We start from the raw sequence: 72,089 nt of genomic DNA on the forward strand, positions 1-72,089 counted from the left end.
TATGATAACATATATTTTTAAGCCAATGCAATTCTAGTTACTAACAAGGTTGGATTATTTTGTAGTCTGATCTTAATAATATCCATCGTGTACAATTAAAATATCATGGTAATGAAGCGTAGCCCTGATGTACATGGTTGAATAACTCTGAGAGACAGGAAAATAAACTTCTCTATACATTAAAAAGCTTTGAAAAATATGATAAAAAACAACAGATGTTTGGATTATTTATTTTTATTTTCCTTTATTTAACACAAGACATTATGTTTCATATCTGTATGTATCGTGAAATATACGAATTTCGTTGTGCATCGATTAAAGTACAGGAAATCTTAAGCTGACCAGCGTCTGGTAATATTTGACTGTCCGAAGATGACTTCGTAGTAAAAAAAAAACAAACAACAAAAAACGTGTTTGTCCAATATGAAACATTGAACGAGATATGATCCGTACGGTTATATTCGGTGTAAACACCATGTGTAGTCATATGAAAACTAAACATTATTATCTTAATTTAATGAAAGTGATCTTCTTGCATTCTGATCTAAGCAAGCACTAACGGATTGAAAGAGTTGCTTCCCTTCGTTTATGACGAAATTAAACAAAGGGAAGTAACTCTGATAAATCAGAATGGTTTATTGTGTTTTTAATATATTTATACCTATCAAGCAGTATGGTAGACAGAAAAAAACTCTCACCAGCATTCAGGTTCGGATGATAGAAAAGGAAGTAACTAAAAAATTGTATTAGATGACTTTTCGTCATCTTTTAAACCCATCTGTAACGTGATATCAGTGTATATGAAACTGTAAAGCTTTAACAAGTGAGATTCATGGTAGGGGCGTATGCATGACCGTCTCTGCAACCGGATATATGTAAAAATGGATTGAACGTATCACAATCGGTGGTTTTAACCAACACTGAAAAGATAGAACAGATGTTCAGTGGTCGATGTGTACCAATCTCTCTTTGCTCGACAGATGTAACCCTATGAACATTATTTAAGAAAATCTGATAATATACGAAAACAAACACAACGCAAATACGATAGCTTTTAGATAAATGAGACAATATTTTAGCATCGTTGTTAGCGTGTTTCACCACTATGTACATCCCTCCACGTTAAATGCATAGTCACAGATGAGGAATTGTGGATGGAACGCACGTCCGGGACCACAGCTCGTGCGATACGTAATGCCGTGCGAACACTCAATAAACATATCACATGAACGTGGGTCTTTGTAGATGCCATTCATTTTGCTTCGACAAAATTCACTAGTTCCTCCAAAATCTGCAAAAAATGACAAAAGAAAAGTTTCGTTAAGACATTGTTTTGAAATTATGTTAATTTGTTGATTCGTACGTTCTTTCATTTTAAGAATAACGCCACTATATATTTTTTTTTTAAAATAATGACAGAATTTTCTTATTCAAAATCACAACAAAACCCTCCATACCTCTGATCAAAGAAATCTGACACACTTAAATACCTCAATATTAAAATTGACTCTTTATTCATTTCGTAAATCTCAATAAAATGTTAAAATTCCGTTTTAGATTTAGTTATGATCACATTAGGATCTGAAAGAAATAGTAAGTGGCAAGGGCGTGCAAAACAGGAGGATGTGTGCTGCTTCAGTACAGATAATCAGGTATAAGGATAGGAAAAGAAGTTACAGTCTGACACGTGAAGGCGAGTAGAGTAGTAGATTATGAGTTAATAGTGTAGAGCTGCCTAATATGTAGTGCTCTTTCATCAAAGCATAGTGGCAAAGACACCGAGCCGGGAACTCCTCTCGGTCGTCCTATTCCCGGACTGCGCCAAGCAGAAATAGAAATTATCACTGTTAAAGGCATTGGGAGTGAACCCAAATGTTGATTCGAATAAGACATGTGCTATTTACAGTCCTACTGGTTACTGGTAAGTGTTTGTGCATTTCCAGACGGACAGCTGTGCTGATGTGATATATGCAAGCCAAAGCTTTAGCACAAGGAATGCAATGACAACAAAATAACGTGATTAAATCAAAGACATAAGTACTGGAAACAGTCTCACAGTGCATCACTACAAATACAATGTAAGTGATTGTGTGATATTGATACATAACGCAGTGGTCAAGCAGGTGATCACGTGACTTTTTACTAATCACGTGACGTTAGTATAAGAAGCGCGCTAAGCAAAAGATAGACAATGATCACGTGACACAAGTTGATGCAACATGGCGGCATTGTCAGAACTTACACTCTATTCTCACAAATAGATTCTGTACAGACTTTTATCGAAATTCTGCGACTGCTACCTATACCTGATGAAGGGAAATGTCATGTAAAGGATGATGTGAAAAGATAAACAAGGATTTTCTAAAAGTGTTGAGAAGCATAAGATTGCATGAAATAGCCGTTAAAAGTCCAGTACAAGTTCAAAACTTCTATGCAAACCAACTTCAAATTAAGAGTGAGGTGAGTACGTGTTCTATTCATATTGATATAAAAAATCATCTGGACAAAATGGATGGTATCAAAATAGTTGAAGGTATATTTTCATCAATTTGCGCATGCACAGGTTTCATTTTAAGCTTTGGGTGATTTATTTTGAAAACTCCATTCCGATATATGTATCATTTCTGATTGGAAATTAACCAAATAAATACCAGGGAACATATACAAGCGGTAACTTACTATTTAATAACTGGGTTGCGCCTTCAAAAAGTTGTGCTAATTCTATGGCGGTGACCGGGGTATTTGTGTGTAACGGTGCCTGTGTTCCTTGTCCGGCACTTAACGTGTCGGGTGGCGGGTTTGGCGCTGATTCCTGGAACATGCCCGTTTGGGGCAGACTTGGTGTTGGGGTCATGTCCTGAACCATTGCATTATTGGCGATATCCCAAGAGTTTGGACCAGGGGACTGCGGTGGGTCCCACTGGGGCTGGTTTGGAGACGTGTCCCACAAATTTGTAACCTCTTGTTGGGGTTCAAGACTGTGAACAGGCTGTGTTACCTGTGATTCTAAAGGAAGCAGAGACTGTGCCACCTGTGGCTCCATGGAAATTGCAGGTTGCACCAGATGGCGCTGTAGTTCCTGTACACTTTGCATCTGACGAAGATCTGTTGGAGGAGCGGGAGGAAAATCTGTCCTGGGCCCCTGGTCCCATGTCGGTTTATTTTGGGCAGATACAACGGTATTAATGTTTGCACGGACTGTCTCCTTCTGTACTGGTCTTTTAGGTGTAGCCATATTTTTTTTAATTGAACAGTTTGCATCTTGCTTCCAGTCACATCTACTTTTAACTTTGTTGAATTCCAAGTCTCCGTAGCAACTTAACTCGAGTTTTACTCCACCAAGACATCTAAAGAACTTCTTACATGTGTTTTCGTGAGGAAGGAAAGAACCATCTGGTACCCCATCACATATAGAACTTTTAGGCGTGTTTGGTCGTATATCACCTGTAATAAAAATAAATATACAAATCTCCTTCAGCAACGTCTAAGTCATACAACATCATGTGACATTCACGAATTCATACAATGTAAAATTCAGCGGTAAGTGGCAGTTTCTTTCTGATTGAAAATAATAATAAAAACTTAATTCGTTGATATCATTGTGATCTAAAGAACTGAAACATAACAAAATGTTAATCTTAACTCAAATAATTGCCTCGACTAATACAGATGGATTGCTAATCAAACGCTCAACCAATCAAATTAACGCTATATTCTCTGGCTACATGGTATATTGTGGATATCTTAAGAGAGATTTCTAGCTACACCGGCATATTGCGGGAGCTAAAAAAAAGAGAATCTCCTTGGTTATAGGTTATATTTCGGGCAGCATTTCCATGGGGTTACATAACTAGGACTTAACGTAGGAAAACAATTTAAATATTGCCCTCTTTACATGGAATGGGTTCCCTTTCTGTGAAAATTTATGGCAATTCTCAGAAAAGTTTAATTTAAACCAAATATAGATATGTACGAGTTTAAACAGTCAAATGGAAACCTGACTCACGTGATTTGGGCAGGTCTGGTGGTCTGATGACACTGGTCTGGGATCTGGCGCTTGGTCCTGTCTGTACGTGAATCAGCTTCTGTCTGGGTGTATAGATTAGATAGACGTCAGATTACAATTGATAGCCTACCGTCAGTAGGATAACTAAAAAACGATGTTAGTACAACAAGACACCATCAGACGATGAGGAATGGCGAGAGCAGAAATACGTATGTAAATACGACTACTGGTACATAACCAAATAGGACTAGTAAACTTTAAATGGTAGAACTTCAAGATATTGGACGCACCAGGATCTCACTCATTCATAGATTTGTTTTGCGATATAAAATGTACTTTGCCAGAAAAATCCCGAGGATATTAGCCTACATCTAGGAGAGGTGAAAGCAGAAGTACGCATCTTTATAAGACTAGTTGGAACCTAACTTTGACTTCACTCAAAAAGCTCCATTTAAAATTGGGAATGACCATCCAAGCAGTAGATTACAAGAATGCAAGAACCACAATTGCAAAGAAGATTCCGAGGATGTTAGACAAGATTTAGATATTGACTAAACTTTATCGTCGGATATGGCACTGTTGGACTTTCTTATTCCGGAACTTACCTTTGTACCTTTTTGGGGCGTTGCATTTTAACCCCTAATGCTTTGTTGATAGCGACGATGAGTGGGTATTTTTGTCCGTTACATGATCCAGTGAAGTCGTCTAAATCCAATGACCAGATCATGATGCCACCAAATCCACTGTTTATTATATATTTCACCTGAACAAAGAAGCATTAGTGCACTGTCTTAATGGCATGTTTACCATTATCATCCGTATATAAATGTCATTTTTGTTATACTACTAAAGAAAGGATAAGGCATGAAAAACATGGAGATTTAAATATATTCCCCAATATGTTAGTGACAAAGTGTCAGCTAGAAAGCCACCGTCTAATTACTATGTTTCCCCTTATTTGAGACTATAACAACTAAATGAGATGTTGATTTTAAAATATGAATCAAATATGCTCACAATTATCCATACAGAAAATACATTTATAATTTGAATTTCAGTTATTCACTGTCTTCAAAACGATAACCATTGTATAAATTACTGTGACGTTCCAATGAAATTGGTCCAACAGTTAAGATGTTACAGACAGATTCCAGAAACCCACCATAATTTCGTTAAGGGTCGATATCAAAGTTTTTCTCTGATACATCTGACATATATACATTACCTTTGTCCACAGACTATATAAAAGTTTTCCTCTGATACTTCTGACATATATACATTACCTTTGTCCTCAGACTATATAAAAGTTTTCCTCTGATACTTCTGACATATATCCATTACCTTTGTCCACAGACTATATAAAGTTTTCCTCTAATGCTTCTGATATATATCCATTACCTTTGTCCTCAGACTATATAAAACTTTCCTCTGATACTTCTGACATATATACATTACATTTGTCCTCAGACTATATAAAAGTTTTCCTCTGATACTTCTGACATATATACATTACCTTTGTCCTCAGACTATATAAAAGTTTTCCTCTGATACTTCTGACATATATACATTACCTTTGTCCTCAGACTATATAAAGTTTTCCTCTAATGCTTCTGACATATATCCATTACCTTTGTCCTCAGACTATATAAAACTTTCCTCTGATACTTCTGACATATATACATTACATTTGTCCTCAGACTATATAAAAGTTTTCCTCTGATACTTCTGACATATATCCATTACCTTTGTCCTCAGACTATATAAAAGTTTTCCTCTGATACTTCTGACATATATACATTACCTTTGTCCTCAGACTATATAAAGTTTTCCTCTAATGCTTCTGACATATATCCATTACCTTTGTCCTCAGACTATATAAAAGTTTTCCTCTGATACTTCTGACATATATACATTACATTTGTCCTCAGACTATATAAAAGTTTTCCTCTGATACTTCTGACATATATACATTACCTTTGTCCACAGACTATATAAAGTTTTCCTCTAATGCTTCTGACATATATACATTACCTTACAGACTATATAAAAGTTTTCCTCTAATACTTCTGACATATATACATTACCTTTGTCCTCAGAGTATATACAAGTTTTCCTCTGATACGTCTGACATATATACATTACCTTTGTCCTCAAACTATATAAATGTTTTCCTCTAATACTTGTGACATATATACATTACCTTTGTCCTCAGACTATATAAAGTTTTCCTCTAATACTTCTGACATATATACATTACCTTTGTCCTCAGACCATATAAAAGTTTCCTTTGATACTTCTGACATATACCTTTGTCCTCAGACTATATAAAAGTTTTTCTCCGATACTTCTGACATATATACATTACCTTTGTCCTCAGACTATATAAAGGTTTCCTCTGATACTTCTGACATATATACATTACCTTTGTGGTCAGACTCGTCTCATCATCATAACCAATCCACTGATCACCATCTACAATGTAGGGTACTTTCTGGTCTTCGATTAGATAGGTCTTCACACCAGGCTTCTTTCTCTTCTCACAGATCTGAAGACAAGTGCAACAATTCAATTAAGTGAGTAATTGGTGATTTAGAAATTCTGGTTGATCAAATATACTTTTTAAGAACGTGTAAATATAGGCAAATCTGATACATGTACAGTAACACTTGTCACACCGACCACCTGCTTTACTTAATACGACCACTTTTCTACTGTCCCAAGTGACCAATTTTCATACATCTCTACCGAAGTGTCTAAACACTACTTAAGTATAAAATCATTTTCTCTGTCCCTTGGGTGGTCTTCATGGACCGGTTTGACTATTCATAATGGTTAGTCAGTTTTGATGTCAATCGTACATGACAAAGTGAAACAGAATCAGCGTATTTTCACAAAATATGCTAGTGGCCTTTGCCATACCTCATAGTATGACAAAAATCCTTCCTCACGGGTAAATTTTCCTCCTTTTCCTTTCTTTGCGGGGGCACCTACACCGTACTCAGATGGGTCAGTGAGGGTAAAAGATCGGCCATACACTGCGAGCCCGATGTTTAGCTTATGTTTGGGCACTCCCATCTTAAACCAGTAGTCGGCGGCCCATGCCTGTAAAACCAAGGCTGTATGGATTAAATTATATTTCCATCCGGCCAATATATGGCAATGAGATTTTAGAGAGAACAAACAGAAGACAATTCAAATTAAGTTTTGTTGTCTTCGTCTCCGGTAGTAGAAAAGACCAAGAGTGCAATGATCCTTGAAACTAAAATACAGAAAAAGGGTTTTTACATATATCTATAATGCATAATCTATATATACTTCGAGACTGCTTCTCAAGTAGACATTAAAGGTATAAATGTTTGAAAACCAAACATTTTACTTTCCACTTCTTCAATATAGACACGTCATATTAGTGGAAATAGCAAACAAATTCATGCTGCAAATGTTTCCTTTTTCCAATACATCAACTTACCAAATTTAGGAACTTTTCGTTTCCTCTTTCCCATCTCCCCCTAAACAATGGACTGTTATGGCCTGTCTTTTTCTCCCAGCCTCCATGAAGATCATATGTCATCACACTGATAAAGTCCATGTATCTGCAATAGATTATAGTACCGGAAACATGAATACTTTCGCGTGTTGATGTTTTCGCTCAGTCATCCTTCATATTATCAACGCTGTGATGTTTTATCCGTTATGACTAAATTATTATTTCACGGTGACAATCAATGCTTGATGATATGGTCGCTAGTACATGTGATCGCAGAGATTTAATGAATTTATTAATTAATTAATTTATAATTTGATTTATTGTTTTATAAATGAAATATGTAGTAACATTTTTTCAGTTTTTCTCACACTTCCCATGAAATTGTGATCGCGTCAGCCATTAACATAGTGGAATTGAATCATTTTGGCAAAACTGGAGATTGATGCAATATCAAAATGATAAACATATAAAATGTATGGAAGGATATATGGCGATAACTTTATCTGATGAATGATATTTTCGATAATTTATAGTAATTGTCTTAAAATAATGCCTTAGTTTAAATTTTAAAAGTTTAAATTAATGACTTCTATGATTATGTGTTCTATTTACATTAAGTAAATGTCTATAGTTTTTCGTTGATCTAACATCCTGTTCCTCTATAAGTAGACCAGCGATATCTCAGAGTTTGAACTAACCTGCCTATCTCGGCTATCTCGTATGCTTTGTCGATAGTTTCCTTCCCTGCCGCCACTGCAGCTGTGAGAAGAAGGCGTGGTTTGCCCGTGATCTTTGACTCCTTACTAAACTCATCATATAGTTCCTGATTGTTGTTAAAACAAAAATATTAAAAGCATTAAAAACTCATTTGATTTTTCTATTATTTAAAAAAACACCTTCCTGAGTGAATCCTTATTTGCTTGAAATCACTAATAGACACTCATCAGATATACAAACAGATGATACATATTGGGACATAGAGACGAACTGATAAGTTGTAAGAGTCGTCCCAACTCATTCTTCTTTGAGGCCCGTCACTTCAGCGTTCGAAGGTTCGAAATATCTTAGCTTTTTGAATACTAGAAGTCTTGAATGTTAATTCTTTGACGCCTTTCTTGTTAATCACATTTGATGTCTGTCTTGTAGAATGAAAATCAAAGTCGCTTCTTATTTGAACAGTATTTGTAGCTTTTAATTCAAGCATACTTCTAACATAATATTCCTAGACCTCTTTGTTTTACAGCGACAGACAACAATGAGAGACTAATATAATCTTTCCCTATCTTGAGGGTAGGACAGGGAAATCTCTACCCGAGGAGGAGATTCAAGATTGGCTAACTCGAGGCTTGCCGAGGGTTAGACTGCCGTGAATCTCTTCCGAGGGTAGATATTTTCCTATCCTACTCTCTAGGTAGGGAATGATCCTTTTTCTGCCAATGTAGTTTCCAAAACAGTTAAAATCTACCTACGCGATTGAAAAAAGCGAAGACATATACCTTTATTTATTTATTAAACTGTGTCAAATTGGAGACTTTTTTAATACTCAACACCTTTGTTAAAGCCGCTGTACTATGACAAATAAGAATCTAAATCATTTTGAAATATTTCAAGTCAAAGAAATTTAAATTGAATCAAACCGTTTAAATACAGCGTTTTCGCTGGTACAACAGAATAAGTGAAGACAGGTTGACATTCGACTGCGATGATCATCATGTCAAAGTTTAGTAGGTGCGTGAAGCATAAACTCAAGGTTGACATAGAATGTCCAATTGGACTGCACAGGTTAATATCTATTTGCATATGAAGTATTACAACTTCCGGTTTATCACGCGAATATGTTCGACGCGTGCAGGCTGTCTTGCCCTGGGTAAGACAGAGAAATCTTACCGCCACCGGAAGCCTAAATATCTCTTTCCGATGGGGTAGAAATTGGCGTCTGAGATATATCATATACAAAAGACCTATTGAGACTTAAGCGTAAATTATCTTTTATGCTCTCGTTTGCTCACCGTTGGGCTATGTTCACATGTATGATATATGCTCATGTTTGTATTTTAATTTGATATTCAAATGCTTATTAATGGCGTTAGAATATGCCTCACCTTGACTAGCTTGGTGAACCTTGCTTTGTCTGCCGCAGGACTACCTCTGTTTCCAGGATATTCCCAATCAAGATCGAGACCGTCAAAGCCACGTGACCTCATGAACTTTACAGCAGAGGTTATAAATATGCGGCGGTTGGCAGGAGTCTCAACCATTTGTGTGAATGGTTCAGAGCCCATGTTCCACCCACCAACGGCTATCAGAGTCTTTAATTCGGGATTCACATTCTTCAAATCATTGACTTTGTCGAACCTGATAGATGCAAGTAATAAATAGAAGTCATTGTTTGTACCGTTGAGGTTAACAGATTATCAGACAAAATGATAGTTAAAATCGTGTTGTTTGGTTACATGGACCATCAATTCAAGCAGCATGAATGTTGAACGTTAAAGGAAATGGAATTTCCTGAATTGCGGACATTTCAATTATTATGCTTTAAATTCCAAAAGCCACATTCCCTGTGTGTTCGGTTGTGCGTCAGTGTTTTACAAGGCTGTGTTATGTTTCTCGTTATTCGGGAAAAGGTTTTATTACGACAAGGAGACACAACCCGAATACATACTGTAGCCTGCCAAACATTTACACACACAACCCATTGCATACAGGGGAAGGAGGCCGTCCCTAAGCCTAAACAAAAGACATCTTGTAAAGTGAATGCCTAAATTTTCTGAAAATAGTTTGGTTTACGAGATATACCAGCCTATTTAACAGCTCTCATGAGATACATCTAAAAGAAATACCTTGCAATACTCACATTCCTTTCGACCATTCCGTGGAGTCATCGTTCCATTCAAACGGAGTCAGTGCATGATTTGTTAGTTTAGCGAATGAATACACAATATGAGTGCATAATCGATCGTCAATGTTGTCCGGAGTATACTTCCCGATCTTAGGTCTATATTGAGCCCAGTTTGTATAATAACATACCCTTCTCATACCATAAGCCCCTGCAATCAAGAAAAATTAGATTTATTGACAACACTAATCCTTGTATCATTAATATTATTCCAAAGAAAATGAATCGTGATGAAATTGCCGACACCGTAAAGTAATGAATTCTTTACGTATTTTCGTTTTGAAATCGATGGGATACCATTTTACGCGTGTAAATTACTAAATATTCATTTCTCAATTGTGAAAACAAACATATTATATAGTTAATGCTAACAATCGGTATACATACTTACCAAACACCATGGACATAAACAAAAGCCAGAGCGAGTCTTTGTAGTAATGTTTCATCTGGAACATAAGAAAGCGCAACAGTATTACAAACTTTTCTAAGGTCACAAAAGTAGACACAGATAAAGACAAACTGATTCCTGTAAACCCAACCACCCAACGTCGTTGTGGGGGTATAATTAATTCTGCAACATTGAATGAATGACTTAGTCATCACTTTAAACAAGGTCTGCCACAGAATCAAGACAAGGTCCCTCAGTTACTCCATGTCTTTGGCAGTATGCTTCATAACACCATAAAAACGGCAAGAGTTCCACTATTACGAAGAGATACAGCACTAATATACCGCAGTCTCCCAAAACACACAGACACTTATAACGCAGGTATATGTCTTTAATCAACCTAGCCGTTAATAGGACGATGAAATGATAATTGCTGTGCTATTTTAACCAATGTAAAAGCAAACTTAAACCCTTATATCGAGAGGATCAATACATATATCTCTCCTGAGGATGACTTAAAAGCATTAACAATATAGAAAGTTATATTGTCAATATTTACATTGTCACTGCATAGTACCTATATGTTGCTACTAAGCCCAATGTATGATATTTTCAGGTATTAACATTAGCTGTTAGGCTCTGGCGTACTAATACAATAATCAGAGTTCAAAACGTCAAGAAATGACTGGGCTTTACTTCAGTGTGTAATAATTTACTGAAGAATATAACATTCTAAAAATTGATTAATATGGAAATATATTTTTATGAAAATATTTGAAATGGATTCAAATTTTGGACTGATCGTTGTGTATCCCATTCTATCGATGAAACTATTTCATCTACTGGTATTGTTAAGTCGGTTGTTCTTGGCAACACGCCGGAGTATACATATGCTTGCATGAAGATCTGTGACAAAATAAAGTGGTTTAACACAGCCCACATTGAATCATCAATATGTGGCCACAAATAGACAGAGAGGGGTTACTCTTTACTGTATGATACAGTGACAAGCGGTCATGAGAAAGCGTCACGATTTTGCCTTCTCCAATTGTTCTTGTTCGGCTTAGGTTAATATATGCTAAAAATTCACATTCGTTTTTGTAAATAAACATGCTAATCAATTCATCGTTTGGTTAAATATAGTTCTATCAATTTATATATGACATGCTGCATATCAAACGAATGGTTAAATGGTGTTACACAGCACTACTGACGGGCTATCTTATCTCCATGACATTGCATAAAGTTATTAAACCCTTCTACATCGACATCATACACAAATTTTGCTTTGTTGGCACTCTTTATAAAGGCCATTGATGGCCGAGTAATGAAAATGTTCTATATTATCCCACATGGCCTCAATCTCTGGGTCAAGGTGGCCAAGTGGTCGAGATAACCGAAACCAGATTTTAACGCTAACCTTCTAATTCTAGAACTTCCGTCAGTGATATTTAACCAAGGACCAAGACCTAGCTTGTTATGCCAAGGAATAAAAAAATTAAGGCAATACAAACAACTGAAAACGGGTCGAATGATTACTTCCCTTCTCCTAAGGATGTTCCAATAATGGTCGAAATCCATGTAGAACTCTATGACTAGTAACGACTTAAAGATATTGACGGACAGACGATGGAAGACTAGTAATGGAATAAGCTCACTGGTCATTTAAGGTTATTATCAGTTTAAAACTGTCTGATTGGTGATCAGACCATGTATTTAGATATGAAAACACAATACATTTATTCCTTCCTCTATTACTTGCCAATAATAAAATTTTCGTCCTGATATCATAGCATTACTCATCACCGACTCTTCCTTACATCGCCGTCATCTCCGTTTACAAAGCCATTACCTCGCTCTCCTCTTTAGATTAAAACTTGTTTCATACATTACCAATATTCTATTTGCGTATGTGGAAATGGTTGAATTAGTGATGCTAGTACTTTTCTGGGGTGTTTCTTTCTGTATTATAATTGTGTCTATAAAATCTTTATAAAAATCCTCATGTGATCCTCTGGATTGTGAATTTGAGACCCAGGGACTGATGCACTGCACGGTACTGACCTTAAAGCAATATTTTTTTTTCACTTAGAACTCCGGCTTTCACTCAGCATAAAAGTTAAAATAAAATTTAATATTGGTAAATGTTACCACAAGCCTTTATATAAGTGAACATGTCTTGATAAACAATAATAATAAAACATTTCTCGGGCAATTGGTCACTAGCCTCGTCAATCACCATTCGTTAGATCACCAACTTCCTTGCTTCAATAAGTATGACACATCATGGCTAAGTATTTTTTAACCATGGGGTTGGTTCATTACAGATCACGTATAGGTTTTAGTAGGTTAAATATCATTGGGGCTAAATTTAGTAACAATGATATAACGACTGGTCAAGAGTTCAATAGATTCCGCACTTATCATACCGGGCAATTTGGCCGAGTTCTGAAATTGGTCATTATATCACTTCAACCTCCTTTTGTGAACTCAACACTGATTGGCTAGTAAAATTTGTGAAATCAGAATCCGTTTAATCATCCAATCAGTATTGACGTTTTACATGCCTGATAAGACTGTTTTATCGCGACCTTATAGGGTGAGAATGGAGACCATGAACTGTACTTGTGGACATGCGGCCTACGCGACGAGCTATAGATTAGATATCGAAAATCTGCATTAAGTCTCATTGTGATAGTAGAACATTCGCATTTATGGCATTTTGAGGTTTTGTTCTGCATAACATCCAGTCGAATGAAAACCGCTAATGTTTAAAACACACAAAATCCGAGAAACCGTATTATTTTATTATGTGGTTAAAAGTTTTTTTCCCGACTAGGATGAAGTTCCAGATACACACAGACTTAACAATCTATCACGTTAATGTATTCGGACTGAGGCCACATTGTTCCTTGCTAATGAGATACATGAACTGTTGATGTATGTAGTCATTCATACGTTCGTCTACATTATTAATGGTAAAGTGTCGATCATTAATCGGTGAAGGAGCCCGAAAACACATATCCTGTTCACTGTCGAAACACATTCATTGATAACATAATACGGTGTTCCTATATATCATGTATATGTAAAATATTATGGCTGAAAATAACGAAACCGACTTAACCTTTGGTAAGGAAGGTTAAAATGCGAGCGCAACATTTCTGAAGATTCAAATGGATATTAAATAACCTGCGATCAATGACAACGATCATTGTATTATCAAAAAGAATGTAACAAATAAATATAAAAAATAGGATCTTTTTTTTCTCTTCTCCTAAACTCTCTTTCTTCTTTCTAACGTCTCCCATTGACACTGCCTCACTTTCGGCCTTCAGTTGAGCGCTCGCCCTTGTGAGGCAGACTCCGGGTTCTGTCCCCTGGCCGAGACACACCTATAAAGTCTACAAAGTATTCATTCCGTTAGCGTTCAGAATTAAGGAGGTGGTGCAACTGATTCCCCAACTGGCAGTATAATGTGATCAGGTGGGGTGTGTTGCTTTGTGTCTTCGGCGGAAAGCTTCAGTGATAACGTACTAATATGACTGAAGGCAAGACCTTAAAGGGCGCAGCCAGATGTTTCAGTAATCATTAATTACGCAATGTTAATAAGGGCGCTCGTGCCCGAAGGGCTAGAAGTGCGAAGCACTTCTGAGGTAACAGATACACGAAAATATAAGAAAACACACAATCTTCAAAATTCAATCCTACTCACTGACAGCTTCAGTTTGCGGCCGCCATTTTTCCATACATACAAATGTATGGGGAGGTTGTGCATTGCTCAGGTACTGCTCTCCCCAGTACATATATATATTTAACTAATGCAAATGCAAAACAGGAGTAATTAAACTTTTTTTTTATTAATTTTTAATAATAATAATAACACTTTAAAAATTAAAAGCTATAGAATGCAGTCAAAATATCCACCAAGGCGAAGATGAGCACAGGGAATCATGACATCACATAATGTCAACAAATGGCTCTAAATCATAGGATTCGCATACGCGGCACTCCAGGCCTTGAATGGACACAGAGAAATCCGAATCTTTGCGTTCATTTATTTGAGCTTATGCTAGACAATTATTACATCATATATTTCTATAGTTTAAAGTGCGTCCTTTTATTTCTAAATTATGTCTTTTACATGAAATAGAAAATAAAATAAATAAGTTACGCTCTTCCTATGCCGTGCATGATTCATATTAAAACATCTGGCTGCGCCCTTTAAGGCCTTGCCGTCAGTCATATTACGTTCAATTTATGGAAATGACGGAGCCGAATTTTCTGTTTATTTTTTATTCATATATTCACACCTCAAACCCTTACTTGGTAAAGGAAATCCACATAAGAAACTTTTTATTTCTGTAACAGATATTCCGCTTTTGGCCAGCTGATTACATTGGAAGGTGGTCTATCACTCTAACGCTTGCAAATAAAGAGCAATAGCACTGAGCTTCTGCCAGACGAAGATTACGTTTGTCGGATCATAAAAGCGTTTGAACTGCTTGATTATATAATGAGCTGACTTCAAAGCACCGCATTCACGCTGATGGGATTTTTTTACAGTGGGGAAAAATGGCGGCCGCAAACTGAAGTTGTCAGTGTGTAGGATTGAATTTGAAAGATTGTGTTTTTTCTTATAGTTTCATGTATGTGTTATCTTAGAAGTGCTGCGCCCTTATAAAAAGGGCAAGAGTTCCATCATACAAGAAGACACAACACGAATACACAACGCTCACCTCACACACACAAAACAAATAAATATAAAAAAAAATAGGATCTTATTTTTTTTCTCTTCTTCTAAACTCTCTTTCTTCTTTCTAACGTCTCCCATTGACACTGCCTCACTTTCGGCCTTCAGTTGAGCGCTCTTGTGAGGTAGACTCCGGGTTCTGTCCCCTGGCCGAGACACACATATAAAGTCTATAAAGTATTCATTCCGTTAGCGTTCAGAATTAAGGAGGTGGGGCAACTGATTCCCCAACTGGCAGTATAATGCGACCGGGTGGGGTGTGTTGCTTTGTGTCTTCGGCGGAAAGCTTCAGTGATACAGTACTAATATGACGGAAGGCAAGGCCTTAAAGGGCGCAGCCAGATGTTTCAGTAATCATTAATTACGCAATGTTAATAAGGGCGCTCGTGCCCGAAGGGCTAGAAGTGCGAAGCACTTCTGAGGTAACAGATACACGAAAATATAAGAAAACACACAATCTTCAAAATTCAATCCTACTCACTGACAGCTTCAGTTTGCGGCCGCCATTTTTCCATACATACAAATGTATGGGGAGGTTGTGCATTGCTCAGGTACTGCTCTCCCCAGTACATATATATATTTAACTAATGCAAATGCAAAACAGGAGTAATTAAACTTTTTTTTTTATTATTTTTTTTAATAATAATAATAACACTTTAAAAATTAAAAGCTATAGAATGCAGTCAACATATCCACCAAGGCGAAGATGAGCACAGGGAATCATGACATCACATAATGTCAACAAATGGCTCTAAATCATAGGATTCGCATACGCGGCACTCCAGGCCTTGAATGGACACAGAGAAATCCGAATCTTTGCGTTCATTTATTTGAGCTTATGCTAGACAATTATTACATCATATATTTCTATAGTTTAAAGTGCGTCCTTTTATTTCTAAATTATGTCTTTTACATGAAATAGAAAATAAAATAAATAAGTTACGCTCTTCCTATGCCGTGCATGATTCATATTAAAACATCTGGCTGCGCCCTTTAAGGCCTTGCCGTCAGTCATATTACGTTCAATTTATGGAAATGACGGAGCCGAATTTTCTGTTTATTTTTTATTCATATATTCACACCTCAAACCCTTACTTGGTAAAGGAAATCCACATAAGAAACTTTTTATTTCTGTAACAGATATTCCGCTTTTGGCCAGCTGATTACATTGGAAGGTGGTCTATCACTCTAACGCTTGCAAATAAAGAGCAATAGCACTGAGCTTCTGCCAGACGAAGATTACGTTTGTCGGATCATAAAAGCGTTTGAACTGCTTGATTATATAATGAGCTGACTTCAAAGCACCGCATTCACGCTGATGGGATTTTTTTACAGTGGGGAAAAATGGCGGCCGCAAACTGAAGTTGTCAGTGTGTAGGATTGAATTTGAAAGATTGTGTTTTTTCTTATAGTTTCATGTATGTGTTATCTTAGAAGTGCTGCGCCCTTATAAAAAGGGCAAGAGTTCCATCATACAAGAAGACACAACACGAATACACAACGCTCACCTCACACACACAAAACAAATAAATATAAAAAAAATAGGATCTTATTTTTTTTCTCTTCTTCTAAACTCTCTTTCTTCTTTCTAACGTCTCCCATTGACACTGCCTCACTTTCGGCCTTCAGTTGAGCGCTCTTGTGAGGTAGACTCCGGGTTCTGTCCCCTGGCCGAGACACACATATAAAGTCTATAAAGTATTCATTCCGTTAGCGTTCAGAATTAAGGAGGTGGGGCAACTGATTCCCCAACTGGCAGTATAATGCGACCGGGTGGGGTGTGTTGCTTTGTGTCTTCGGCGGAAAGCTTCAGTGATACAGTACTAATATGACGGAAGGCAAGGCCTTAAAGGGCGCAGCCAGATGTTTCAGTAATCATTAATTACGCAATGTTAATAAGGGCGCTCGTGCCCGAAGGGCTAGAAGTGCGAAGCACTTCTGAGGTAACAGATACACGAAAATATAAGAAAACACACAATCTTCAAAATTCAATCCTACTCACTGACAGCTTCAGTTTGCGGCCGCCATTTTTCCATACATACAAATGTATGGGGAGGTTGTGCATTGCTCAGGTACTGCTCTCCCCAGTACATATATATATTTAACTAATGCAAATGCAAAACAGGAGTAATTAAACTTTTTTTTTATTATTTTTTAATAATAATAATAACACTTTAAAAATTAAAAGCTATAGAATGCAGTCAACATATCCACCAAGGCGAAGATGAGCACAGGGAATCATGACATCACATAATGTCAACAAATGGCTCTAAATCATAGGATTCGCATACGCGGCACTCCAGGCCTTGAATGGACACAGAGAAATCCGAATCTTTGCGTTCATTTATTTGAGCTTATGCTAGACAATTATTACATCATATATTTCTATAGTTTAAAGTGCGTCCTTTTATTTCTAAATTATGTCTTTTACATGAAATAGAAAATAAAATAAATAAGTTACGCTCTTCCTATGCCGTGCATGATTCATATTAAAACATCTGGCTGCGCCCTTTAAGGCCTTGCCGTCAGTCATATTACGTTCAATTTATGGAAATGACGGAGCCGAATTTTCTGTTTATTTTTTATTCATATATTCACACCTCAAACCCTTACTTGGTAAAGGAAATCCACATAAGAAACTTTTTATTTCTGTAACAGATATTCCGTTTTTGGCCAGCTGATTACATTGGAAGGTGGTCTATCACTTGAACGCTTGCAAATAAAGAGCAATAGCACTGAGCTTCTGCCAGACGAAGATTACGTTTGTCGGATCATAAAAGCGTTTGAACTGCTTGATTATATAATGAGCTGACTTCAAAGCACCGCATTCACGCTGATGGGATTTTTTTACAGTGGGGAAAAATGGCGGCCGCAAACTGAAGTTGTCAGTGTGTAGGATTGAATTTGAAAGATTGTGTTTTTTCTTATAGTTTCATGTATGTGTTATCTTAGAAGTGCTGCGCCCTTATAAAAAGGGCAAGAGTTCCATCATACAAGAAGACACAACACGAATACACAACGCTCACCTCACACACACAAAACACTGCATACATGGGAGACCGTTCGTACACGGCCCAGGTTGTTAATAAGACGTTCAATTTTATCAAACAAACAAACAAACAAGCATCTTGTCCATGATGAATTGTTTACCCAAATTTCCGATATGAATCTAATATTGTCCCTAACTTTACCTGTTAGTGTGCCGGCCTGAATGTTCAAGATAGTGTTTTCTTAAATTTTCACGTAATACTTTAGAAGTGCTTCATACTTCACGCCTTTCACGCCCTTATAACCACTTATAAGGTTGCACCGAAAGTCATACGGAGTTGAACAGTTTGATCCACAGTTTAGCCACGGATTTATTTTATATTTAATTCATTAAATGTGACATAATGAATTAAATATTTATAGGTATAGGTATATGAAAGAAAGCTGTCCCATATTTTCTTATTATAATGTAGTACTAGTACGAATATACGTACCCGGCCTACTTTACCATTCGGCCGGGTAGGAATTGGTCATTATGTGTCGTAGTGGAGCACTGCCTCAGAAAATCACTCAGACACAGTTTTCTTTACTTTTTGTAGGTTTCTGATTATTTTATGCGTAAACATGCATTTATGTATTATTTTTGTCCAAAACAAACATATCTGCCATTCTTAATATATACCGTACCGCTCACAAGACGTCATATAAATTCCTTTCAAAAAGATCTTCATATAATATATGTAAAAAATAATGCCTTGATGAGGATTTGATATCTTATGTGGTTAAGTTTTATTGTCGAGTAGGTAAGCGATATCAAACAAGTACGAAAAAATGCAAACAAACGTTTTATTATGGTTTGCATAAACATTACTTTGCTCCATTAGCACTAATAAGCACCAATTGTAGCTCTAAAGACGACACTATTTTCTGTCTAAAAGTCTTTTGAGCTACAATATTGCAGCTTATTATAATGGTAAAATGTGACTTTCCATTTGTTGCCGATTAGTAATTATTTTGTTTCATCGAAAGTACTCCAATTTTAAAATCAAATAGGCGAGGTACGAATAGCACTATAAAATTAACAAGATTTTCACAAAATCCAAACTTACAGTAGTTTTTCAAACACACACCCGTTCACCACATGCGACACATTCCATTCTAACTATATACAAGTATTAGCTTCCCAAAAAGCTTAGAAGGCTACCATACAGTATTATTTATTAGGAAGCGATGGTAGGAAAGCTTGACGCATTGTTCTGGTCACAGTTAGCTGACATAGTTCTTATGACAATTCATTTTTGAAGAATGATAATTTAAATGCTTCTTTCGTTGTTCAGAAGGTGCAGTGGGCCTTTCCCTAATGCTAACAAGTTTTCCGTTTAATAGTACAAACAACATTGCAGGCAAAGCGATCAAGATCGAAAATAACATGTCAAAAATTTCGCCACGTTGCGGCACATATAACTTGAAGCAAACCTTGTTGGTACCTTTGTATGTTCACAATAAAGGGGTTGATATGAAAGGTCTATGAAAAGTCTAGTGTTATGATTTCAAACCCCAAATAACGGGTTACTTGTATTAGTCTCCTTAAAGTATTAATACGAGGTTATTATGATTTTGGTGACGGTTTATTTTACTAAATTTTTCGTTAACGGCAAGGTTCCTGCTAGAATTAGCGAAGGAAAGACAGAATACATAGTTTTTTGTAACCGCTTTTCACTGTACTCGGCCATTACTTCCTCTCGTATTGTATCAGTGTTTCTTGTTTATTTTAGATCATCTGACCAAATGTCAGAATACTCCTTTGCAAATGTCCTTCGTCGTGCGTAAGACTATTTATTTCATTCAAATGTTTAATCCTTAACGGATCACTACCATGTTTGGTGTGAAACCTCTCTGGAGCAGCACAATCATATTTATTAAAGCAGGTTAGTCCGACCACTGGGGACATAGAAGAGAGTCTTCAAAGGCAGAACTTTACTGAATGTTTCCTAAAAAATCTTGCAAGTTTGCTTTTATATAGTAAAATTTGTCAAATAACCGTTACGACCCATCGACCTTTTGTAGGGCAAACGAAAAAAATCCGATATATATTGAGTTAATATGAAACCCGGTATTAATTTTACCCATACATGTTTCTGATCTAGAACAATTACAGTATATAGTGCATGTGCAATGAGAATACATTCATTTAAGCATTGAACGTCTTTCAGTTGGCATTCATAGTCAATATGAATGCAAACCGGACAGAGGCAAATTCCATGATGCGCGCTGAAAGACGTTCAATGCTTATATTTACATTTGGTTACAATTTTATGATGAAATCCCAAGGGATTTTGCATCCTTAATGAAATAATCATTAGTTATCGTCATGGATGGAACAGCCATTTGGACAGCAGCTTTTCCGTTATTGCTGGCACGACAATTGTGACGTCACAATGATAATGACGTCATAAAAAACGCTTGAAGTTCATTGTCTATATGACTGCCAACTGCACTTGGTAAGGTTACACAGTGGGACTGCGGTGAAAAAGAAAAAATATGTGTGTTTGATTAATCAATCCTATTAACAGCCAGGGTCATGTAAGGACGGCCTCCTATGTATGTGGTGTTGCGTGTATGAAATGCGATGAGATTGCGGTAGATTCGTGTTTTGGATTTTTAAATAAAGGAGCAGAAATTATCACTTTAATTGAATTTAGTGTGTCTCGACGATGGGACAGAACCAAGAGCCTACCTCTAAGGAGCAAGCGCTCAACTTAACGCCAAAATTGAGGCGGTGTCAAGGGAGCCGTTAGGAAGGAGAAAGTTGCTTAGGAAGAAGAGAAAAGATAAGATTCTAAAAGTCGCCTTTCTTATATTTTGTCATGCAATAGGAGTAGCAGGTACAGTTCTAACGCTCTCTGTATCTACCGCACGACGACCTTGTCTCTAAACAGGTATAACTTCGTCATGCCAGTTATTCTTATCAAGGTTTTTCTATTAAAATTAAAAATTGGATTGATTGATGTCACTACAACTTTTACTTGACAATCTGGGTAAGGGATCGGATCATGATGACATGGGTCGGAAATCATACACACTTGTACTTCCAATGAAAACAATAAGATTCAGTATGCAGATGAAAACCCACAGCAATAATCTGCTTTGGCATTATCAAAGAAATACTACATTTAAGTAAATATCAAAACTTCAGAGGTTGTCATTAAGTAATTCAAGAACATTCTAATATATTTTATTGTGATATTGGTTAAATGGAAAGCATTATAAAAAGAAAGCAACACAAAAAAACATCTTTTTGTTATCAGCTGAAAAATAGAAGTAGTTAGAATTATTTTAGACCAGAGGGAAATATATTTCGAAATAAGACTGGCAAAGCGAGGAGACCATTTCATGAACAAGACGATATTGATTGTTTTCAAATGATTTTCGTAAAAGATATTATAAATATCAAAAACGTTAACACAGATTAGAACATCTTGACATGGACTAATATTGAAACATCTTGCAAAAGCCTAATCAAAATGCAAGATATTGGTTTTGTTTTACAAAAGGTAACGTTGATTGGCTGTTCGTCTGCTTTATTAACACATTAATCATTATTCAATATTGTTTGATAAGTGATGTATCTTAGTGTGTTACGGTATAAATATCACTTAATTGGTATATATTTTAACTTCAGGTAATGCATTGTAGTTGTAGTGTTGGTGATTTAGTAATATTTATTAAAATACATAATAAAATTAATTTTGTTAGATAGTTAATCAATGTTTATACTTTCATCAACTCACACCAAATACGAAAAAAAGTATTTCGAATGTAATTCCTTTTTCACCTCAATCTATCAAAAGTTGAATGTAAAGGTAATAATAAATGTTATGGCATTATTTTCGTTTAATTTAAAAGTCATAATAGGTGAATATGTGGAGGCTACAAGAAACAATTAAATATTGATTTGTTTTAATTCTTTTAGGGCCAAACTGTAATTTTCAAAAACGAAGGAGCAAAATAACATACTTAAACGCAACATGTAAGGTAAATTGTATATAATAAAACATATACGGTTTCCCAGGGACATTAAAACAACCAATTGAAAATATCAAATGGTAATAAAATAAAGGCACCGTTTTAAAAGCGACAATTCAGTCTAAGAGTACTCACATATCGGACACAAACCAGTTCTAATGGAAGTAAGGTTAATTGGCTTCATTGTGATATGCTATGCCACTGTGGTGAATTGTGTGTAAAACGTTCAAACTTGGTCACTTCCGCCATTATACATTGTGGTCGGACGTCTTGTAAAAACCCTGGTCCTTATCACTGGAGTAAAGCAACCTTTATATAGAACTACTGAAATCGCTCTTGGAGAAGTGTGTTTACCTTATTAGGTGTATGCTTCTGTCAATTTTTCACCAACTCCTCGGTGGTTATATATTGCATTTGTTTAACTTGTGTGACATTGGCTCAGGTGTGGGAACAGCGTACATATTGTACCTACTTAATGGTATTACTATACCATTTGCAATTTCAACGGTTTCAATCAAAATAATTAATTGATAATGTCGTATTATTTGTCAATATTTTATGTTTCTTAAAGGATCTAGAAAAATGCATTAATGCCATTTTTTGCTTCATGGTTATGTTACTGGTTTACTTTAATACTTATATCATTTCATTTCCATTTTAGAATTGTTACCACTGTCTTCATTTGATCATAAACTCCACTAGGAATTTTAATTCGATAAATCAAGTCCATAAAACATTAGAAGATATTCATAACTGTGGTAGCAATATCAGGTGTTCACAATAGCCGATGTGGTTGAAAACTTTTAAAACAGAATAACAAGATTAACATATTTAATTTAGAAAAGGAATACATTATACAACATAACACTGATTTATTCGTCTTGATTTGAGTTTTATGATTGCTTAACGTGACAAAGATAGGTAGGAAGACATGAAACAATATATATCTGTCAACAAAACCTTTATCATGCCTTCTCTTTTCTTTTAGAAAAAAATACTAAATAAACAGCTCAAGTTGTTAATAGCTTTTGCTTTTTTACAAAGATTACACGTGTAGTCTACTTTGTATACAGATATGTTTTTAAAAAGATTACACGTGTAGTTTACTTTTGTATACAGATATGTTTTTACAAAGATTACACGTGTAGTTTACTTTTGTATACAGATATGTTTTTACAAAGATTACACGTGTAGTTTACTTTTGTATACAGATATGTTTTTACAAAGATTACACGTGTAGTTTACTTTTGTATACAGATATGTTTTTACAAAGATTACACGTGTAGTTTACTTTTGTATACAGATATGTTTTTACAAAGATTACACGTGTAGTTTACTTTTGTATACAGATATGTTTTTACAAAGATTACACGTGTAGTCTACTTTTGTATACAGATATGTTTTTACAAAGATTACACGTGTAGTTTACTTTTGTATACAGATATGTTTTTACAAAGATTACACGTGTAGTTTACTTTTGTATACAGATATGTTTTTACAAAGATTACACGTGTAGTTTACTTTTGTATACAGATATGTTTTTACAAAGATTACACGTGTAGTTTACTTTTGTATACAGATATGTTTTTACAAAGATTACACGTGTAGTTTACTTTTGTATACAGATATGTTTTTACAAAGATTACACGTGTAGTTTACTTTTGTATACAGATAGATTTTTACAAAGATTACACGTGTAGTTTACTTTTGTATACAGATATGTTTTTACAAAGATTACACGTGTAGTCTACTTTTGTATACAGATATGTTTTTACAAAGATTACACGTGTAGTTTACTTTTGTATACAGATATGTTTTTACAAAGATTACACGTGTAGTTTATTTTTGTATACAGATATGTTTTACAAAGATTACACGTGTAGTTTACTTTTGTATACAGATAGAATTTTACAAAGATTACACGTGTAGTCTACTTTACAGATATATTTTTACAAAGATAACATGTGTAGCCTACTTTTGTATACAGATATGTTTTTACAAAGATTACACGTGTAGTCTACTCTTGTATACAGATATGTTTTTACAAAGATTACACGTGTAGTTTACTTTTGTATAAAGATATGTTTTTACAAAGATTACACGTGTAGTTTGCTTTTGTATACAGATATGTTTTTACAAAGATTACACGTGTAGTCTAATTTTGTATACAGTTAGATTTTTCACAAGGATTACACGTGTAGTCTACTTTTGTATACAGATATATTTTTACAAAGATCACATGTGTAGCCTACTTTTGTATACAGATATGTTTTTGCAAAGATTACACGTGTAGTCTACTTTTGTATACATATAGATTTTTACAAAGATTACACGTGTAGTCTACTTTTGTTTTCAGATAGATTTTTTACAAAGATAACATGTGTAGCCTACTTTTGTATACAGATATATTTTTACAAAGATTACACGTGTAGTCTACTTTTGTATACAGATAGATAAACAGTATCATCCATGGATAGAACAATAATTAAACACGATTCTTATAAAATTATATTATATAAGCTTCAAATTGGTTGATATAACGTCATGTGATAACCGATAAAATAATTTGTATCCAATGAAAAAATCCATCTTATTGACTAAAACATCAGGGATATTGACAGTTACAATATAATAAAATAGATGAGCGTAGTAGAACAAACGAGTAGTCGATAGCTATGTACTATAAACAAGTGCATTAGGTTTTAATAGATTGATGAGATAAATTGTTTCAAGTCTTCGCCACCACGGTTGGAAACTTTGTTTGAAAAGTATCTTATCATCGCGTTGGAGGTCATTAAGAGACAATAGTGTCCTCTGTGAATCGTTGTCCATACACAAAATCTTACACATTTTATATCAAATATATATGTTATTCGCTGGTCATACCGACAAATACACAACATTAAGTGGCTAGTTCCGGTTACCATTACTTAGTGGGCACTTGTAGTACAATGGGCTGAGTATAATTATGAGTGATTGTACGATATGGTGAAATGCGCGAACGACATGAGGAATGGATACTGCCAAATCTAGAGTACGTATCTATAATGGCGCAAATCCTCGCTGTTAACATAGGGCAATGAGAACAACGAGTCCGGCGACAGGTAAATCAGGTGTATATGACATATCGCCATCAGGTAAAAAACTTGATTGACAGGTAGCTGACTTCGTGTTAATGATCGGGACTATACGAAATGTCTGCGGGATATGGTTCCATCTAAACACTATCTCACCTCTTAGTGTCCGATATTTATAAACAAGACGTCCGCATTACTAGAGATAAATGACAATTATAATATCGTACAACATAACTAGGTCAAAATAACACTAATCCTCTATCATTTCCATATAATTTGAAGTGAAAAAATGTTTTTGTCGTTTTAGCATACATTTTACGTATGTATATTTGATGTACGCATACAAGCGGATTTCCGACTTAGGTGGGCGAGGATTTAATTAAAATAGGCTTTGCTGGAAATGAATTAACATAATAACAAAGAATTAATTATTCCTATGATCGTTCTCGTGCGTCGAATGCCTATCAACAAATGAAATTAGTCGGTTGTCTTTTAACTAAAACTGTATAGAGGCCATTAGAACATATAATGGGACATTATTTCGTCATAGGTTACACTTGTGTCGTCACAAATGTCAAAACCGATTAGAAAAACGTGTCGTCAGAGATCTTTAACTTTGAAGGTTAAATTGTTCTCGAATGCGTCATAGTCGGCTGTATAGTTACATGTAATAGAGGTGTCGTTAAGATTCATTACGTATACACGTCGTTAATAAAAAGTAATACCGTAAATGACATTGGAACAATAGTGCCGATACGGATCTATTGATGATGAGTGTGTCGTCACGTGTTACGTTATGAGGTCCTTAACTGAAATGTCCAATTGTCCACAGAAAAAGAAGCATTTCATGTCATTGGGTCGCAAAGAGGTATACGCGTCTCGTTAGTATGACGTCATACGTTATTACTGTGTCGTCACAAATTATATGTGTGCGGCCAAAGCTTGCGTGCAGTCAGAGTGTGCTACAGGCTTAGAGTTTGAAGTGTGTGGTCACAGGTTGCAAGTATGTATCAAAAAGCTACAAAAGTGGCGTGCTGTTACATAATATCTTAAAATCCAGGACAATTGTGTGCAGTGCATTGCATGTCTGAAAGTCCATGATTCGGGAGTCTGCAGTACATTCGGGTAGTGTATCTTTGTGGAAAATCTTGTCTATTTTCTAGTGCTATTACCGTGATACATACTACCAGAGACACCGGACAGCATAACAACAATACCCCCTCCGTCACATTATACTGATAACGCGAACCAGTCGTCCCCTACCGTTATAATGTATCTTGGGCATGAGACAGAACTCACTACCTTACTCACATGAGGGCAAATGCTTAATGCGATTTCAAAAGTGATACAGTGCCAAAGCAGACGCTAGGAAAGACAAAATCATTAAGAAGAAGAGAAAAGATAGGTTCCCAAGTTTAATCGCCTTTTACGATCATGCATTGAGAGATGCAGATATTATTACAATATCCTATCTTTGGATGAGTCAATACAATCCCACGTTTAATGCGTTGTTTTAAATATGCTTAGTCAACTGTTTGCAAGACGTGCAAAGTTAAATTAACGTTTGTGGACAAAAAATAGCATTACCAAATTAAGACGTATCTTATATAAAGCTTAGTATCATAAAATAAATTTGACTTCATTACAATAATTACAATGACTTATAATATTTAGGTTTTTATATATACAGTTATATCAAATCTTAAGCACACTCATGTTTGCCATTGTTTACCCTCTAGATTGTTTAACCAATGAGATGACCCTGTTGGGAAGTGTCAGTGGTGAGACAGTAGATCGCTATTGTACCTGTAACACAGTAATTTCCTGTACTGTCATATCATACGATGACAATTATTGTACTTACTGTAGGACCAGTTTCACTCACCTTATTCTCGGAAAATTCTCCAAGTCGTTAAATCCCGTAGCTCGCTGTGTTAATTCCTTGTAATCCCTTAATTGTATTTTTATTGTTTAGAAATGACGGACCTAAATAAGTCCTCACACATCAAGGAAAGGTGCACCTCATTAGCATTGTGTATGATAGCCCCGGGGCTACAAGAAAACTAGTCACGTGCTCTGTGACAGATACACGTCAAGGTAATACGTCAACACAAATAACCTGAAGAACATCGTTGTTATCCCGATTTGAACTTATAATGTTGTTTATGCAACTAATGCGAAAGGCGATAGTCGTTTGACATTTATTAAATTTTTCGAAAACATATACGGAAAAATACGGACAGCAGAAAAAGCCGTTATACGGTATTTTAATTGTTATGACCAGGTGTAACATGGTCACGAGGGCACTAAATACTTTTGAACCAAGACGCCATATTTTAATCTTGATGTAAATTTTTTCCCGAAATACGTAGAGTAATGATCGTAACAATTACGGCGAACGTTCAGTCATGTAGAACGAAAGTGATTGTTGAGTTGCGAATGCAAGGCTGAGGGTGATGAATGAACTTCCTAAGCTATGCATGATCGATTGTAATTACTTCGAAGTATCCAGCCCCTTGGCGATAAATGCTTATGTATACGTACACAGAGGGAAGCTTTAAAACGCATTACGTGCTGATTTAACACCTACAGTCAATAACAATGCATATAATACCTTATTGTTATTTTTCATAAACGATTGCTTTGCATAAGAAGGAATTTCGATTTGAAATTGAAAGATGACACTGTGCATAACTGATGTCAGTGACATTAATTAAAATACATCGTGTTAATTGTCCGTTATAGAGACGTACTCCAGCGTAAATATACTACACCTTTAGGATATAAATGAGCCAGCTAAAGTCTTCTATTTTCAACTTTTTATCCAACAAGTTTTAATGAGGTTGTAAATACGACTATTTTAACAAAACTTTACAAGCTGAAAAAATATACTATTTAATATAAATGATGTTTTTCCGTTGCTTGTAATAAGAAATTTTCATTTAATACATTTTGCCAATATATTGGTGAGCCAATTGATTTCCATCTTGTCCCAACATACCTCTTCAGTGTGAACATATTGTACTGGACATTTACGTCAGATGAAGGTATCATTTACGTTTGTTATATCCCTATAAAATAGTTCCTATATAAACTCTATTGCCAAAAATGCCAAAAAATGAACTGTTCCGTCGAGCGGTCCAACGAACTGTTAAAATCGACTGTTAAAATGTGCTGTTGGACTGGAGTGACGCCACACCTACAATTCGTGACGTCAATGAATTGTTTTGAGTCAATGGGTATAACAAAACAGTTATCGACTGGGTTTTCGGCCTCGGGCAACAGTTTGTCTTCGGGTTCAACAAATCATCTGTTGCCCTCAACCCCAGTCAACAACTGTATACTGTTGAAGGTAACATTTACGTGTGATGAAGGTAACATTTACGTCAGATGAAGGTAACATTGACGTCAGATGAAGGTAACATTTACGTCTGATGAAGGTAACATTTACGTCTGATGAAGGTAACATTTACGTCTGATGAAGGTAACATTTACGTCAGATGAAGGTAACATTACGTCAGATGAAGGTAACATTTACGTCAGATGAAGGTAACATTTACGTCTGATGAAGGTAACATTTACGTCAGATGAAGGTAACATTTACGTCTAATGAAGGTAACATTTACGTCTAATGAAGGTAACATTTACCTCTGATGAAGGTACGATTACGTCTGATAAATGTAACATTTACGTCTGATGAATGTTTTGTTTGTTTGATTAATTAACGTCCTATTAACAGCTATGGTCATGTAAGGACGGCCTCCCATGTATGCAGTGTGTTGCGTGTATGTTGCGCGAGGTTCGTGTTTTGGGAGACTGCGGTATATTCGTGTTGTGTCTTCTTGTATAGTGGAACTGTTGCCCTTTTTATAGTGCTATATCACTGAAACATGCCGCCGAAGACACCAGGCGTGAAGGTAACATTTACGTCTGATGAAGGTAACATTTACGTCTAATGAAGGTAACATTTACGTCAGATGAAGGTAACATTTACGTCAGATGAAGGTAACATTTACCTCTGATAAAGGTACCATTACGTCTGATAAATGTAACATTTACGTCTAATGAAGGTAACATTTACGTCAGATGAAGGTAACATTTACGTCTGATGAAGGTAACATTTACGTCAGATGAAGGTAACATTTACGTCTAATGAAGGTAATATTTACGTCTAATGATTTGTTTGTTTGATTTATTTACGTCCTATTAACAGCTATGGTCATGTAAGGACGGCCTCCCATGTATGCGGTGTGTTGCGTGTATGTTGTGCGAGGTGAGTGTACTGGGAGACTGCGGTATGTTCGTGTTGTGTCTTCTTGTATAGTGGAACTGTTGCCCTTTTTATAGTGCTATATCACTGAAGCATGCCGCCGAAGACACCAAGCAACACACTCCACCCGGTCACATTATACTGACAACGGGCGAACCAGTCGTCCCACTCCCTGTATGCTAAACGCTAAGCAGGAGCAGAAACTACCACTTTTATAGACTTTGGTGTGTCTCGGCTAGGGGACAGAACCCAGAGCCTTCCTCACAGGGGCGAACGCTCAACTCAAGGCCAAAAGTGAGGCGGTGCCAAGGAAGGCATTAGGAAAGATAAAGTCAGTTAGGAAGAAGAGAAAAGATAAGATCCTAAATTTAGTCGCCTTTTACGATCATGCAATAGGGGCAGCAGGTACAATTCTAACGCCCTACCTAGGCTCCTAATGATTGTGTAATATAATCATTCAAAATAATCCAATTTCATCAATGAAATAAAACGGAGGAAAGGCTGGACTTGGCAACTTCATGCTAGCACCAGAATGTAAGGAGTCAATGCTAGAAATAAATGCCATCAACACCCAGGCAACATGCGATCCTGAAGACATTGTTGAATCTCTGAAAACATTAGAGTATATAGTGAGCACAATGTCAAAACGTACAAAGGCTGTGCCTAGCAAAATAGTTCGTGCGCAGCAAATCAAAATGAGAGACGGAGTATCTTTGTCGGCAAAACTTGGTGTTCTATTGGTTTCAGATGACAGAAGTTTTTACACAGTAACCCGAATCCCTGCATGTAGGGCGTAAGAATTGTACCTGCTGCCCCTATTGCATGATCGTAAAAGGCGACTAAATTTAGGATATTATCTTTTCTCTTCTTCCTAACTGACTTTATCTTTCCTAATGCCTCCCTTGGCATCGCCTCACTTTTGGCCTTGAGTTGAGCGTTCGCCCCTGTGAGGAAGGCTCTGGGTTCTGTCCCCTGGCCGAGACACACCAAAGTCTATAAAAGTGGTAGTTTCTGCTCCTGCTTAGCGTTCAGCATACAGGGAGTGGGACGACTGGTTCGCCCGTTGTCAGTATAATGTGACCGGGTGGGGTGTGTTGCTTGGTGTCTTCGGCGGCATGCTTCAGTGATATAGCACTATAAAAAGGGCAACAGTTCCACTATACAAGAAGACACAACACGAACATACCGCAGTCTCCCAGTACACTCACCTTGCACAACATACACGCAACACACCGCATACATGGGAGGCCGTCCTTACATGACCATAGCTGTTAATAGGACGTAAATAAATCAAACAAACAAACAAACTTTATCCCGAGTCGTGTAGTCGTGTTTTAGCTGTAAAACTCAGTTTAAATATGCCACTTGAGCAAAATGAAGAAGGCCTAAGAAATTTGACCAACGTGCGTAAGAATGCACGAGGTCCACAGCGCAAGAAGCCAGGAAGGAAAAATCACCATAGCTGTTAATAGGACGTAAATAAATCAAACAAACAAACAAACTTTATCCCGAGTCGTGTAGTCATGTTTTAGCTGTAAAACTCAGTTTAAATATGCCACTTGAGCAAAATGAAGAAGGCCTAAGAAATTTGACCAACTTGCGTAAGAATGCACGAGGTCCACAGCGCAAGAAGCCAGGAAGGAAAAATCCTAGCGTCGGTGATCTGGACACGGAACAGTCGGAGCGGCCCACGGAACAGCCCGAAGAACAATCGGAACGGCCCACGGAATATCCGGAACTGCCCACGGAACATCCGGAACTGCCCACGGAACATAAAACTCCCCACGGAAAAATTGGAACGGCCCACGGAACATGACTATATATTTTAGTTTCATGCGAGACATTAAATACAGTCAAGCAGTTTGGGTTCCAGCGGACGGTAAAATAATTTTGGAAAATCTTAATGCAAGTGACAGGTCACTCATTCTCAATCCTTACGGATGGCTAAACGGAGCAATTGTGGACTGTTGTATGTTTCTAATTAGACACCAGTACCAGAGATTAAAGGACTTGAGTCAACATCACTTTCAATCACTCTTGAATTTACCAAGCACGACAGGGAACCATTCATTCAAATAATAAATAGAAACCCTGAACATGGCGGAAGTCATTGGTTGACTGTAACAAATCTTAATTGTCAACCTGACGAAATTGCTATTATAGATTCAAGTTTCGACGATGTCCCACGACTTGAAAGAATGGCGATATGTATGATGATAAATTTTTGTTTGTTTGTTTGATTAATTAACATCCTATTAACAGCTGTGGTCATGTAAGGACGGCCTCCCATGTATGCGATGTGTTGCGTGTATGTTGTGCTAGGTGCGTGTTTTGGGAGACTGTGGTATATTCATGTTGTGTCTTCTTGTATAGTTGAACTGTTGCCCTTTTTATAGTGCTATATCACTGAAGCATGCCGCCGAAGACACCAAGCAACACACCTCACCCGGTCACATTATACTGACAACGGGCGAACCAGTCGTCCCACTCCCCGTATGCTGAGCGCTAAGCAGGAGCAGAAACTACCACTTTTTTAGACTTTGGTGTGTCTCGGCCAGATGACAGAACCCAGAGCCTTCTTCCCAGGGGAGAACGCTGCACTCAAGGCCAAATGTGAGGCTGTACCAGGGAGGCATTAGGAAAGATAAAGTCAGTCAGGAAGAAGAGAAAAGATAAGATCCTAAATTTACTCGCCTTTTACGATCATGCAATAGGGGCAGCAGGTGCAATTCTAACGCCCTACCTCCAGGGCCAGTTTTTGTTGTGTGTTTGGAAAAACATTATAGATGATTGCTTCATAATTTGGACGAGGTCAAAACAAAGATTAGGAATATTTGATAACATATTGCATAGCCCCAACACGCCAAATCAATTTACCATAAATCGAAGCGAAACGGAACTATCCTTTTTGGATTTATAAGTGTAAAGATCAGGAAAGTTCATAATAAAAGATTTCCACTACACCGAATACTTAGATTTTCGGTCATAATGAGGTAAAAACGGTATAAAGCTAGTATATTATAAATCCGAAATAAAAGGCCAAAATAAATTCAAAGTAAAATCAAAATCATTTCTATGGAATATATATTCAGCCACTATACGGCCTTCTTCAGTCCAAAATAACACTTATCACAATGTTCAGTCATTTCATCAAACTCGCACTAAGCGTATAATAACTTTACGCCTCGCAAGACGTTTATGTGCAATACAGATCGACAATGACAAACGAGAAAAGAGAGTAAATTAAAAACACAAGTGGTGACCGGGCTAAATCCATATACTTATGAACAAAAATTAGAAAGTCAAATCTACTCCAGTAAACATCAATATATCGTTCGTAGTCGCATATGACCCTTGCCATCAGAACATCGAAGCAAACGGCCATGGAAATAATTCCACTCTTACACCGAAGCCGACGAATTACGAGAACTGGTCAAAAAAAGTAAAAGGTACTTATTGATGCAAGATTAAAATATTCATAGGAATGCACGTACCCGCTGACAAAGTGGAAACATCCAATGTTAGACCTGTGATTATATCCATGAAGGGACCAATCTTCTTTGAAAGACCGAGAAGAAAAGTGACAACGAAATATAATAACTGTATATCCCACTTGTAAGGAATACTACAAAGGGCAAATAGGGAATGAATGCATTGAGTGAGATCGTTCATAAGCAGCAAATACGCTCATCAGAAATTCGGCAAATCCCACCAACTGGAGATATGTAAAGGAATGCTATTTCACTGCATTACCATTCTACATGACGAGAGACGCTGAAATTACAAACAATCTTTTCAAAGAAAATACGCTTTTAAATTTATTTAAACCATTATTGAATGTTTATAACTTTGTATATATGCATTGATATGTCTACTGTACTGTCCTACAGGTAGGGCGTAAGATTCTACCTGCTGGCGCTATGGAATGATATCGTAAAAAGCGATTAATTTAAGGATTTTTTACCGCCTCACTTTTGGCCTTCGGTTGAGCGCTCGCCCTTGTGACGTAGGCTCTGAGTTATCCCATGGCCCAAACACATCTTAGTCTATAAAAGTGGCAGTTTCTGCTTAGTTTAGCATTAAGGGAACGGTACGACTGGTTCGTCTGTTGTCAGCATGTCACCGGGTGGGGTGTGTTTGTATGGTGTCTTCGGTGGCATGCGTTAGTTGAATAAGACTATAAAAAGGGCAAGAATTTCACTATACAAAAAGACAAGACGATTATACCAGTTTCCCAAAACACGCACTTCACACAAAACACGCCGATGTGAGCGTGAGCAGCCGTCCTTACATGACTCTGGCTGTTATAAGGGGTACTTACAATATATGTACGTATTGGGAAAAAACGACCATTATTATAATATTGAATTTAAAATAAACTTATACTATCGTTCTTTAACGTGTCAATAAACATAGCATGGTCTATGGAAGGCTGTCGTGTATATTGTACCCGTGTCACAGTCTGTTCTGTGTGATACCTAGGTAACGGGTAGGCTTGTACGACTAACATTATAGTTTGTTTTATTATACAAAGTTTGATAAATATTATGAGATAAGAACATGTCAGAATTACAGAGTGTTATTATATAACATAATAATAAAATAGACGCAAAATAAAAATATAGAATGTTTTATGAATAATGGTCTCTCCCCTTTCAATACGTACATATCCCGCTTATTTTAAGTATCCCTAATAGGATGTTTACATCATTTAATCAAACAACAAAAGGTTTAAGGACAAGCACCCGAGTGGGTGGTGTCTTGCGTGTTTTGGGAGACTGGTGCACTATCTCTTGAGACAAGAAGAACACAAGTCACTATTTTCAGGGTGTAGGAATTTGCTTCGATAGCGTAACTAATCTGGAATATGCAATATAAATTGACGACAAACAAAAACGCGTAAAGGAATCAACACCAACAACATTCCGAATCTCTACAGAGTCCAGTTGGTCGACATAACTTGGTCAACAAAAACAGGTTACACAACGAGAACTTACTTACATTTATACATAATTCAAAAACAAAAAGTCGGTAATTCTGTTTAATACTTTTGGAATCGACAAATGAAACTGACATCGTCACTGATACCCCTACCTCCAATAACAATGGGCAAGACATTGTTCAACTGTCACAAGTTGTAAAACACAACAGCATTTCATTGTGCTCTACTCCTAATGCTTTTCACAAAATATTTCTATGTATCTACATTCAGTGGTGAAACTTTCAACATTAAATTTAGTCACAATATCGGTAATAGTTTTTGCGAGATTGCAACAAAATTATAGTTATACACCTATCGTCTGCTCACAATACATCTGTCCCCTGGCCGAGACACACCAAAGTCTGTAAAAGTGGTAGTTTCTGCTCCTGCTTAGCGCTCAGCCTACGGGGAGTGAGACGACTGGTTCGCCTGTTGTCAGTATAATGTGACAGGGTGGGGTTTGTTGCTTGGTGTCTTCGGCGGCATGCTTCAGTGATATAGCACTAAAAAAGGACAACAGTTCCACTATACAAGAAGACACAACATGAATATATCGCAGTCTCCCAAAACACGCACCTGTCACAACATACACGCAACACACCGCATACATGGGAGGCTGTCCTTACATGACCATAGCTGTTAATATGACGTTAATTAACCAAACAAACAAACAAACTGCTCACAATACAAAACTATCGATGTCCGATTCACTAATATTGTCAAATATTTACAGATACCTTTTTATTTGACTCTATAATCTTTATTATGCTCATTATTATTATACACCGATAATGCTAGTCCTTCTCGTGCGTGTAGTAATACATGTATTGTGTGCACTGGGTATGCTGAGGATTCCTGTTATTGTTGCTAGTTACAGATGTCAACAAAGTATCACAGATGCGAGATTTCAACAAAAACACAAACACGCCTTCATATACTTCTATGTAAACATCTCCATGGGTCGGGGTTTTAAATGTAAGAAAAACAAAACAAAAAATTAAACGAGAGGAAAAATTACAGAAATGGAAGAGTTTCGCGTGCATTATCAAGCGTCAAAGCGTCGTCTGCTTTAGACAGCGTCAACAAGGGGTCCGACTTTTCAGAGTGGCACTGCGAGATACAGCCATCAGTGAAGAAGAGTTGTCTTTTTTCCGAGGCCAAGCCAAAGGATCCGAGAAAAGGATATCTGCAAATATGCCACGTAAACAGGCGGCAGAATACCATAAAACACTTTAAAATCTATTAGATCGGCTATAACACTTTTTCGATATAGGCAGACATATTGACATTGTTCAGGACAAAGCATTTAAAACTAAACAAGAAAATTGGGGGTGTGTTGAAAGAAAGAATGCGTCAGGGGACATCTCGCCCAACAAAACACAAGGATATCATACCTATGCACGATTTAGAATCGATATCCACTTACCTATAAAAGGCAAACACTTGTCAAGTAATCCTTAGACTTAAGGCTTTGTATAATATTTCCATTCATTTCATAACACGCGGATTAGAAATTCACCACCAATTTAATCACAATTCCTTTGAATTTGTCAAAGATCCACAGGGAAAACAGTACGCTAAACTCACACATGCAACGCAACAAAAAATATCAGGATAGCCTTGTGAGCGAAGAGGCCATGTCGGACCGGCGAATGTACACTACAAACTCCTCGTTATGTCCGGTCGAAATATTGATTTTTTTTTCATTTCTAAAACTGATACAAATGCCACATCGCTATTTAATCAAATAAACAAAGATGCACTCCCATTACTGAAAAAGTCTGGTTCAATGCCGAGTCACTTGGTAAACACACTTTCAAAATTTTTTAACCCACATTTGTAACAAGAGGCCAATAGGCCTTAACGGTCACATGGGTTCAAACACAGAATGAAACAAAGACATATAAACACTATATATTGGCCTATCTGACCCTTGAAATCAGTCAGTGATTTTATTCTGGGAATTCAGAAGAAAGAGTTTTGAAATGTTATCCATTTTGACCCATTTTGCCCCGCCCCGCCCCGCCCCTCTTTTCTCGTGGGTCGGCCAAGACCAATATGGATATGGTGTTAAAATATTATTTCAGGCTAATAATTCTAATCCAGTTTGACTAATTTCCTATGAAAAATAAGCAAATAATGTTCATGAATGTATTTTTTTCTACATAAACTATAGTAAACTTGACCCCCTTCCCAGGGGGAAACATGAGACTCCAGGGTCAGATAATTTACAGTTTTGTAAAGGACCTTAAGACCTTTACATCTATGCAGAGTATTTGATTCTACCAGTTCCAGAATTTCAGAAAAAGATTTTTGAAGTTTTAGCCTATTGACCAATTTTGGCCCCGCTCCTAAGGCCCTTGGGGGTCAGTTATGGAAAACTTGTTAATAGGATTCTGACAACATTTGACTAATTTCCTATTATAGAAGAGCAAAAAAATGCTCAAAAATGTGCTTTCCCTATATAAACTATAGTAAACTTAACCCCTACCCAGGGGATACCTATTATTTAATTTACAATTTTTGTAGAGGGCCTCGAGACCAAACTATTTATGAAGAGTATTTGATTCTACCACATCTGTGAGTGGAGAAGATTTTTGAAATTTTAGTCAATTTTACCCCTTTTTGCCCCTGCCACAGCCTCCTATGGGGTGGGGACCATATGATTCACAATTCTGATTAGCCTTATGCCTTAGAAGGTTTATGCAAAATTTCATTGAAATTGCTTCAGCGGTTTTGGAGAAGAAGTCGAAAATGTAAATTGTTTACGGACATACAACGCACGACGACGGACAAAAGGCGATTAGAACATGTTACTTGAGACTTCATCTCAGGTGACTTAAAAATCCAAACCACAGTCAGAAAGAAAAATTACAGAAGACATCAGAGAACAACCTTAGACATTTTGGAAATATGCCAACTCAAAAAGGAAAGTTTAAACAGGCATTTCCTACCTTTAGGATCAAATGGAGATATCCAGAAAATCGCCGTGAGAGACAAGGACAAAGCAGAAGTACTTCTAAAATTCTTTAGTAGTGTATTACCCAAGAACCAATTTACCCTAGGAAATATAAGTCATCAATTTGCGGAAATAAACTACTTGCCAGAAATATTTGAAATAAACAACTGCTATTTGATCCCAATGAAAATAGATCCCAGATAGGATGCACTCTAAAACAATACAGGAACTACGAAAGCACATAAGTTACCATAAATATTTGATAGATCGGTTCCGGAAGGCAAACTACCGGAAGCTTTGAAAGAAGCAAACATAACAATTTTTAAAAGGGGCTCAAAGTAAGAAGCAGGGGATTACAGACCTGTCAGCCTTACAAGTCTTATCGGGAAAACAGTGGACAAGTTAGTAAGGAATAGGATAGAAAACCATATGATTAAAAATAATTTAGTAAGCAATTTTGATTCATAAATGGAAGGTCTACACAACTTCAGTTACTGATGGTTTTGGAAGAATGGACGAAAATAATTGATAATGGTGGATGAGTTCCCACATCGTCGATTAATAAAGGATTAACGTAAAGAATATGGAGACAGTGACCGGACTACTAGCTGGATAGAAGACTTTCTTAGCAATGTATGCCACAAATCCTAGTAAATAGAGAATCATCAAAAAACCATAATCCTGTATTAAACGGTATACCCCAAAGAAGCGTCCTATGACCTATTTTGCAGACGACACACAATTTACATAGAGGAATCAAAATATTAGAAGATAAAAATAATCTACAAAATGATTTGATCGATCCTTAATGATAGTCTGAGAAGTGGTTACGAAAGTTTCACCCACACAGATGTAAAGTCCTTTCGATTAAATCCAAAAAGAAAAGAACACATGTATATAGTATGTCTAGGCTAATTGGCGAACAATAAGATCTCTTGGATTGTGATAGTTTGTTACTCATTTTTCCTAGAAAGTACCTAAGGGTTTTTTGTCAAATTTCATATGTATACACTCAAGTCCTAGTTGTGCATATGACATTTTGGAAACGAACCGTCAACAAAATGTCCAACAGACCATCCTCTTGGCTTTTGATAGTTAAGCTTTTACCGCTATTTCTAAGAAAGTACTTTGGGGATTTGTCTCAAATCCCATATGTAGTTTGAAAAGTAGAAACGATTTTTGTCTTTCCATTGTCAGACAGATCATTATTCTGTGAGTACCAAGACCCCTCTGGGATCTCTTATTGATCGATACTATAATAGAGCTTTCCTTGTTATTAGTAGTAACTTTCGATTCATTTGGTATATAATAGCTTCACAGTAGTTAAAAGTGAAAAAGGAACTAAACGGATAGATTGTGTTCATTCAAATTCCATGTGTAATAAGTCATCATTTAGAGGCAACATCTTTGATATGTATATGGGTTGAATGAAATTGATATTGATATGACTGTAATAAACTTTTACCATTTTTTACTTTCAAAAAAAGGCAACGCTGATTTTACACAAGAATCTTTAATGAAGTTTTATTATTTTCGTCCATTGTATGAAGCACATGCAGGAACATTGTGAGGATAATCACAAGCACGAATGTTTTCATTGAAGGCAAGACCTGGGGGACAAGGTTCATGGAAGGCCAGGCCGAAAGCACATTGGTAGAAATATCCACAGTCTTGGTGATCAAGAAAATAGCCATCTGATTTTCCAAGACAGACATTGTTGATGTTGTTAGTTGCTGAAAAAGACACATATACACCTTTACACCTGTACTTGGATATATTGAAAACCAGTAAATTTGTACGACTCTGAAGGATCACGGGATGGCGTGCTAACTTTACGTTCTAATAAACCCAAAAAGAGATAGAACATAATCAAATAAACGTCCGAATTTATAATGCCTTTATTAAATAAATTACAACTATTTGGTCAAAGAATCACATTGAAGTATTTACTTCCCAGACCCCGCGCACTTTGGCACGTGCTGGGGATAGTCACAGATATTGGATTGGTCGTTGAACACAGTTCCGGGAGAACAGCGCTCGTGGAATTCCAATCCCGCTGCACACTCATAGAAAAATGAACAGTCATTGGGATCAGAGTGAATGCCGTCTGTTTTTCCGGAACAGAAGTTTGCTGAAAAGCAGATCCATGGCGTTAGCTCTTTCTTTAAAGAAGCATTGTGTGACCAGGCGTAAAGCATACACATAACATTTAAGTCAAATAAGACAACTGTACACCAGGTATGGCAAACGTATATACTATAAACACAGTATAGATGTAAAGACAATGGTTGTTTCAAAGACAAACACTAGTTTAAACGTAAAGCAACACACTTGCAGAAGCACACGTTAACACACTTGCAGAAGCACGCATATTTTAATTGCAACATGTAAAGCTTAAAGGTCCATTAGCGATATAATTTCAAAACTGATAAACATTGGAATGAAATCGATAATGTTTAAAATAAGTAAACCATTGCAAAGATATTACTACACCTTTTTGTCTAAAAGCAAAATGCTTTACAAGATTGGTATTGCTTTTTAAACTTCATTATGGGGAAGTTATTATTAACTTAAACATCTATCAAATTGATACATTAAATCGATTTTGTAAAACTTGAATAGGGAAATTAGGAACCGAAGTATACGTTATGCACGTGTTACCTGGTTGTTGAGGGCTGTTTGTCGGCTGAGGAGCTTGAGTAGGCACTGCTGTGGTTGGTGCTGGGGAAGCAAATTAAGCAGCATTTGTTGAGTTAAAAGCAGAAGCTAGGTGAGCAGACTTTCCATGACGTATTAAACTTATTCAGTCAAAACACAATTGCGTTTTTCAGGGTATGTTAAAAGTGAGGTCAAGTAGATATCGTGTCAATCTATCTTTTCATTGGTCTATCTGTGCGTCAACAAATGGTTTCTAGGGTTTCTCTGGAACTCAGTTGAGGTTAGCAGTTTTAAATACTTTTATATAAAATGTTACCATAATCTTAATTCCCGCTGAGAACGCTATTGCGATTTTTATGATAAATCAATACGATAAAATGTTTTTGAAAGTAGCAATATTTTCATATCAAAATTTAAAAAACAAGGCTGTATTACTTATTGTCATTTGACTTACGGTAATTATAACTTAATTCATTAAGTAGCGGCAGAAGGGGTGTAATTTACAGCATTATATACCGCAATCCTTGGCTAAGGTAATGGATGAAACCTGCTGTACTTGGAGAAAAACGTCCATTGAGAAGTACCCGACGTCTGCCCCACATGAGATTCGAACAAACACCCAGGGGCGGGATGTTTTTGGTAATATGTCAAAACATATTACTATCCTGGTTTTGGTTGTTTGGGCAAGTCAGGAGTTTCAGAATGCAAGGACACCTTTAACTGGTAGAGCTAAAATACCATCCGAGTCTCGGATGGTTAGCTTTCTGTTTGAAGTGTATGATTCGAATATCGTTAAATAATAATTTTTGTCTAAACATTCTATGTATGCGGTAAACATGATGGTTGTTGACGTTTATTACCAGGAACTGGCGTCGAATCATAATACCGCCTCTCAAAATGTTCCTTCATTGAATTACAACCAGTCACACTATAACTGATATAAATCATGAATACATTAGAAATCAAATAATACACTTATCACACTGTCACACCGAAAACCATCAACTTACCTCGCCACATTATACATACAGTATCACTGCTTAACGTACACTATTGACTCTAGATGACTTAAAATCTTTCACGCACTTCATTCGTACCGTAATCATATTACTTGCATATCATCAGTCAGTAGTTTTCATTGCACTACCACATGGTATACACTCGACTGTTGCACTTGTTTTTTTAGTTTTAAAATGTTATCATCAAGGTTGTTTCTCAAATGATCCACCTATTTGCTGATGATCATTTACTAAAACAATAGTAAACGTCTGTAAAGTAGCACGCCATGCCATAATTTTCCTCAGTATTGTTATTGATTGAAGTACATCATTTCATTGTCATTTGTGATCTTATTAATACATTTGTACGTATAAAGGCAATATTGAATAAAAATGGTATGATGATTCGGATATACTTGTCCAGAACGTTACCTGGCGCCATGGTCTGTGGTGGGTTGGTTTGTGGAGGGTTGGTCTGTGGTGGGTTGGTCGGCTGTGGCTGAAAGGTAGGTGCAGGCGGGTTGGTTGGCTGAGTTTGGACCGGACTGTTCGTCATTGGTGCATTAGTACCAGCTGGCATTGCCGTCGTGGATGCAACTGGCTGTTGTGTCTGTGCAGGAGGCTGGCTGGCTGCCTGATTTGCATTGCATTTAACATTTCGTGGCCAATCACAAAACAATGTGTTAGGGTTAAATTGCAGACCGGTTGTACATGATACTTCAAATGCTGCACCACCAGCACAGATATAATACATAGAACAGTCAGTGGGACTTGGATAAAAGCCAGTGCTCTGAGAGGCACAATTGAAGTGATTTGTTGTAGATACTGTATGGTGAGCACCAGGAGCTGTCAATAATAAAAGCAAGCTATTGATGGCAATGACCATAGCTGTTAATAGGACGTTAATTAATCAAACAAACAAGCAAAACAAAGCTTTAAATATTGGTTTTGCCAAGCAAGCATCAGAACATATCGCACATAGCTGTAGGCGGTAACCCTTACATAATTTTTTAAAGGAACAAAACAATCATCAGTAACAATTAAACATATGTAATTATTTTTGTTTTAATAAATATTTCTAAAGAATGCTGTTGTATAAATAAATATTTCTAAAGAATGTGTTAACCTTCAAAGACGCATTTACCGATAATCTGAAAAAACATTTTGTTACACATTTAGCACGATAACATACAACATTGACAAACATTTTGGGACTATAAACAAAATAAGAAGACATATCAAAGAATTGTTTCGAATATTCGCATTGATACGTCTATAGTTTTAAAGCATTATATTTTTATAATAATTTTACCGTTACTGGTAAATTTGCATTGCAACTTATAATGTCAATACTGAATGTAGTATTTTGTGGTGTTTACGGTTGAGACAAAATACTATTTTCCAGAGTAAATGTGAATATATGTTTGTTTAAATAATTAAAGATGCTCCACCGTCGACAAAGCAAAAATGATATTCTTTATTTGAACAATAATTGGTGTTTAAGGATGTATTCTTCTGTGGTTTCAGTCCCGTTGAATTCTCGTTTCGACATAGATCAAAGAAGTTATGAGATTTTCAAATAAAATCTATCAATATCTGTAGCAAGTTGCCAGTTGTAAATTTTGTCAAAAAATTACATTTCTATTTTTGGCAGATTTTTGTATACGGGGATTTTAAGAAATGGCCCATTTGGCGGCCATTTTGAAATTGTGTCTTTTTTCGCTTTGAATAGAGCCACAGTTTTACCATTTTTTACTGAAATTGTTTTTACTTAAATCATCAATGCGCCAGCATTTTTAGCTGTATCGAGCTAATTTTTGCTGTAAATCTTTACTAGGTTCATGGTAATTAAGATATGGAGCATCAATGTGTGAAATAATACACTTTTGTCATTTTAATTTTACATTTAATATCAATTTTATCACTTTTATTTTTTTTACTCTAAAATACTGAAAAATAACAAATATTCATATGAGGCAAAAAAGTAAGCACACACGGACCCCCAATTTTTCTGCCTGATTTAGAAAGAGGAACCCTTTTCCTATTGATATGCAAAATATTTGACACAGCAAAGTTTAATATACACAGATACTGATTTTCTTGTATATAGGGGTTATATAAATTTTTGGGCAAAAAAAAAAAACCAAAAAAAATGGCCCTGCTTGTGTGGACTTGAATGGGGGGATTGGATGAAAAGTCAGGTGGATTTGCATTTGTTTAGTGCATTTTTGTAGCTCAAAATTAAGGATCGGGGTAGGGGTGGAATATGGGGCTGTGGTCCTTTTCGCGGGTTAAGGTGTTGGGGGTTATTTGTTGTTCTGAGTAATAAACAAAATATATTACTCTTATTTATCAATAAACTGGGTATGTTTTGTTTTTATCCTTTTAAATGAAGTACCTAATTGAAAATATATTCTATCAAAAAATCCATACATATTAAAAACATCTCATTAGGAAATTTATGGCTCTTAATCCCTCGCGTACAGGTTCGTAGGTCAAAACGTGCACAATCATTTACAACAAATTAAAATCCAATTTGTGGTCAGAGCCTTGGATTCCATTTCAGGTACTCAATTGCTCAAAAAAACGAAGCACACGGCGGTCAATATGTTTTGTATTCTTACCTTATTTTCTTTTTATGGTAACATGAACCCTCCTCTGATGCCAAAAAGATCTATATGAGAAGAAAAAAAAGTTTGAATACAAGGAAAATTTGGAACTTCTCAGCAGAGGAAGTTACCATCATTAATCATCTAATTTTATATGTCTGGAATATTGAATCACAGAAAATATGTGTAAAATGCATTGTTCTTGCTATTGATGCATTGACACGTCAAATGAGTACTTTATTCCATTATATCTATCGTGCAACGGAATTTGCTCCAGACTGCAATTAAATTGTTTTTGATATTTTTATCTTGAAATAAAATTAGCTCAAAAATTTAAATGGTGGTAATGGTGTGTAAAATAAGTAACTTTTGTAAATGAAGAAAAATACTATTTGTCAGTGGTGGAGTATCTTTAATAAAGGCTGTTGGTGTGTTTATCTGGACCTTGCGAAAATTAAGTCAAATAGGTAATTGTGAAATATTTTTACACTTCAGACAAGATTTGTTTTTTTTTTTTCTGACATGCTTTGTTTATGTTTGTGAAATGTGTTATGAGATGACTCTCTTGCTGTGGTTTTACAAGTATTCAGTTCCATGCTAAAAATGACCATCTGCAACTTCTAATCATCTTTAAACAAAGAAACATTAGCAATATCTGGTTTTGCTATTATATTTTTCAGACAGTATCACGGATGAAGCTAGCGACAAGCATTGGGCATTGTAATAATGTAATCGACGTCATCCAAACGTTCATTTTCCCAGAGCTATTTTCAGTTGAAAATATAAACTGCTGTTTAGGGTACTCAATTACTACATGTGGTCTCCATAGAAAAACATTAAGTAGAAAATGACAAAGCGTTTTCAAAATCATGTAATAGAGTTGGATATCAACCATGTAAAGCTCCTTTAATAGGTTTAGTAAGAAAAAAATATTTCAAGCAAATACAATAATGTTATAGTGAGATTGACGAGAAAATGTGAAATTAAAATATCAGAAATTTAATTTCAAATTAGTTTTTTTTATTGAGGAAAACTAAAAAAAAATCTATATCTTTATACTCGCATAAAAAAATTTAACAAGGAGTAAATAACGTATGACAGCTTAGGTTTTATTTAAATTTTAATAGAATCAAATATCCTCAACAAGGTCGCATTGCATCAGGGAATCTCGAAGAAACTCGGAAAATGCTCAACGTTTTCAGACAATAATTTTTGTTACTACTAAAAGATTAACTGAATAATGAGACTTTCCAAAAAAGGTTGGGTTTGTAATACGTACTGACGTGGATGGTTATGGGTCTGCCAGAGGTTACGGTGCGCGGGAGCGCTGGATTGGTGAGTTGTTTGCTTGGGTTTGCGCGGGAATAGCTCTGAAGGCAGTGCTGCTGTGCTTGGATCGTGTGTAAGGTGGATACCTGTGGGTTTGTAGAATGGTTTGACCGTGAGTTATGAACTTGGTAGATTCGGCGATAGGAATGCCGTGTGCTACAGTTTGTGGAGCTTGTGTCTACCAGCTGGTGCATGAGTCGTCATTTGAGGTGCATTAGTTACCACAGGTGCATTTGTTGCTGGGCTGAAAGGGACAAGATATGAATTATGATATGGAATAACATGTTATAAGTCTATATATAACCGTTGATTGAAGTTCATGATATCAAAAGTCGTTATATTCCAAGATGGCTTACTTGGTTCCAGCTCCTCCACTTGCCAGTTCATCATTTATGGCGTGCAAAAGTGGATATTTGCCTTCTCCACATGATCCACTGAAATCGTCAAGGGCAAGATCCCAAACCATAACACCACCATACTGTTCTTGTTTCACGAAATCAACCTTTTAAATATAAAAAATAAAACACCTCCTTACCAAAACAAATAAAAAATCATTCGAACATTCAGATCGAAGAAAACATAAAGAACGATACAAATACATTGGGAATATTACATTACATTGTTTAAGAAGACGCTAAAGCCCCCCCCACCCCCCCCCACCCCATCACAAATAGAGCTTTTTCTATTATTACCAACCAATATGAAGCATATTTGCCAGAATGATACTATGAAATTCGTGGGAAAATTCATATCGAAAATCTTAAATGTGTTACTCTAACATGATTTTGTATTAGTTATATTTTGCCCGATATTTTAAATCGATCACTTCAAACATTCTGTCTTGAACAAGATAGGAATAGTTAATCGATATTTACCTTCTTGCTCGCGTGAACTCTTTCTTTTGTGCATCGCTACCCACACACACTGGTTTACTCCTGGACCAAAACAGGTTAAGGGTACTTCTTTCACCTTGTATTCATTGTGTTTCTGGGCCACTCGGGAGCCATTTTACCTGGATCTCAGTGGCGAATAAAACATAACAGCTAAATTTTCAGGGGTATTACTTCGTGTTTAAGAGTGATAAAGTACAATAATTGAGTATAAAACAAACTAAACATTCCGGCATGTAATATTTGGATTGTTTCGTTTGTATTATTTGAGACTTAGATTTAAGCGCCTATCATACAGGCCAGGGGGTCATATACAATGACGGTCGATGTGTAGTAAGTGCCGTCGGATTGCCTGTTTTCGGGAGAGATCTGCGGTAATGTAGCGAGTTGTGTCTCTGACGTGTGTGGTATATCATTGCCGTCGAAATACACCATGCAACCCCAATACGCCAACCTGGGTCTCACAACATTTCTCTGACAAACAGCGAGCCAGTAGTGTCCGAACTCCATGTTTCACTGAACGCTACGCTATAGAAAGCAGCTGAAATCTACCAAATTCAATAATCTGTAAGAGATGTAGACTTGGACACGAGGACCGAACCCAGCAGCTACCTCCCAGGCACAACAGAAGGCCGAAAGTGAGGGGTATCAAGAGTGATGTTATGAAAGAACAGAAAAGATAACATCCTAATTTTAGGTCGCCTTTTACGATCATGCAAAAGGGCAACAGGTACAATCAATAATCATTTACGATACAACCAACCAACACAAATATTTTGTTTGGTTTGATAAAGCTAGACCGTTACCTCGTAGTAGGCCAGGAATCCAGCCTCACGGGTATACCTCCCAGCGGTTCCTCCTCCTCGGATGGGAGCGTAAAGACCAGTGTTGCTAGTGCTGCTCAAGGTAAAGGAACGACCGTATAGAGGCATTCCGACGTTAAGCATGCTCTTCGGTACTCCTCTTCTCACATATTCACGGGCAGCCCATTCCTTAAACCAATGTCTTAAATTATTGAAATATGTGAGGAGTTCGAAATGAAAGCATCTAGACTTAGTCCGTTCTTTATCTGCATCTTAAATCAAAATGTTAATATTATATATGAACGAACAATTCTACATACCACATTTAAGGTTGCATCGTCACCCTGATCTTGTGGTCCGGCTTTAAGTGGACTGTTGTGACCAGTGTGGCCATCAAACGCACCATGGAGATCATAGCTCATAAGGTTGATCATATCCAAATACCTACACAAAAGAAATACGTGTAATATGTTAATTCTTTGAATCAATTGTTCGTCGGGAAATTTTCCTTGTTTAATCACAGTTTTAGGGATGTCTGTCTTGTAGAATGAAAATCAAATATCGCTTCTTATTTGACAACAGTAGGTTTGTAGCTTTTAATTCAAGCATACTTCTCACATAGTATTCCTAAGACCCTCTTTGTTTTACAGCGACAGACAACAATGAGGGTAGGACAGGGAAATCTCTACCCGAGGAGGAGATTCAAGATTGGCTAACTCGAGGCTTGCCGAGGGTTAGACTGCCGTGAATCTCTTCCGAGGGTAGATATTTTCCTATCCTACTCTCTAGGTAGGGAATGATCCTTTTTCTGCCAATGTAGTTTCCAAAACAGTTAAATCTACCTACGCGATTTAAAAAAGCGAAGACATATACCTTTATTTATTTATTAAACTGTGTCAAATTGGAGACTTTTTTGATACTCAACACCTTTGTTAAAGCCGCTGTACTATGACAAATAAGAATCTAAATCATTTTGAAATATTTCAAGTCAAAGAAATTTAAATTGAATCAAACCGTTTAAATACAGCGTTTTCGCTGGTACAACAGAATATGTGAAGACAGGTTGACATTCGACTACGATGATCATCATGTCAAAGTTAAGTAGGTGCGTGAAGAATAAACTCAAGGTTGAAGGTGACATAGAATGTCCAATTGGACTGCACAGGTTAATATCTATTTGCATATGAAGTATTACAACTTCCGGTTTATCACGCGAATATGTTCGACGCGTGCAGGCTGTCTTGCCCTGGGTAAGACAGAGAAATCTTACCGCCACCGGAAGCCTAAATATCTCTTTCCGATGGGGTAGAAATTGGCGTCTGAGATATATCATATACAAAAGACCTATTGAGACTTAAGCGTAAATTATCTTTTATGCTCTCGTTTGCTCACCGTTGGGCTATGTTCACATGTATGATATATGCTCATGTTTGTATTTTGATTTGATATTCAAATGCTTATTAATGGCGTTAGAATATGCCTCACCTTGACTAGCTTGGTGAACCTTGCTTTGTCTGCCGCAGGACTACCTCTGTTTCCAGGATATTCCCAATCAAGATCGAGACCGTCAAAGCCACGTGACCTCATGAACTTTACAGCAGAGGTTATAAATATGCGGCGGTTGGCAGGAGTCTCAACCATTTGTGTGAATGGTTCAGAGCCCATGTTCCACCCACCAACAGCTATCAGAGTCTTTAATTCGGGATTCACATTCTTCAAATCATTGACTTTGTCGAACCTGATAGATGCAAGTAATAAATAGAAGTCATTGTTTGTACCGTTGAGGTTAACAGATTATCAGACAAAATGATAGTTAAAATCGTGTTTCATGGTTACATGGCACATCAATTCAAGCAGCATGAATGTTGAACGTTAAAGGAAATGGAATTTCCTGAATTGCGGACATTTCAATTATTATGCTTTAAATTCCAAAAGCCACATTCCCTGTGTGTTCGGTTATGCGTCAGTGTTTTACAAGGCTGTGTTATGTTTCTCGTTATTCGGGAAAAGGTTTCATTACGACAAGGAGACACAACACGAATACATACTGTAGCCTGCCAAACATTTACACACACAACCCATTGCATACAGGGGAGGAGGCCGTCCCTAAGCCTAAACAAAAGACATCTTGTAAAGTGAATGCCTAAATTTTCTGAAAATAGTTTGGTTTACGAGATATACCAGCCTATTTAACAGCTCAAGTGAGATACATGTAAAAGAAATACCTTGCAATACTCACATTCCTTTCGACCATTCCGTGGAGTCATCGTTCCATTCAAACGGAGTCAGTGCATGATTTGTTAGTTTAGCGAATGAATACACAATATGAGTGCATAATCGATCGTCAATGTTGTCAGGAGTATACTTCCCGATCTTAGGTCTATATTGCGCCCAGTTTGTATAATAACATACCCTTCTCATACCATAAGCCCCTGCAATCAAGAAAAATTAGATTTATTGACAACACTAATCCTTGTATCATTAACATTATTCCAAAGAAAATGAATCGTGATGAAATTGCCGACACCGTAAAGTAATGAATTCTTTACGTATTTTCGTTTTGAAATCGATGGGATACCATTTTACGCGTGTAAATTACTAAATATTCATTTCTCAATTGTGAAAACAAACATATTATATAGTTAATGCTAACAATCGGTATACATACTTACCAAACACCATGGACATAAACAAAAGCCAGAGCGAGTCTTTGTAGTAATGTTTCATCTGGAACATAAGAAAGCGCAACAGTATTACAAACTTTTCTAAGGTCACAAAAGTAGACACAGATAAAGACAAACTGATTCCTGTAAACCCAACCACCCAACGTCGTTGTGGGGGTATAATTAATTCTGCAACATTGAATGAATGACTTAGTCATCACTTTAAACAAGCTCTGCCACAGAATCAAGACAAGGTCCCTCAGTTACTCCATGTCTTTGGCAGTATGCTTCATAACACTATAAAAACGGCAAGAGTTCCACTATTACGAAGAGATACAGCACTAATATACCGCAGTCTCCCAAAACACACAGACACTTATAACGCAGGTATATGTCTTTAATCAACCTAGCCGTTAATAGGACGATGAAATGATAATTGCTGTGCTATTTTAACCAATGTAAAAGCAAACTTAAACCCTTATATCGAGAGGATCAATACATATATCTCTCCTGAGGATGACTTAAAAGCATTAACAATATAGAAAGTTATATTGTCAATATTTACATTGTCACTGCACAGTACCTATATGTTGCTATTAAGCCCAATGTATGATATTTTCAGGTATTAACATTGGCTGTTAGGCTCTGGCGTACTAATACAATAATCAGAGTTCAAAACGTCAAGAAATGACTGGGCTTTACTTCAGTGTAATAATTTACTGAAGAATATAACATTCTAAAAATTGATTAATATGGAAATATATTTTTATGAAAATATTTGAAATGGATTCAAATTTTGGACTGATCGTTGTGTATCCCATTCTATCGATGAAACTATTTCATCTACTGGTATTGTTAAGTCGGTTGTTCTTGGCAACACGCCGGAGTATACATATGCTTGCATGAAGATCTGTGACAAAGTAAAGTGGTTTTTAACATCAATATGTGGCCACAAATAGACAGAGAGAGGGTTTACTCGTTTACGTGTATGATACAGTGACAGAGCGATCATGAAGAAAGCGTCACGATTATGCCTTCTCCAATTGTTCTTGTTCGGCTATAGGTTAATATGCTAAAAATTCACATTCGTTTTTTGATAAATAAACATGCTAATGCAATTCTACAGCGTTTGTTAAATATAGTTCAATCATATTGATATATAGTGTGACATGCTGCGATTATCAAAACGAATGTGTAAATGGTGTTACACAAGCACTACCGTGAAGACGGCTATCTTATCTCCATTGAGCATGTAATAAAATAAAGAATTTATAAAACCCTTCTACACATCGAACATCATCACACAAATTTTGAGCTTTGTTGGCACTCTTCATAAAGAGCCATTGATGGCCGAGTAAATGAAAATGATTCTATATTATGTACCCACATGGCCTCAGAATCTCTGGGTCAAGGTGGCCAAGTGGTCGAGTATAACCCGAAACCGTAGATTTTAACTAGCTAACCTTTCTAATTCTAGAACTTCCGCTCATGGTATTTAACCAAGGACCAGAGACCTAGCTTGTTATGCCAAGGAATAAAAAATTAAGGCAATACAAACCAACTGAAAACGGGTCGAGAATGATTACTTTCCTTCTCCTAAGGATGTTCGCAATAATGGTCGAAATCCAGGTAGAATCTCTATGACTAGTAACGACATATAAAGATATTGACGGATCAGAAAACGATGGAAGACAAGTAATGGAATAAGCTCACTGGTCCATTTAAGGTTTATTATCAGTTTAAAATCCTGTCCTGATTGGTGAAACATATCAGCTCCATGTAGGTTTAGATATGAAAACACAATAACATTGATTCCTTCCTCTTGATTATCGTGCCAATAATATAAATTTTCGTCCTGATATCATAGCATACTCATCACACGCCGACGCTTCCCATACAAACGCCCGCATCTCCTAGTATTAAAAAAGCCATTACCTCCTCGCTCACCTACTTTAGAGATTAAAACTTGTGTTCATACATTACCAAGTATTTCTATGTGCTTCCTGTGGAAATGGATGAATTAGAGATTGCCAAATGCTTGTCTGTGGGTGTTGTCTTTCAGTATTTAAAAATGTGTCCTATTAAATATCATGAATAAGAATGCCTCAAGATGTGAATTCTCTGTGATTGTGAATGTGAAGACCCAGGACCTGATTGCTCTAGGCATGAAAATGTAAAATACCTAAGACGCGTTAAAGCATTAATTTGTTCTTCGTATGAACTCCGGCTTTTCACTCAGCACAAAAATTAAAATAGAAATTAAACATTGTTAAATGGTACCCACAATCCTTTATATAAGTGAACATGTCTTGATAAACAATAATAATAAAACATTTCTCGGGCAATTGGTCACTAGCCTCGTCAATCACCATTCGTTAGACCACCAACTTCCTTGCTTCAATAAGTATGACACATCATGGCTAAGTATTTTTTAACCATGGGGTTGGTTTCATTACAGATCACGTATAGGTTTTAGTAGGTTAAATATCATTGGGGCTAAATTTAGTAACAATGATATAACGACTGGTCAAGAGTTCAATAGATTCCGAACTTATCATACCGGGCAATTTGGCCGAGTTCTGAAATTGGTCATTATATCACTTCAACATCCTTTTGTGAACTCGACACTGATTGGCTAGTCAAATTTGTGAAATCAGAATCCGTTTAATCATCCAATCAGTATTGACGTTTTACATGCCTGATAAGACTGTTTTTTATCGCGACCTTATAGGGTGAGAATGGAGACCATGAACTGTACTTGTGGACATGCGGCCTACGCGACGAGCTATAGATTAGATATCGAAAAATCTGCATTAAGTCTCATTGTGATAGTAGAACATTCGCATTTTATGGCATTTTGAGGTTTTTGTCTGAATAACATCCAGTCGAATGAAAACCGCTAATGTTTAAAACACACACAAAATCCGAGAAACCGTATTATTTTAATTATGTGGTTAAAAGTTTTTTCCGACTAGGATGAAGTTCCAGATACACACAGACTTAACAATCTATCACGTTAATGTATTCGGACTGAGGCCACATTGTTCCTTGCTAATGAGATACATGAACTGTTGATGTATGTAGTCATTCATACGTTCGTCTACATTATTAATGGTATAGTGTCGATCATTAATTGGTGAAGGAGCCCGAAAACACATATCCTGTTCACTGTCGGAACACATTCATTGATAACAAAATACGGTGTTCCTATATATCATGTATATATAAAATATTATGGCTGAAAATAACGAAACCGGACTAAACCTATTGGTGTAAGGAAGGTTAAAAAGCGAGCGCAACAATTTTGAAGATTCAAATGGAAATATTTAATAACCTGCGTATCAATGACAACGAATTGTATTATCAAAAGGAATGTAACAAATAAAATAATAAAAAAATAGGATCTTATTTTTTTTCTTCTCCTAAACTCTCTTTCTTCTTTCTAACGTCTCCCATTGACACTGCCTCACATTTCGGCCTTCAGTTGAGCGCTCTTGTGATAGATAGACTCCACCGGGTTCAGTTCCCATGCTGAGACTACATCAATAATGTCTATAAAGGATTGCATTCCGTTAGCGTGCAGAAATTAAGGAAGCTGGGGACAACCTGATTTCCTGCAACTGGGCAGTATAAATGTGTGACCTAGATGGTTTGTGTTTGCTTTGTGTCCTTCGGCGGAAAACTTTCATTGGATAACAGTACTATTAGGACGTGAAGGCAAGGCCTTAAAGGGCGCAGCCAGATGTTTTCAGTAATCATTAATTTTGCACTGTTAGATAACAAGGCGCAGCCCTTCGGTGCCCGACGGGCTATATGTGCGAAGCACTTCAGAGGTAACAGAAACATTAACGAACATATACACAAAACACAGTCATAATCTCAATCCAATCCTACTCACGAACTAGCTATCAATTTGGCGGGGTCCTGCCATTTTTCCATACATACAAATGTATGGGGAGGTTGTGCATTGCTCAGGTACTGCTCTCCCCAGTACATATATATATATTTAACTAATGCAAATGCAAAACAGGAGTAATTAAACATTTTTTTTATTATTTTTTAATAATAATAATAACACTTTAAAAATTAAAAGCTATAGAATGCAGTCAAAATATCCACAAAGGCGAAGATTAGCACAAGCAATAATGACGTCACGTAATGTCAACAAATGGCTCTAAATCATAGGATTCGCATACGCGGCACTCCAGGCCTTGAATGTGACACAGAGAAATCCGAATCTTTTCGTTCATTTATTTGAGCTTATGCTAGACAATTATTACATCATATATTTTCTATAGTTTAAAGTGCGTCCTTTTATTTCTAAATTATGTCTTCTACATGAATTAGAAAATAGAATAAAACAAGTTACGCTCTTCCTATGCCGTGCATGATTCATATTAAAACATCTGGCTGCGCCCTTTAAGGCCTTGCCGTCAGTCATATTACGTTCAATTTATGGAAATAACGGAGCCGAATTTTCTGTTTATTTTTTTATTCATATATTCACACCTCAAACCCTTACTTGGTAAAGGAAATCCACATAAGAAACTTTTTATTTCTGTAACAGATATTCCGCTTTTGGCCAGCTGATTATATTGGAAGGTGGTCTATCACTCGAACGCTTGCAAATAAAGAGCAATAGCACTGAGCTTCTGCCAGACGAAGATTACGTTTGTCGGATCATAAAAGCGTTTGAACTGCTTGATTATATAATGAGCTGACTTCAAAGCACCGCATTCACGCTGATGGGATTTTTTTACAGTGGGGAAAAATGGCGGCCGCAAACTGAAGTTGTCAGTGTGTAGGATTGAATTTGAAAGATTGTGTTTTTTCTTATATTTTCATGTATGTGTTATCTTAGAAGTGCTGCGCCCTTATAAAAAGGGCAAGAGTTCCATCATACGAGAAGACACAACACGAATATACTGCAGTCACCCAGAACACGCACTTCACAACGCTCACCTCACACACACAAAACACTGCATACATGGGAGAACGTTCTTACACGGCCCAGGTTGTTAATAAGACGTTCAATTTTATCAAATAAACAAACAAGCATCTTGTCCATGATGAATTGTTTACCCAAATTTCCGATATGAATCTAATACTTTAGAAGTGTTTCATACTTCATGCCTTTCACGCCCTTATAAACCACTTATAAGGTTGCACCGAAAGTCATACGGAGTTGAACAGTTTGATCCACAGTTTAGCCACGGATTTATTTTATATTTAATTCATTAAATGTGACATAATGAATTAAATATTTATAGGTATAGGTATATGAAAGAAAGCTGTCCCATATTTTCTTATTATAATGTAGTACTAGTACGAATATACGTACCCGGCCTACTTTACCATTCGGCCGGGTACGAATTGGTCATTATGTGTCGTAGTGGAGCACTGCCTCAGAAAATCACTCAGACACAGTTTTCTTTACTTTTTGTAGGTTTCTGATTATTTTATGCGTAAACATGCATTTATGTATTATTTTTGTCCAAAACAAACATAACTGCCATTCTTAATATCTACCGTACCGCTCACAAGACGTCAAATTCACAATTTGTTGGACTTGCCATATAAATTCCTTTCAAAAAGATCTTCTATATAATATATTGTAAAAAATAATGCCTCGAAGAGGATTTGATATCTTATGTGGTTAAGTTTTTATTGTCGAGTAGGTAAGCGATATCAAACAAGTACGAAAAAATGCAAACAAACGTTTTATTATGGTTTGCATAAACATTACTTTGCTCCATTAGCACTAATAGGCACCAATTGTTAGCTCTATAAGACGACACTATTTTCTGTCTAAAAGTCTTTTGAGCTACAATATTGCAGCTTATTATAATGGTAAAATGTGACTTTCCATTTGTTTTGCCGATTAGTAATCATTTTGTTTCATCGATAGTACTACAATTTTAGATCAGCATATCAAATAGGCGAGGTACGAATAGCACTATAAAATTAACAAGACTTTCACAAAATCCAAACTTACAGTAGTTTTTCAAACACACACCCGTTCACCACATGCAACACATTCCATTCTAACTATATACAAGTATTAGCTTCCCAAAAAGCTTAAGAAGGCTACCATACTTGACGCATTGTTCTGGTCACAGTTAGCTGCCATAGTTCTTATGACAATTCATTTTTGAAGAATGATAATTTAAATGCTTCTTTCGTTGTTCAGAAGGTGCAGTGGGCCTTTCCCTAATGCTAACAAGTTTCCCGTTTAATAGTACAAAACAGCATTGCAGGCAAAGCGATCAAGATCGAAAAATAACATGTCAAAAATTTCGCCACGTTGCGGCACATATAACCTGAAGCAAACCTTGTTGGTACCTTTGTATGTTCACAATAAAGGGGTTGATATGAAAGGTCTATGAAAAGTCTAGTGTTATGATTTCAAACCCCAAATAACGAGTTTCTTGTATTAATCTCCTTAAAGTATTATCACGAAGTTATTATGATTTGTGGCACGGTTTATTTTACTATATTTTCGTTAACGGCAAGGTTCCTGCTAGATTTAGCGAAGGAAAGACAGAATACATAGTTTTTGTAACCGCTTTTCACTGTACTCGGCCATTTACTTCCTCTCGTATTGTATTAGTGTTTCTTGTTTATTTAAGATCATCTGACCAAATGTCAGAAACTCTCCTTTGCAAATGTCCTTCGTCGTGCGTAAGACTATTTATTTCATTCAAATGTTTAATCCTTAACGGATTACTACCATGTTTGGCGTGAAACCTCTCTGGAACAGCACAATCATATTTATTAAAGCAGGTTAGTCCGACCACTGGGGATATAGAAGAGGGTCTTCAAAGGCAGAACTTTACTGAACGTTTCCTAAAAATCTTGCAAGTTTGCTTTTATATAGTAAAATTTGTCAAATAACCGTTACGACCCGTCGACCTTTTGTAGGGTAAACGAAAAAAAATCCGATATATATTGAGTTAATATGAAACCCGGTATTAAATTTTACTCATACATGTTTCTGATCTAGAACAATTACAGTATATATTGTATGTGCAATGAGAATACATTAATTTAAGCATTGAACGTCTTTCAGTTTGGCATTCAGAGTCAATATGAATGCAAACCGGACAGAGGCAAATTCAATGATGCGCGCTGATTGAAAGACGTTCAATGCTTATATTTACATTTGGTTACAATTGTTTTATGATGAAATCCCAAGGGATTTTGCATCCTTAATGAAATAATCAATTCGTTATCGTCATGGATGGAACAGCCATTTTGACAGCAGCTTTTCCGGGATTGCTGGCACGACAATTGTGACGTCACAATGATAATGACGTCATAAAAAGCGCTTGAAGTTCATTGTCTATATGACTGCCAACTGCGCTTGGTAAGATTACACAGTGGGACTGCGGTGAAAAAGAAAAAAATATGTATGTTTGATTAATCAATCCTATTAACAGCCAGGGTCATGAAAGGACGGCCTCCTATGTATGTGGTGTTGCGTGTATGAAATGCGGTGAGATTGCGGTAGATTCATGTTTTGGGTTTTTGTATAAAGGAGCAGAAATTATCACTTTAATTGAATTTAGTGTGTCTCGACGATGGGACAGAACCAAGAGCCTACCTCTAAGGAGCAAGCGCTATACTATAACGCCAAAATTGAGGCGGTTGTCGTAAGGTGAGCCGTTAGAAAGGAGAAAAGGTATGCTTAGGAAGAAGTAGAAAAGAATAAAGATTCTAAAAGTTCCATTTCTTATATTTTTGGTAGCAATGTGGCAAAAGGAAAGTAGCAAGGTTACAGTTCTGATAATCGCTCCTTGTATATCTACCGCAACTAAAATCACCGCTTGTCTCTAAAACTGGTATAACTTCCGTTGCGTGCCATCGTTATTCTTATCAAGGTTTTTTCTATTTAAAATTAAAAAGAATGATGAATTGATGATCAGCTACAAATTTTTTATTGACAATGCTGGGTAAGGGATCGGATCATGATGACATGGTCGGAAAAACCATACACACGTTGTACTTTTTCCAATGAAAACCAATAAGGATTCAGATATGCAGATGAAAACCCACAGCAATGATCAGCTTTTGCATTATCAAAAGAAATACATACATTTAAGTAATAATCATAAATTTCAAGAGGTTGTCATTAAGTAATGTTCAAGAGACATTCCAAGGATGTTTTATTGTGTGTATTGGTTAAATGGAAAGCATTTTCAAAAGAAAGATAAACGACAAAAAACATCTTTTTGTTATCAGCTTGAATAAATAGAAGGTAGTTAGGAATTATTTTTGACCAGAGGGAAAATATGATTTCGAGACTAAGACTGGCCAAAGTCTGAGACGACCATTTCATGAGACAAGACGATATGCGATTGGTTTTCAAATGAGTTTTCGTAAATAAGATTAATATAAATAATTCAAACAAGAGGCCCGATTGGGCCTTAACGCTCACCTTAGAAAATTTAAGACATTTGGACCCCCTTGGGCTCCACCCCTTAGCCTTTGGGGAATGAGACAGGGTCTAAAATGGACATAATAGAAAATTAGTCCTCTTGTGGTTATAATGTGAATCAAAAGTTTGAACAATTTCCAGTAGAAAATAAACAAGATATACCCAAGAAGTATTCAATATAAACTATAGCAAACTTAGCCTCCTCCCCAGGGGCAAACAAAGAGGCCAAGGGTTATAAAATTCACAATTCTGATAAAGCACCACAATATCTTTAGAACACAAGGTCCAATAATAGCATTATTACAAAGGACATGAACTCTATAATATAGTTACCGTCGAAAAATTCCCTTTTTCAAACTCATCCTAGATCTTGTTGATATAAGGCTACATACAGAGTTTCATCAAAATCAGTTCACATTTACCAAAGTTATCTTGTTCAAAAGCACAATGATAAAGTTAGAACAAAGGGCAATAACTTGTACGTTACTGTCGAATAATTCTCCATTTTTGAACTCGTACGAAATCTTATTGATATAAGGCTACATTCAAAGTTTCATCAACCTCGGTTAACATTTATTCAAGTCATCATGTTCACAGAGTAAAGTTAACGCACGATGGATAATAGGCTATTGCAGTAGGTCACTATGACGTATGGTCAGGTGACCTAAAAATAGTAACAGTGACCTTGACCTTGACCTGACAATCCTCAAAAATATTATGGTCCTTTAAATTTGTGTGAAGTTTGATCAAAATCACTCAAGGAATGAAGCCGCTAGAGTGCTGATAGGGATTTTCTTAAAATAGTATTAGTGACCATGAAATTGACCCAGCAACCCTGAAACTCGAATTCGTCCGAGATCTTGTTAATATTAAGCTACATACAAAGTTTCATCAATCTCGGTTCACATTAACTCAAGTTATCGTGTTCACAACAAAAAGTTAACGCATGACGGAGTGCTGACAAAGAAATTATCTAATAATAGTAACAGTGACCTTGACCTTAGTCTGGCAATCTTCACACTCAAACTTGTCCGAGATATTTTGATCCTTTGTCTATCTGTGAAGTGTGATCAAAATCACTCGAGGAATGAAGCCGCTAGAGTGCTGATAGGGATTTTCTAAAAAATAGTAGCAATGACCTTGAACTTGACCCAGCAACCCTGAAACTCGAACTCGTCCGAGATCTTGTTAATATTAAGCTTCATACAAAGTTTCATCAATCTCGTTCACATTTACTCAAGTTATCGTGTTCACAACAAAAAGTTAACGCACGACGGACGACGCACGGACAAAAGACAATAGGTCACCGTGTCCTATGGTCAGGTGACCTAAAAACGTTAACACAGATTAGAAGATCTTGACATGGACTTACATTGAAACATGTTGCAAAAACCTAGTCAAAGTGCAAGATATTGGTTTTGTTTTACAAAAGGTAACGTTGATTGGCTGTTCGTCTGCTTTATTAACACATTAATCATTATTCAATTAGTGATGTATCTTAGTGTGTTACGGTATAAATATCACTTAATTGGTATATATTTTAACTTCAGGTAATGCATTGTAGTTGTAGTGTTGGTGATTTAGAAATATTTATTAAAATACATAATAAAATTAATTTTGTTAGATAGTTAATCAATGTTTATACTTTCATCAACTCACACAAATACGAAAAAAAGTATTCCGAATGTAATTCCTTTTTCACCTCAATCTATCAAAAGTTGAATGTAAAGGTAACAATAATGTTATGGCATTATTTTGATTTAATTTAAAAGTCATAATAGGTGAATATGTGGAGGCTACAAGAAACAATTAAATGTTGATTTGTTTTAATTCTTTTAGTGCCAAACTGTAATTTTCAAAAATGAAGGAGCAAAATAGCCATACTTAAACGCAATATGTAAAGTAAATTGTATATAATAAAACATATACGGTTTCCCAGGGACATTAAAACAACCAATTGAAAATATCAAATGGTAATGAAATAAAGGCACCGTTTTAAAAGCGACAATTCAGTCTAAGAGTACTCACATATCGGACACAAACCAGTTCTAATGGAAGTAAGGTTAATTGGCTTCATTGTGATATGATATGGCACTGTGGTGAATTGTGTGTAAAACGTTCAAACTTGGTCACTTCCGCCATTATACATTGTGGTCGGACGTCTTGTAAAAACCCTGGTCCTTATCACTGGAGTAAAGCAACCTTTATATAGAACTACTGAAATCGCTCTTGGAGAAGTGTGTTTACATTATTAGGTGCATGCTTCTGTCAATTTTTCATCAACTCCTCGGTGGTTATATATTGCATTTGTTTTAACTTGTGTGACATTGGCTCAGGTGTGGAAAACAGCGTACATATTGTACCTACTAAATGGTATTACCATACCATTTGCAATTTCAACGGTTTCAATCAAAATAATTAATTGATAATGTCGTATTATTTGTCAATATTTTATGTTTCTTAAAGGATCTAGAAAAATGCATTAATGCCATATTTTGCTTCATGGTTATGTTACTGGTTTACTTTAATACTTATATCATTTCATTTCCATTTTAGAATTGTTACCACTGTCTTCATTTGATCAATACTTATATCATTTCATTTCCATTTTAGAATTGTTACCACTGTCTTCATTTGATCAATACTTATATCATTTCATTTCCATTTTAGAATTGTTACCACTGTCTTCATTTGATCAATACTTATATCATTTCATTTCCATTTTAGAATTGTTACCACTGTCTTCATTTGATCAATACTTATATCATTTCATTTCCATTTTAGAATTGTTACCACTGTCTTCATTTGATCAATACTTATATCATTTCATTTCCATTTTAGAATTGTTACCACTGTCTTCATTTGATCAATACTTATATCATTTCATTTCCATTTTAGAATTGTTACCACTGTCTTCATTTGATCAATACTTATATCATTTCATTTCCATTTTAGAATTGTTACCACTGTCTTCATTTGATCAATACTTATATCATTTCATTTCCATTTTAGAATTGTTACCACTGTCTTCATTTGATCAATACTTATATCATTTCATTTCCATTTTAGAATTGTTACCACTGTCTTCATTTGATCAATACTTATATCATTTCATTTCCATTTTAGAATTGTTACCACTGTCTTCATTTGATCAATACTTATATCATTTCATTTCATTTCCATTTAGAATTGTTACCACTGTCTTCATTTGATCAATACTTATATCATTTCATTTCCATTTTAGAATTGTTACCACTGTCTTCATTTGATCAATACTTATATCATTTCATTTCCATTTTAGAATTGTTACCACTGTCTTCATTTGATCAATACTTATATCATTTCATTTCCATTTTAGAATTGTTACCACTGTCTTCATTTGATCAATACTTATATCATTTCATTTCCATTTTAGGATTGTTACCACTGTCTTCATTTGATCAATACTTATATCATTTCATTTCCATTTTAGAATTGTTACCACTGTCTTCATTTGATCAATACTTATATCATTTCATTTCCATTTTAGAATTGTTACCACTGTCTTCATTTGATCATAAACTCCACTAGGAATTTTAATTCGATAAATCAAGTCCATAAAACATTAGAAGATATTCATAACTGCGGTAGCAATATCAGGTGTTCACAATAGCCGATGTGGTTGAAAACTTTTAAAACAGAATAACAAGATTAACATATTTAATTTAGAAAAGGAATACATTATACAACATAACACTGATTTATTCGTCTTGATTTGAGTTTTATGATTGCTTAACGTGACAAAGATAGGTAGGAAGACATGAAACAATATATATCTGTCAACAAAACCTTTATCGTGCCTTCTCTTTTCTTTTAGAAAAAAATACTAAATAAACAGCTCAAGTTGTTAATAGCTTTTGCTTTTTTACAAAGATTACACGTGTAGTCTACTTTTGTATACCGATATGTTTTTACAAAGATTACACGTGTAGTCTACTCTTGTATACAGATAGATTTTTACAAAGATTACACGTGTAGTCTACTTTTGTATACAGATATGTTTTACAAAGATTACACGTGTAGTCTACTCTTGTATACAGATAGATTTTTACAAAGATTACACGTTTAGTCTACTTTTGTATACAGATATGTTTTTACAAAAGATTACACGTGTAGCCTACTTTTCTATACAGATATGTTTTACAAAGATTACACGTGTAGTTTACTTTTGTATACAGAAATGTTTTTACAAAGATTACACGTGTAGTTTACTTTTGTATACAGATAGATTTTTACAAAGATTACACGTGTAGTCTACTTTTGTATACAGATATGTTTTTACAAAGATTACACGTGTAGTCTACTTTTGTATACAGATGTGTTTTTACAAAGATTACACGTGTAGTTTACTTTTTTATACAGATATGTTTTACAAAGATTACACGTGTAGTATACTTTTGTATACAGATATGTTTTTACAAAGATTACACGTGTAGTCTACTCTTGTATACAGATAGATTTTTACAAAGATTACACGTGTAGTCTACTTTTGTATACAGATATGTTTTTACAAAGATTACACGTGTAGTCTACTCTTGTATACAGATAGATTTTTACAAAGATTACACGTTTAGTCTACTTTTGTATACAGATATGTTTTTACAAAGATTACACGTGTAGCCTACTTTTCTATACAGATATGTTTTACAAAGATTACACGTGTAGTTTACTTTTGTATACAGAAATGTTTTTACAAAGATTACACGTGTAGTTTACTTTTGTATACAGATAGATTTTTACAAAGATTACACGTGTAGTCTACTTTTGTATACAGATATATTTTTACAAAGATTACACGTGTAGTCTACTTTTGTATACAGATGTGTTTTTACAAAGATTACACGTGTAGTTTACTTTTGTATACAGATATGTTTTACAAAGATTACACGTGTAGTATACTTTTGTATACAGATATGTTTTTACAAAGATTACACGTGTAGTTTACTTTTGTATACAGATGTGTTTTTACAAAGATTACACGTGTAGTGTACTTTTGTATACAGATAGATAAACAGTATCATCCATGGATAAAACAATAATTAAACACGATTCTTATAAAATTATATTATATAAGCTTCAGATTGGTTGATATAACGTCATGTGATAACCGATAAAATAATTTGTATCCAATGAAAAAATCCATCTTTTTGACTAAAACATCTGGGATATTGACAGTTACAATATAATAAAATAGATGAGCGTAGTAGAACAAACGAGTAGTCGATAGCTATGTACTATAAACAAGTGCATTAGGTTTTAATAGATTGATGAGTTAAATTGTTTTAAGTCTTCGCCACGACGGTTGGAATTTTGTTTGAAAAGTATCTTATCATCGCGTTGGAGGTCATTAAGAGACAAAAGTGTCCTCTGTGAATCGTTGTCCATACACAAAATCTTACACATTTTATATCAAATATATATGTTATTCGCTGGTCATACCGACAAATACACAACATTAAGTGGCTAGTTCCGGTTACCATTACTTAGTGGGCACTTGTAGTACAATGGGCTGAGTATAATTATGAGTGATTGTACGATATGGTGAAATGCGCGAACGACATGAGGAATGGATACTGCCAAATCTAGAGTACGTATCTATAATGGCGCAAATCCTCGCTGTTAACATAGGGCAATGAGAACAACGAGTCCGGCGACAGGTAAATCAGGTGTATATGACATATCGCCATCAGGTAAAAAACTTGATTGACAGGTAGCTGACTTCGTGTTAATGATCGGGACTATACGAAATGTCTGCGGGATATGGTTCCATCTAAACACTATCTCACCTCTTAGTGTCCGATATTTATAAACAAGACGTCCGCATTACTAGAGATAAATGACAATTATAATATCGTACAACATAACTAGGTTAAAATAACACTAATCCTCTATCATTTCCATATAATTTGAAGTGAAAAAAAATGTTTTTGTCGTTTTAGCATACATTTTACGTATGTATATTTGATGTACGCATACAAGCGGATTTCCGACTTAGGTGGGCGAGGATTTAATTAAAATAGGCTTTGCTGGAAATGAATTAACATAATAACAAAGAATTAATTATTCCTATGATCGTTCTCGTGCGTCGAATGCCTATCAACAAATGAAATTAGTCGGTTGTCTTTTAACTAAAACTGTATAGAGGCCATTAGAACATATAATGGGACATTATTTCGTCATAGGTTACACTTGTGTCGTCACATATGTCAAAACCGATTAGAAAAACGTGTCGTCAGAGATCTTTAAATTTGAAGGTTAAATTGTTCTCGAATGCGTCATAGTCGGCTGTATAGTTACATGTAATAGAGGTGTCGTTAAGATTCATTACGTATACACGTCGTTAATAAAAAAAGTAATACCGTAAATGGCATTGGAACAATAGTGCCGATACGGATCTATTGATGATGAGTGTGTCGTCACGTGTTACGTTATGAGGTCCTTAACTGAAATGTCCAATTGTCCACAGAAAAAAAGAAGCATTTCATGTCATTGGGTCGCAAAGAGGTATACGCATCTCGTTAGTATGACGTCATACGTTATTACTGTGTCGTCACAAATTATATGTGTGCGGCCAAAGCTTGCGTGCAGTCAGAGTGTGCTACAGGCTTAGAGTTTGAAGTGTGTGGTCACAGGTTGCAAGTATGTCTCAAAAGGCTACAAAAGTGGCGTGCCGTTACATAATATCTTAAAATCCAGGACGATTGTGTGCAGTGCATTGCATGTCTGGAAGTCCATGATTCGGGAGTCTGCAGTACATTCGGGTAGTGTATCTTTGTGGAAAATCTTGTCTATTTTCTAGTGCTATTACCGTGATACATACTACCAGAGACACCTGCCAGCATGACAACAATACCCCCTCCGTCACATTATACTGATAACGCGAACCAGTCGTCCCCTACCGTTATAATGTATCTTGGGCATGAGACAGAACTCACTACCTTACTCACATGAGGGCAAATGCTTAATGCGATTTCAAAAGTGATACAGTGCCAAAGCAGACGCTAGGAAAGACAAAATCATTAAGAAGAAGAGAAAAGATAGGTTCCCAAGTTTAATCGCCTTTTACGATCATGCATTGAGAGATGCAGATATTATTACAATATCCTATCTTTGGATGAGTCAATACAATCCCATGTTTAATGCGTTGTTTTAAATATGCTTAGTCAACTGTTTGCAAGACGTGCAAAGTTAAATTAACGTTTGTGGACAAAAAATAGCATTACCAAATTAAGACGTATCTTATATAAAGCTTAGTATCATAAAAATAAATTTGACTTCATTACAATAATTACAATGACTTATAATATTTAGGTTTTTTTTATATACAGTTATATCAAATCTTAAGCACACTCATGTTTGCCATTGTTTACCCTCTAGATTGTTTAACCAATGAGATGACCCTGTTGGGAAGTGTCAGTGGTGAGACAGTAGATCGCTATTGTACCTGTAACACAGTAATTTCCTGTACTGTCATATCATACGACGACAATTATTGTACTTATTGTAGGACCAGTTTCACTCACCTTATTCTCGGAAAATTCTCCAAGTCGTTAAATCCCGTAGCTCGCTGTGTTAATTCCTTGTAATCCCTTAATAGTATTTTTATTGTTTAGAAATGACGGACCTAAATAAGTCCTCACACATCAAGGAAAGGTGCACCTCATTAGCATTGTGTATGATAGCCCCGGGGCTACAAGACAACTAGTCACGTGCTCTGTGACAGATACACGTCAAGGTAATACGTCAACACAAATAACCTGAAGAACATCGTTGTTATCCCGATTTGAACTTATAATGTTATTTATGCAACTAATGCGAAAGGCGATAGTCGTTTGACATTTATTAAATTTTTCGAAAACATATACGGAAAAATACGGACAGCAGAAAAAGCCGTTATACGGTATTTTAATTGTTATGACCAGGTGTAACATGGTCACGAGGGCACTAAATACTTTTGAACCAAGACGCCATATTTTAATCTTGGTGTAAAGTTTTTCCCGAAATACGTAGAGTAATGATCGTAACAATTACGGCGAACGTTCAGTCATGTAGAACGAAAGTGATTGTTGAGTTGCGAATGCAAGGCTGAGGGTGATGAATGAACTTCCTAAGCTATGCATGATCGATTGTAATTACTTCGAAGTATCCAGCCCCTTGGCGATAAATGCTTATGTATACGTACACAGAGGGAAGCTTTAAAACGCATTACGTGCTGATTTCACACCTACAGTCAATAACAATGCATATAATACCTTATTGCTATTTTTTATAAACGATTGCTTTGCATAAGAAGGAATTTCTATTTGAAATTGAAAGATGACACTGCATAACTGATGTCAGTGACATTAATTAAAATACACCGTGTTAATTGTCCGTTATAGAGACGTACTCCAGCGTAAATATACTACACCTTTAGGATATAAATGAGCCAGCTAAAGTCTTCTATTTTCAACTTTTTATCCAACAAGTTTTAATGAGGTTGTAAATACGACTATTTTAACAAAACTTTACAAGCTGAAAAATTATACTGTTTAATATAAATGATGTTTTTCCGTTGCTTGTAAGAAGAAATTTTCATTTAATACATTTTGCCAATATATTGGTGAGCCAATTGATTTCCATCTTGTCCCAACATACCTCTTCAGTGTGAACATATTGTACTGGACATTTACGTGAGATGAAGGTAACATTTACGTTTGTTATACCCCTATAAAATATTTCCTATATAAACTCTATTGCCAAAAATGCCAATAAATGAACTGTTCCGTCGAGCGGTCCAACGAACTGTTAAAATCGACTGTTAAAATGTGCTGTTGGACCGGAGTGACGCCACACCTACAATTCGTGACGTCAATGAATTGTTTTGAGTCAATGGGTATAACAAAACAGTTATCGACTGGGTTTTCGGCCTCGGGCAACAGTTTGTCTTCGGGTTCAACAAATCATCTGTTGCCCTCAACCCAGTCAACAACTGTATACTGTTGAAGGTAACATTTACGTGTGATGAAGGTAACATTTACGTCAGATGAAGGTAACATTGACGTCAGATGAAGGTAACATTTACGTCTAATGAAGGTAACATTTACGTCTGATGAAGGTAACATTTACGTCTAATGAAGGTAACATTTACGTCAGATGAAGGTAACATTACGTCAGATGAAGGTAACATTTACGTCAGATGAAGGTAACATTTACGTCAGATGAAGGTAACATTTACGTCTGATGAAGGTAACATTTACGTCAGATGAAGATAACATTTACGTCTAATGAAGGTAACATTTACGTCTAATGAAGGTAACATTTACCTCTGATGAAGGTACGATTACGTCTGATAAATGTAAAATTTACGTCTGATGAATGTTTTGTTTGTTTGATTAATTAACGTCCTATTAACAGCTATGGTCATGTAAGGACGGCCTCCCATGTATGCAGTGTGTTGCGTGTATGTTGCGCGAGGTTCGTGTTTTGGGAGACTGCGGTATATTCGTGTTGTGTCTTCTTGTATAGTGGAACTGTTGCCCTTTTTATAGTGCTATATCACTGAAGCATGCCGCCGAAGACACCAGGCGTGAAGGTAACATTTACGTCTGATGAAGGTAACATTAACGTCTAATGAAGGTAACATTAACGTCAGATGAAGGTAACATTTACGTCTAATGAAGGTAACATTTACGTCAGATGAAGGTAACATTTACGTCAGATGAAGGTAACATTTACGTCTGATGAAGGTAACATTTACGTCAGATGAAGGTAACATTTACCTCTGATAAAGGTACGATTACGTCTGATAAATGTAACATTTACGTCTAATGAAGGTAACATTTACGTCAGATGAAGGTAACATTTACGTCTGATGAAGGTAACATTTACGTCAGATGAAGGTAACATTTACGTCTAATGAAGGTAACATTTACGTCTAATGATTTGTTTGTTTGATTTATTTACGTCCTATTAACAGCTATGGTCATGTAAGGACGGCCTCCCATGTATGCGGTGTGTTGCGTGTATGTTGTGCGAGGTGAGTGTACTGGGAGACTGCGGTATGTTCGTGTTGTGTCTTCTTGTATAGTGGAACTGTTGCCCTTTTTATAGTGCTATATCACTGAAGCATGCCGCCGAAGACACCAAGCAACACACTCCACCCGGTCACATTATACTGACAACGGGCGAACCAGTCGTCCCACTCCCTGTATGCTAAACGCTAAGCAGGAGCAGAAACTACCACTTTTTTAGACTTTGGTGTGTCTCGGCTAGGGGACAGAACCCAGAGCCTTCCTCACAGGGGCGAACGCTCAACTCAAGGCCAAAAGTGAGGCGGTGCCAAGGAAGGCATTAGGAAAGATAAAGTCAGTTAGGAAGAAGAGAAAAAGATAAGATCCTAAATTTAGTCGCCTTTTACGATCATGCAATAGGGGCAGCAGGTACAATTCTAACGCCCTACCTAGGCTCCTAATGATTGTGTAATATAATCATTCAAAATAATCCAATTTCATAAATGAAATAAAACGGAGGAAAGGCTGGACTTGGCAACTTCATGCTAGCACCAGAATGTAAGGAGTCAATGCTAGAAATAAATGCCATCAACACCCAGGCAACATGCGATCCTGAAGACATTGTTGAATCTCTGAAAACAGAGTATATAGTGAGCACAATGTCAGAAGGTACAAAGGCTGTGCCTAGCAAAATAGTTCGTGCGCAGCAAATCAAAATGAGAGACTGAGTATCTTTGTCGGCAAAACTTGGTGTTCTATTGGTTTCAGATGACAGAAGTTTTTACACAGTAACCCGAATCCCTGCAGGTAGGGCGTAAGAATTGTACCTGCTGCGCCTATTGCATGATCGTAAAAGGCGACTAAATTTAGGATATTATCTTTTTCTCTTCTTCCTAACTGACTTTATCTTTCCTAATGCCTCCCTTGGCATCGCCTCACTTTTGGCCTTGAGTTGAGCGTTCGCCCCTGTGAGGAAGGCTCTGGGTTCTGTCCCCTGGCCGAGACACACCAAAGTCTATAAAAGAGGTAGTTTCTGCTCCTGCTTAGCGTTCAGCATACAGGGAGTGGGACGACTGGTTCGCCCGTTGTCAGTATAATGTGACCGGGTGGGGTGTGTTGCTTGGTGTCTTCGGCGGCATGCTTCAGTGATATAGCACTATAAAAAGGGCAACAGTTCCACTATACAAGAAGACACAACACGAACATACCGCAGTCTCCCAGTACACTCACCTTGCACAACATACACGCAACACACCGCATACATGGGAAGGCCGTCCTTACATGACCATAGATGTTAATAGGACGTAAATAAATCAAAACAAACAAACAAACTTTATCCCGAGTCGTGTAGTCGTGTTTTAGCTGTAAAAACTCAGTTTAAATATGCCACTTGAGCAAAATGAAGAAGGCCTAAGAAATTTGACCAACGTGCGTAAGAATGCACGAGGTCCCACAGCGCAAGAAGCCAGGAAGGAAAAATCCTAGCGTCGGTGATCTGGACACGGAACAGTCGGAGCGGCCCACGGAACAGCCCGAAGAACAATCGGAACGGCCCACGGAACATCCGGAACTGCCCACGGAACATCCGGAACTGCCCACGGAACATAGAACTCCCCACGGAAAAATTGGAACGGCCCACGGAACATGACTATATATTGTAGTTTCATGCGAGACATTAAATACAGTCAAGCAGTTTGGGGTTCCAGCGGACGGTAAAATAATTTTGGAAAATCTTAATGCAAGTGACAGGTCACTCATTCTCAATCCTTACGGATGGCTAAACGGAGCAATTGTGGACTGCTGTATGTTTCTAATTAGACACCAGTACCAGAGATTAAAGGACTTGAGTCAACATCACTTTCAATCACTCTTGAATTTACCAAGCACGACAGGGAACCATTCATTCAAATAATAGAAACCCTGAACATGGCGGAACTCAATGGTTGACTGCAACAAATCTTAATTGTCAACCTGACGAAATTGCTATTATAGATTCAAGTTTCGACGATGTCCCACGACTTGAAAGAATGGCGATATGTATGATGATAAAATTTTTGTTTGTTTGTTGATTAATTAACATCCTATTGTTATGTATGACACTAAATACATGTAGTTATGAGATAAGGGAGATAACTCCTATAGCTTTTTTTATCAATACATCCTATGAAGGTCATATCATTGATTTAGGTTATAGAACTTTCTAGAATATAATCATGTATAAACAAATATGTTTGTAAACATGTTGATTTTAAGTAGAGATCTAGAATGATCTATTTCCAGAAAGTTATGTGTGTTTACTTGTTTACTGTTTTTAGTTAGATATTTCTAGAAGTAGAAGGTTCTCCAATATTCTTGAATTACGGTTTAGCTATATATACTCCAGCTGTCCAAGGCTAATCAGAACTGTAATGAGACCTGTAATAAGACATATCAAGAATTGTACAGCGCCATATAAGATTCTATTGGGAGAGCTATTGTGACTTTATCTGTGGATTATTACAACACTTTGTGTGGATTTATTCATATTGCCTGGAGCTTTACAAATCATCGGTGGACATTCAATTTCCTTGTGGATTTGTGATTATTGTTAATTGGAAACCTGGAAGGACCAAGGATTATACCAGGACATTCGCATACAGATAAGTAACACTTTAAATCATCGTACTACTCTTGTACCACCACCAATTACTTTAGACATTGTAAACCATCTCTGTATAATATTGTATATATAATTAAATTGTGTTTTGAATTTAGCTGCTGGTTTCTCCTTTCTGTTATTCGTTAATGTAACAGAATTGGGGGCTCGTGTCCGAGATCGATATTTAATTTGTGAAATCTAACTTTGAAAAATTAATTTAGAAATTTTCAAAATTTGTGTACAAACTTTGAGTTTACATTTGAAACCAACAGCTAGATAAATATGACTACTATGCAGGTAGAACAGTTTGTTAAAGCGCCATCCCTGGAAGTTCTTTTGCAAGTTAGTAAGAAGGATTTACTGTTATTGGGTAAACATTTAGGCCTTACTATCAAAACTAATTTGAGGAAAGCTGAAATTAGGAATGTAATTATAAGATATTTTGTTGACAATGGCAAATTTGACTCTAGTGCATTAGATAGTATAGAGGAAACAGTCACTTCAGAAATCCAAATTAGACAAATGGAACTTGAACATGAAATGAAAATGAAACAAATAGAGAAAGAAATGAGAGAAAGAGAAATAGAAAAGGAGTTAAGAGAAAAAGAAATAGACAAAGAAAGAGAGTTAAGAGAAAAAGAAATAGACAAAGAAAGAGAGTTAAGAGAAAAAGAAATAGACAAAGAAAGAGAGTTAAGAGAAAAAGAAATTGAGAAAGAATTAAAAGAAAAAGAGAGAGATCAGATGTTAGAGCTAGAGAAGCAAAAAATTCAAGCTGAAACAGAACTTAGAATTAAAGAATTAGAACTAGCTTCTCAAGACAGTTCAAGTAATCCAACTTTTAGGGGTTTACAAGGAAACAGAGGTTTTGATGTCAGTAGAAACATAAGGTTAGTTCCTCCTTTTCAAGAGAAAGAAGTTGACAAGTATTTTCTGCATTTTGAGAAAATAGCTGACAGTATGAAATGGCCTGAAGATAAGCTTACAATGCTTCTTCAGAGTGTCTTGATTGGTAAAGCTAGAGACATTTATTCTTCTTTATCTGTAGATGAGATTTCAAATTACCAAGTAGTCAAGAAAGCTATTTTGAAAGCTTATGAGTTAGTTCCTGAGGCTTACCGCCAGAAATTTCGAAACTCGAGAAAGAGAGATGAACAAACTCAATGTAGAATTTGCCAGAGAAAAGGAACAATTATTTA

The 72,089-nt window shown here is 36.2% G+C and overlaps 2 protein-coding genes across 3 annotated transcripts; both read right to left on the reverse strand.

The window, feature by feature from the left end:
• Positions 1 to 224: 224 nt before the first annotated feature.
• LOC138323775 (chitotriosidase-1-like) lies at positions 225 to 27,645 on the reverse strand. Of its 2 annotated transcripts, XM_069268610.1 has the most exons (13): positions 27,510 to 27,645; positions 10,784 to 10,838; positions 10,351 to 10,543; positions 9,596 to 9,848; positions 8,192 to 8,316; positions 7,476 to 7,599; positions 6,926 to 7,108; positions 6,429 to 6,551; positions 4,612 to 4,769; positions 4,007 to 4,089; positions 2,680 to 3,444; positions 2,243 to 2,306; positions 1,129 to 1,291 (listed from the first exon to the last, which is right to left on the reverse strand). In XM_069268610.1, the coding sequence occupies exons 2-13, from the start codon at positions 10,836 to 10,838 to the stop codon at positions 1,276 to 1,278; spliced, it is 2,142 nt and encodes a 713-aa protein (XP_069124711.1). In that variant the 5' UTR covers positions 27,510 to 27,645; the 3' UTR covers positions 1,129 to 1,275. The 2 variants fall into 2 exon arrangements, with proteins under 2 accessions (XP_069124709.1, XP_069124711.1); XM_069268608.1 differs by lacking the exon at positions 2,243 to 2,306 and having other exon boundaries at positions 225 to 1,291.
• An 11,686-nt stretch (positions 27,646 to 39,331) lies between these two features.
• On the reverse strand, positions 39,332 to 65,874 carry LOC138324409 (chitotriosidase-1-like). Its single transcript, XM_069269473.1, has 14 exons — positions 65,784 to 65,874; positions 49,794 to 49,848; positions 49,361 to 49,553; positions 48,607 to 48,859; positions 47,904 to 47,929; positions 47,442 to 47,565; positions 47,114 to 47,310; positions 46,441 to 46,471; positions 45,785 to 45,930; positions 45,611 to 45,672; positions 41,923 to 42,402; positions 40,496 to 40,555; positions 39,785 to 39,965; positions 39,332 to 39,596 (listed from the first exon to the last, which is right to left on the reverse strand). The coding sequence occupies exons 2-14, from the start codon at positions 49,846 to 49,848 to the stop codon at positions 39,362 to 39,364; spliced, it is 2,043 nt and encodes a 680-aa protein (XP_069125574.1). The 5' UTR covers positions 65,784 to 65,874; the 3' UTR covers positions 39,332 to 39,361.
• Positions 65,875 to 72,089: the final 6,215 nt, after the last annotated feature.

The sequence above is a fragment of the Argopecten irradians genome, chromosome 5 (genome assembly GCF_041381155.1).
Source record: "Argopecten irradians isolate NY chromosome 5, Ai_NY, whole genome shotgun sequence".
Classification (NCBI taxonomy): Eukaryota; Metazoa; Mollusca; class Bivalvia; order Pectinida; family Pectinidae; genus Argopecten; species Argopecten irradians.

Excerpts from the sequence above, each read along its gene's own strand:
- LOC138324409 (XM_069269473.1), bottom strand. The coding sequence starts at position 49,848 with ATGAAACATTACTACAAAGACTCGCTCTGGCTTTTGTTTATGTCCATG. Across the intron at positions 47,930-48,606 it reads GGTTCACCAAGCTAGTCAAG|AAAAAGGATCATTCCCTACC; the intron begins GTGAGGCATATT and ends CTACATTGGCAG. Across the intron at positions 39,966-40,495 it reads AAACAGCCCTCAACAACCAG|CAAACTTCTGTTCCGGAAAA; the intron begins GTAACACGTGCA and ends TCTGCTTTTCAG.
- LOC138323775 (XM_069268608.1), bottom strand. The coding sequence starts at position 10,838 with ATGAAACATTACTACAAAGACTCGCTCTGGCTTTTGTTTATGTCCATG. Across the intron at positions 9,849-10,350 it reads ACGGAATGGTCGAAAGGAAT|GTTCGACAAAGTCAATGATT; the intron begins GTGAGTATTGCA and ends TGCATCTATCAG. Across the intron at positions 3,445-4,006 it reads ACCAGACCTGCCCAAATCAC|GTGATATACGACCAAACACG; the intron begins GTGAGTCAGGTT and ends TTTTTATTACAG.